The sequence below is a fragment of the Aotus nancymaae genome, unplaced genomic scaffold (assembly GCF_030222135.1).
Source record: "Aotus nancymaae isolate 86718 unplaced genomic scaffold, 86718_ANA_hifiasm-v0.15.2.pri h1tg000029l, whole genome shotgun sequence".
NCBI classification, from domain to species: Eukaryota; Metazoa; Chordata; class Mammalia; order Primates; family Aotidae; genus Aotus; species Aotus nancymaae.
In genome coordinates, this window is record NW_026988442.1 from 56,373,380 (window position 1) to 56,445,468 (window position 72,089).

Genomic DNA, 72,089 nt, shown 5'->3' on the forward strand with positions numbered 1-72,089 from the left:
GGCCCCATCTCAAATCTGGTTTGATGGTTTTCAATCTAGGCCTACTAATAGTTAATACTTGTCTTCTGGAATTACCTTTATTTCTCTCTTGCTTTACTTCTTTAGTTTTGTGGAGTAAATTTTCTAATCAGCTGTCTGAGAAAGAGTTCTTAGAAAGTAAGTTGTTTGATGCTCTCTCCATCTTAAATATCTGTCCCCTAACCATACTTGTTCCATTGTTTGCTAGCTCCCAGTGTTTTCTCAGAGAAGTCACATAGCCCTCTGATTCTTGGTCCCTTGTATATTAACTTTTTAAAAGAAGAGTGTTTTGGTTTTCTTTTGGGAAGCAGTTAGAATCTAATTTTAATATGTGACATTTTGAAATTTTATGATTTTGTACTTTGGCATGAATCTTTGTCATTCTTCATACTGGGTACATATCTGAAAATATATATTTTTTAATTCAGAAAGCATTCCTTATGTATTTTTTAAAAAATGATTTTCTTCTCATTATCTATGTTTTCTACTAGTCAGATGTAAGAGCCTTGGATTTGATCCTCTAATTGTCTTATCTTTTCTCATCCAACTTACAATGTTTTCTATTTCCTTGAGCTTATATTCTAAATCTAATATTGATTTTTAATTTTTAAATATTTTTGGCATGTATGGCCCATGGCTTAGTCTCTAATTTTTCAATGGCACTCTATCTGTATATTGTATGAATGCAATAATATCTATTTTCTTACTGTACTGATGACATTATATTTTACACAATTCTATTATTTCTATTTCCTATTTATTTTGATGTTTTCTTTTTTTCAAGATCATTTGTTCAGATCTTCTTGCAAATATCTGATGGTTGTTGATTATGCTGACTGAAAACTTACTTTGCAAAGGAAGAACTGCCAATTGACCCTTTTACTAGAGGGTACATAGCCTCCTGGCCAACTTGTTATTTTTAGGGTATGTAGGGTAGCATAAGCCTAGCTGTATATACTGAAAGTAGGATGAGAACAAGGTTGGTGGTCTTACCCTTACCTGTGTAAACTTTTACTTTGTCTGCTGTTTGCATTGTGGTGGCATTCTCCCATCATCTTCTGGGCTTGAATTCCAGGGTTTCTTTTCTTTTTTTTTTTTTTTGTCTTTGTTTGATTTTGTTTTTCCTCCAGAGGCTAAAATCCCCAGAATGGCAAGGATGGAGAAGACACAGTGCTTGCTTTACAGGTGGGGACTGGGATATCTTTCACTTAACTTGCCTATTTGCAGTCAGATACTTTGTCATGTAAATTGCTTTAATTTTAAATATCTTTCTTTTCTTGTAATGTTGATACATTTGTGATGTCTCTTTTTTTTTTTTTTTTTTGAAGAGTGGCAGAAGGAAGGGTCTTTATTTTTTCACTGAAATCAGAGTAAATTAGGCACGATAGTAATGTTATTTCCACATATCTTTATAGCAATAATATTAGTTAAAAATTATTCTCTTTTACAGATTAAATAATTTAAAGCTTAGAGAATGTTCTTAAATTGCACAAGGTTTTGTAGCAAATCAATGGCAGAATCAGTGTCTGTGTCCAAGTTCCAAAGACTTTGGAACACATTTTTTTAAAACGCTCTACTGTGATGCCTCCACAACACAGGGATATTTTTAAATTGGTTCAGTGCTGATTCTAGCAGGTAAAGATTTGATGGGCTATTGAGTTAGCTAGACTAGAAATCAAAATAATTTTCTTTTCACAAGATACTATTTTTCCCTGACTTAGCCCCAAGCCTCCATTCTGCTTATTAAAACCTATTTTCAAAATTTTAACTTACTAGGTTATAAGTTGTTGACAAAAACTTTAAAAACTTCCCCTCTCAGGGGTATTTGAAGGTTAATTTAAGAAGATGTTTGATGAAGCTCCAACAATATTTCAGGAGGTAGAAGACATATTTTGGATAGAAGAAAATTTCTGAAAAAACTATATAGATAGACAATTTATTGTCTACCTGTAAAGCAGATTATCAATGTTGAGGAAAAGCTGAATTATAAGCAGGTGTGCCAAGATGGCCAAGAGGAGGCAACACCAGAATGCAGCTCCCAGCGAATGAGACGCAGAGGGCTAGAGGACTTAATGATTCCAAGCGAGGTGCTCAGTTCATTTCGGTGGGACTGGTAGGACTCTGAAAACAGCCCAGGGAAGAAGCCAAAGCAGGGCAAGAGCCAACCAGGGAAGCCAAACTGAGACAGGGCGGGGTGTGTCCCCACCCGGAACATGTAGCCAGAGGGTTGGGGACTTCACCCACTCCGTTCTCCAATTCGGATTCTGTACTTACCTCATCAGTCCTGCAACCCATGGTCCACAAGACCCCTGCCAGACTGAAGGGTGTCACAGGTCGTTGATGCAAATCTGAGCCACGGCTCCTGCCTGGTGCTGAAAGTTGTCAGCAGGGACCCAGGCAGAAGTTTGGACTAATGCAAGTGGGACAGAACAACCTGTCTCACCGAAAGAGGCAGAGACGAAAGCAGGGAAACAGGCCATAAGGTCTGGCAGGCCCCACCCCCACAAAACTCAACCTGAAACCCGTGCACTAGAGAGCTTGGCAGCGAAAACACCAGTTTGACCCCAATGGGGAAGATCAAGCTTGGGGAAGGAGAGATGCCATTGGGAAGGCCGGGCTAATCTCACCTGCAAACAAACTCCAGGGGAAGAACACTCAACTGCAATCTGACTGTATCTGAGGCAGCCCAGCAGCACCTCTATAGGCCAAAAAAGATACAACTCCAACCGCAACAGAAAGGACATCCACTCAGAGATTCCTCCTGAAATCACCTTCAAAGATGAAAGGGAGATAAATCCACAAAGATGGGAGGAAACCAGCGCAAAAGTGATGACACCATCAAAGACCAGAGCACCTCTTCCCCCCGGCAGGGATCACAATTCCTCACCATCGAGGGAACAAAACAAGACAGAAAATTAGTTTGATGAATTGACAAACAGGCTTCAGAAGGTGGGTAATAACAAACTTCTCTGAGCTAAAAGACCATGTTCTAACCCAATGCAAAGAAACTAAGAACCTTGAGAAAAGGATAGACAAAATGCTAACTACAATAACCAGCTTAGAGAAGAACATAAATGACTTGATGGACCTGAAAAACAGCACGAGAACTTCCTGAGGCATACAAAAGTTTCAATAGCTGAATTGACCAAGCAGAAGAAAGGATATCAGAGATTGAAGATCAACTCAATGAAATAAAACGAGAAGGCAAGATTAGAGAAAAAAGAGTAAAAATTAATCAACAAAGCCGCCAAGAAATATGGGATTATATGAAAAGACCTAATCTACACTTGATAGGTGTACCTGAATGTGACAAGGAGAATGAATCCAGGTTGGAAAACACTCTTTAGGATATCATCCAAGAGAACTTCCCCAACCTAACAAGGCAGGCCAACATTCAAATTTAGGAAATACAGAGAACACCGCAAAGATATTCCTCAAGAAAGCAACCCCAAGGCAGATAATCATCAAATTCACCAGGGTTGAAATGAAGGAAAAAATCCTAAGGGCAGTCAGAGAGAAAGGTTGAGTTACCTACAAAGGAAAAACCATCAGACTCACAGTGGATCTCTTGGCAGAAACTCTACAAGCCAAAAGGGAGTGGGGGCCAATATTCAACATCCTTAAAGAAAAGAACTTTCAATCTAGAATTTCATATGCAGCCAAACTAAGCTTCATAAGTGAAGTAGAAATAAAATTCTTTATGGACAAGCAGTTGCTGAGAGATTTTGCTGCTACAAGAACTGCTTTACAAGAGTTCCTGAAGGAAGTACTAAACAAGGAAAGGAACAACTAGTACCAGCCACTGCAAAAATGTACCAAATGGTAAAGAACAATGATGCAATGAAGCAACTGCATCAACTCACGGTCAAAACAACCAGCCAGTAACAAAATGGCAGGATCAAATTCAAACATAACAATATTTACATTGAATGTAAATGGCCTAAATGCCTCAATCAAAAGACACAGACTGGAAAACTGGATATTAGTATATTAGTTCAACCATTGTGGAAGACAATGTGGTAATTCCTCTAGGATCTAGAAATAGAAATTCCATTTGACCCAGCAATCCCATTACTGAGTATATGTCCAAGGGATTATAAGTTATTCTATTATAAAGACACATGCACACGTATGTTCGTTGCAGCATTGTTTACAATAGCAAAGACCTGGAACCAACCCATATGCCCATCAATAAGAGACTAGACAAAGAAAATGTGGCACATATACACCATGAAATACTATACAGCCTTTAAAAAAACAATGAGTTCGTGTCCTTTGTAGGGACATGGATGAATCTAGAAACCATCATTCTCAGCACACTGACACTAGAACAGAAAACCAAACACCACATGTTTTCACTCATAGGCAGGTGATGAACAATGAGAACACTTTGGCACAGGGAAGGGAACAACACTCACTGGGCTATGTTAGGGGGTGGAGGGGAGGGTAGAGGAGGAACAGTGGGGGGACAGGGAGGATGAGGAGGGATAACATGGGGAGAAATGCCTGATATAGGTGATGGAGGGCAGGGGGATGGAGACAGCAAACCACCATGGCATGTATATACCTATGCAACAACCCTGCAGGATGCACGATGTGCACATGTACAGCAGAGCCCAAAGTACAATTAAAAAAAATAAAAGTAAATTAAATCCAAAAAGTTCTTGTAGAGAAAAAAAAATTGAATTGTCAGTTAATATCCCTCCACAGTAGAGATAGAAGGTGGAAGAGAAAGATCTGCTTGGGATGCTGGCAGGATAGGCTAGCTTTTAACGTTTGGCTCTCTGGAGCTGGGCTTGGAATGGGCAAAATATTTTATCTGAAACATCTAGGAGAGGGGAGTGTCAGAGTATGATGAAAAGTAAGTGGAGAGAACAGTGAATAGATTAGATAGGAGAGAGCATGGTGTATTTAGAGGTTGAAATCAGACTAAGAAGATTCTTATATTCAACCTTATTATACAGCCAATGGAAAGTGAATGGTAACATTTGCATTTGGAATTTACATATACGGACCTATGTTTCAAGGGCTTTAATCTGGTACAGATAGCTTCCTTATCTTTCTCTGCTTTTAAAATAGTTTAATTTGACAAGAGTGTAAATGGGATTGAATGAACAATCAGCTCTTGAGTCACTATAGATAGGATGACTATGATTCATTGTCTAACTTGTAAGAATGAAAGGGAGGTACTAAGGCAAAAGGATAAACACGGAGTTCCCAAGGCTCACTGGAAGGTATAGCTATCCTCCCTATGGGCAAGTTGGGGAAAGGAGGTAGGACAGAGTATATAAAACCCTGTCTGAATAATTGCAGAAGAGAAGGGAAAGGGAAGAGTAATTAATCATTATAATAAGATCTTTGGTTTGCCAATTCCATATTCATTTTTAATGGACCATGATGTAACTTTTATTTTGATGTAGATCTTTCTAGTTTTTAAAGATCCTACCAAAAAAAAAAAAAAAAAAAAAATCAGTGAGTGCTGTTGTGAACCCATATGTTCAGGGATATTAAATAGCAACATGTTTGATTATTTTAAAATTTTGCTTCAATTTGGTTAGAGAAATATATTCAATTTAGCTCCTCTAGTAATCTGGGCAACCACAGTCCTTGTGTTTATTGCCTTATGTGTTCTAAGTGTTCTAAGTACATGTTAAATGATTATTTAGTGATATAGAAAACTATAAAAACTCTGTGAGTTACAAATATAGTGCTTGGTTTGAAGAATCATTTAGCCATTTGAGAGACAAACTGCATTCAAAATATTTTCCTCTCATTCATGCAAGGCCAACTTATCCATTAGGCACTGTAGACACAGCAGTAGGGTCTCCCTTCTTTTAGAGGCCTATGAAATGGTTTTAATTTATTTTAAAATCTGAAGAAAATGCAAGAAACTTTTAGGTAAAGAAAAACAATTTAACATGTAATGACATATTCATTTTAAGTCAATTAATATGGTCAGAAAATATATTTTTGATAATTTTGACAGAGAAAGGAGCCCCCAAAAAAAGAACTGCTTAGGGCCTGTAAAAGTCACTGAGTCCACATAAACTACAAAGAATGTATTTCTTAGTAGTGCTGAAAGAAGCTTTTTGTTGTTTTTCCTACATTAGGTTTCATTTTAATTTGAGTATCTAAAACAAGGTAACATTTTCTTTTTGAGCTGAAAAATCTCTAAAGATAACCATCCTCTTTTATGGAGCAAGCTTATGTGTTTTGTGGAAGAGGCTTCTTTCATTTCCTTAAGTCTTTTCACCAATAGTGATGAAGGTCCTCCTGAGGATCATTGAACACTTTCCTTGGGGAAAGGTTGTGAAGATGCCTGAGGCTGGAAGCATCAGGCAAACCACTAAGCTGGAAGCAGGGAGAGAGAGCAGGACATTTGGTGGTAGCAGTTCTGAAAATCATCTAGGAGGGATCCAGCTTCACATGGCTGACTTGTATTCAATTTAGGCCCTGTCCCAGGTGACTGTTGCAGAACACTATGTTGCCCATGGCTGTGTGAAGTAAATGGATGCTCTTCCTTCCCACATCCAAGTGTTTGCTAGTAGTTAGTGAAGGCTAGCATCACACATGTGGAATAAAGTTAAACACATGCCCCCATTACATTAACATTTTAATGGGAACTACAGTCTTCCTAACATGTATACATATTGTACATACTATTTTTACCTATAACTACTTATAACATTAATAATACAAATGGTAATATCCATAAAAAATTACTTAAAACAATAATAGTTTTCTGAAATTTCATCACAATTCTCTGAAAGTTGTTGGAATGTCTACTATATTCCAGACTGCTCTAAACTGGGAAGATAGTGGAGAATACACAGGTGAAGCTTCTACTTTGATAGAGTTAATATTATACTGTGATAGTAAATTAAAAAAACAAGATAAATATCAGATGGTGATAATTTCTTTAATTTTCTATTTGAAATCATTGTATGAATTTTAATCACAGCAAATGTGTTTTAACAGTAGTCATAAAATCAACATTACCACATACACAAGAGACAAGATACCAGTTGGTATCTTGGCATACAAAATACTACATATTAAAATTGGGTTCATTGTCAAAAGTCAAGACTAAGGCAAGATGGTGATGCTTTCAATGCAGAAAATTATAAAAGAATAATTTGACAGAGAACATTGGTGGCTATATTTGATTGACTAGTCTAGCATTTAACTTAAAACATAATGTTCAAAAAATAGAAAATGTCCAATGTGGCTATAGCATAGTAAAAAATTGGAGGGGGACAATAAAAGAGGACATCAGAAAGGTGCATGGGGTCAGATTCCTTGGGACACTGTAAATAAATAAAGGTGAAGACCATGATTTTGCAGAACAGTTCTGCGGGTGACCTTGTTCTCCCTCCTTTCTTACTTATACTTGTCAAAAAAAAAAACAACAAAAAAAAAACCTAAAAGCTTTAGAATTTGATGGGAATGCAGATTTCTTAGATAAAAGGGGATTGACTGCAATAGCCTAGTCTCTGTTCCAGTCCCTGTAACAGCAGGATGTCATGCAGTGCTTTAGTGCAGTAAGTCTTGTGACTGCAGAGTATAAAACCCTGGGCAGGCTGCTTTCCAGATTCTCACAGCTGTGATGTAAGTGGGGCACAAGCAGTTGAGACTTCATCCACCCTGCAGTTTTCTTGAGACTTTGAGGACCATCCAGCTATGAATTCTATGGTGCTCTTGTCCCTTGCTGTCTGTCAGTGAAAAACCCTCTTCATACAACTTACGTATATTAGTGATATTTCTCAGCAAACTCAGACAAGCAACCAGTGCACAGTGAATCTGATTTGCCAACTCAATTCTTGGAGGAATGGGAATTCACTAGAGAATTCTCACATTGAGCAAGAGAAGAACATGGGCTTACATATTTGTCTTGAAAAGCTGGGCAGATGGTGGTCATCTTGCCAGAGTGAAGAAAGCTCAGGAAAGAGCAATTTGGGCAAGAAAAAATAGAAACTGCTTTAGTTACTTACCACATGAAATTTGTTTGCTGTTCAAGAAGCAGAATTTTGAGGCTTGCAGTTGGAATTTAGCTATGGGACTAGATGAGATCACCTAGGTGGATGGTGTCAATACAAAAGAGAATATAAGAGAGATATAAGAGATATATCTTATATATATCTCTTATAAGATATCTTATAAGAGATATATATTTTGTCAATACGAAAGAGATATAAGACTGAGTTTTCAGGTCTTCAAAATTTAGAAGTTAAGCAAAGTAGGAAAATTTAGCAAATGATATCCCAAAATAGCCATCAGTGAAACAGAAAGAAAGCTAAGAATGTGGAAACACTGGGGCCAAGAAAAGAAAATATTTTCAGAAAAGTAGAGAGACTACCTATCAAGTACTGATAAGAGTTTAAATTAGATAAGAATAGAGACTGAACCACTGGATTTAAAAAATTGGTGACTTTAACAAGAGCAGTTTTTGTTTAAATTCCTTATGTATCCCAGATATTAATTCCTTACTAGATGAATATTTAATCCATCTTAAGTTAATTTTTGCATAAGGTATAAGAAAGGGGTCCAGTTTCAGTTCCCTGCATATGGCTTGCCAGTTTTCCCAACACCACTTTTACATAGGGAATCCTTTCCCCATTGCTTGTTTCTATCAAGTTTGTTGACCATCAGATGGTTGTAGATGTGTGGTGTGTTTTCTGAGGCCTCTGTTCTGTTCCATTGGTTTATATGTCTGTTTTAGTACCAGTACCATGCTGTTTTGGTTACTGTAGCCTTGTAGTATAGTTTGAAGTCACGTAGCATGATGCCTCCAGCTTTGTTCTTTTTGCTTAGGATTGTTTTGGTTATATGGGCTCTTTTTTGGTTCCATGTGACATTTAAAGTGTTTTTTTTCCCCTTTCTAATTCTGAAAAGAAAGTCAATGGTAGCTTGATGGGGATAGCATTGAATCTATAAATTATTTTGTGCAGTATGGCCATTTTCACGATATTGATTCTTCCTGTCCATGAGCATGAAATGTTTTGCCATTTGTTTGTGTTATCTTTTATTTCCTTGAGAAGTGTTTGTAGTTCTCCTTGAAGAGTTCTCACATCTCTTGTAAGTTGTATTCCTAGGTATTTAATTCTTTTTGTAGCAATTGTGAACGAGAGTTTACTCATGATTTGGTTCTCTGTTTGTCTATTATTGGTAAATAGAAATGCTTATGATGGGTCTTGAATCTTTTTTCAATTTTGCCAGTCTATGTCTTTTAATTGAGGCGTTTAGCCTATTTACATTTAAGGTTAATATTGTCATGTGTTAATTTGATCCTGTCATTCCGATGATAACTGGTTATTTTGCCCATTAGTTGATGCAGTTTATTCATAGTGCCATGGTCTTTAAAACTTGGTATGTTTTTGCAGTGGCTGAAACCAGTTTTTCCTTTTGATATTTAGTGCTTCCCTTAGGAGCTCTTGTAAGGCAGGCCTGGTGGTGACAAAACCCTTCAGCATTTGCTTGTCTGTAAAAGATTTTAATTCCACTTCATTTATAAAATTTAGTTTCACTGGATATGAAGTCCTGGGTTGAAAATTCTTTTCTTTAAGAATGTTGAATATTGGTCTCCACTCTTTTCTGGCTTGTAGGGTTTCTACTGTGAGATCTGCTATTGGTCTGATGGACTTCCTTTGTGGGTAACTCAACCTTTCTCTCTGGCTGCCCTTAACATTTTTTTCCTTCATTTAACTTTGGTGATTCTGATGATTATGTGTCTTGAGGTTGCTATTCTCGAAGAGTATCTTTGCGATGTCCTTAGTATTTCCTGAATTTGAATGTTGGCCTGTCTTGCTAGGTTGAGGAAGTTCTCCTTGATAATATCCTGAAGAGTGTTTTCCAACTTGATTCCATTCTCCCCATCACTTTCAGTTGCACCAGTCAAATGTAGGTTTGGTCTTTTCACATAATCCCATATTTCTTGGACGCTATATTCATTTCTTTTCATTCTTTTTTCTCTAATCTTGTCTTCATACTTTATTTCATTAAGTTGATCTTCAATCTCTGATATCCTTTCTTCTGCTTGATCGATTCAGCTATTGATATTTGTATATGCTTCACGAAGTTCTTGTGCTGTTTCTCAGCTCCATCAGGTCATTTATGTTCTTTTCTAAACTGGTTATTCTACTTAGCATTTCCTCTAACTTTTTTCAAGGTTCTTCTCTTCCTTGCATTTGGTTAGAACATGTTCCTTTAGCTCATAGGAGTTTGTTATTACCCACCTTCTGAAGTGTACTTCTGTCCATTTATCAAACTCATTCTCTGTCCAATTTTGTTTCATTGCTGGTGAGGAGTTGTGATCCTTTGGAGGACAAGAGACATTCTGGTTTTTGGAATTTTCAGCCTTGTTGTGCTGGTTTGTCCTCATCTTTGTGGATTTATCTATCTTTGGTCTTTGATGTTGGTGACTGTTGGATAAGATTTGCATTTCCGGGATAAATCTCACTTGAGCATAGTGAATTATTATTATTATTATTATTTTGATATTTATTTTTATTTATTTATTTTTTTGGCTTTTATTTATTTATTTATTTTTTATTGCATTTTAGGTTTTGGGGTACATGCGAAAAACATGCAAGATCGTTGCATAGGTGCATACGTGGCAGTGTGATTTGCTGCCTTCCTCCTCTTCACCTATATGTGGCATTTCTCCCCATGCTATCTCTCTCCAACTCCCCACCCCCCGCTGTCCCCCCCACTACCCCCCAACAGACCCCAGTGTATAGTGCTCCCCTCCCTGTGTCCATGTGTTCTCATTGTTCAATACCTGCCTATGAGTGAGAACATGTGATGTTTGATTTTGTGTTCCTGTGTCAGTTTGCTGAGAATGATGGTTTCCAGATTCATCCATGTCCCTACAAAGGATGCGAACTCATCGTTTTTGATGGCTGCATAATATTCCATGGTGTATATGTGCCACATTTTTCCTGTCCAGTCTATCATCGATGGGCATTTGGGTTGGTTCCAGGTCTTTGCTATTGTAAACTGTGCTGCAATGAACATTCATGTGCATGTGTCCTTATAGTAGAATGATTTATAATCCTTTGGATATATACCCAGTAATGGGATTCCTGAGTCAAATGGAATTTCTATTTCTAGGTCCTTGAGGAATCACCACACTGTCTTCCACAATGGTTGAACTAATTTACACTCCCACCAACAGTGTAAAAGTGTTCCTATTTCTCCACATCCTCTCCAGCATCTGTTGTCTCCAGATTTTTTAACGATTGCTGTTCTAACTGGTGTGAGATGGTATCTCAATGTAGTTTTGATTTACATTTCTCTTATGACCAGTGATGCTGAGCATTTTTTCATATGCTTCTTGGCCTCATGTATGTCTTCTTTTGTAAAGTATCTGTTCATATCCTTCGCCCATTTTTGAATGGGCTTGTTTCTTTTTTTCTTGTAAATCTGTTTTAGTTCATTGTAAATTCTGGATATCAGCCTTTTGTCAGATGGGTAAGCTGCAAAAATTTTTTCCCATTCTGTTGGTTGCCGATTCACTCTATTGACTGTTTCTTTCGCTGTGCAGAAGCTGTGGAGTTTGATTAGGTCCCATTTGTCTATTTTGGCTTTTGTTGCCAATGCTTTTGGTGTTTTGGTCATGAAGTCCTTGCCTACTCCTATGCCCTGAATGGTTTTGCCTAGGTTTTCTTCTAGGGTTTTTATGGTGTTAGGTCTTATGTTTAAGTCTTTAATCCATCTGGAGTTAATTTTAGTGTAAAGTGTCAGGAAGGGGTCCAGTTTTTGCTTTCTGCATATGGCTAGCCAGTTTTCCCAACACCACTTATTAAACAGGGAATCCTTTCCCCATAGCTTGTTTTTATCAGGTTTGTCAAAGATTGGATGGTTGTAGATATGTTGTGTTGCCTCCGACACCTCTGTTCTGTTCCACTGGTCTATATCTCTGTTTTGGTACCAGCACCATGCTATTTTGATTACTGTAGCCTTGTAGTATAGTTTGATGTCCGGTAGTGTAATGCCTCCCACTTTGTTCTTTTTGCTTAGAATTGACTTGGCTATGCGGGCTCTCTTTTGGTTCTATATGAAGTTTAAGGTGGTTTTTTCCAGTTCTGTGAAGAAGGTCATTGGTAGCTTGATGGGGATAGCGTTGAATCTGCAAATTACTTTGGGCAGTATGGCCATTTTCACGATATTGATTCTTCCTAACAATGAACATGGAATGTTTCTCCATCTGTTTGTGTCCTCTCTTATTTTGTTGAGCAGTGGTTTGTAGTTCTCCTTGAAGAGGTCCTTTATGTTCCTTGTTAGTTGTATTCCTAGGTATTTTATTCTCTTTGTAACAATTGTGAATGGCAGTTCGTTCTTGATTTGGCTCTCTTTAAGTCTGTTATTGGTGTATAGGAATGCTTGTGATTTTTGCACATTGATTTTGTATCCTGAGACTTTGCTGAAGTTGCTTATCAGTTTCAGGAGATTTTGGGCTGAGATGATGGGGTCTTCCAGATATACAATCATGTCGTCTGCAAATAGAGACAATTTGACTTCCTCCTTTCCTAATTGAATACCCTTTATTTCTTTTTCTTGCCTGATTGCTTGGCTAGAACTTTCAGTACTATATTGAATAAGAGTGGCGAGAGAGGGCATCCTTGTCTAGTGCCAGATTTCAAAGGGAATGCTTCCAGTTTTTGCCATTCAATATGGTATTGGCTGTGGGTTTGTCGTAAATAGCTTTTATTATTTTGAGATACATTCCGTCGATACCTAGTTTATTGAGGGTTTTTAGCATAAAGGGCTGTTGAATTTTGTCGACGGCCTTCTCTGCATCAATTGAGATAATCATGTGGTTTTTGTCTTTGGTTCTGTTTATGTGGTGAACTACATTTATAGACTTGCATATATTGAACCAGCCTTGCATCCCCGGGATGAATCCCACTTGATCATGCTGGATAAGCTTTTTGATGTGCTGTTGTAATGAGCTTGCCAGCATTTTATTGAAGAGTTTTGCATCTATGTTCATCATGGATATTGGCCTGTAGTTTTCTTTTGTTGTTGAGTCTCTGCCAGGTTTTGGTATCAGGATGATATTGGTCTCATAAAATGATTTGGGAAGGATTCCCTCTTTTTGGATTATTTGGAATAGTTTCAGAAGGAATGGTACCAGTTCCTCTTTGTATGTCTGGTAGAATTCGGCTGTGAACCCATCTGGACCTGGGCTTTTTTTGGGTGGTAGGCTCTTAATTGCTACCTCGACTTCAGACCTTGTTATTGGTCTATTCAGGGTTTCAACTTCTTCCTGGTTTAGGCTTGGGAGGAAGCAACTGTCCAGGAATTTATCCATTTCTTCCAGGTTTTCTAGTTTATGTGCATAGAGTTGTTTGTAATAATCTCTGATGATGGTTTGAATTTCTGTGGAATCTGTGGTGATATCCCCTTTATTATTTTTTAAGGCATCTATTTGGTTATTCTCTCTTTTCTTTTTTATTAATCGGGCTAGTGGTCTGTCTATTTTGTTGATCTTTTCAAAAAACCAGCTCCTGGATTTATTGATTTTTTGTAGAGTTTTTTGTGTCTCTATCTCCTTCAATTCTGCTTTGATCTTAGTTATTTCTTTTCTTCTGCTGGTTTTGAGTTTTTTTGATCTTGCTCCTCTAGCTCTTTCAATTTTGACGATAGGGTGTCCATTTTAGATCTCTCCTTTCTTCTCATGTGTGCACTTATTGCTATATATTTTCCTCTAGAGACTGCTTTAAATGTGTCCCAGAGATTCTGGTATGTGGTGTCTTCATTCTCGTTGGTTTTGAAGAACATCTTTATTTCTGCCTTCATTTCATTGTTTATCCAGTCAACATTCAGGAGAAAGTTGTTCAGTTTCTATGAAGTTGTGCGGTTCTGGGTTGGTTTCTGAATTATGAGTTCTAACTTGATTGCACTGTGGTCTGAGAGACTGTTTGTTATGGTTTCCGTTCTTTTGCATTTGCCGAGGAGTGACTTACTTCCAATTATGTGGTCAATTTTAGAGTAGGTGTGATGTGGTGCTGAGAAGAATGTATATTCTGTGGACTTGGGGTGGAGAGTTCTGTAAATGTCTATTAGGTTTGCTTGTTCCAGGTCTGAGTTCAAGTCCTGGATATCCCTGTTAATTTTCTGTTTCATTGATCTGTCTAATATTGAGAATGGTGTGTTGAAGTCTCCCACTATTATTGTGTGGGCGTCTAAGTCTCTTTGTAAGTCATTAAGAACTTGCCTTATGTATCTGGGTGCTCCTGTATTAGGTGCATATATATTTAGGATTGTTAGCTCTTCTTGTTGCATTGATCCTTTTACCATTATGTAATGTCCTTCTTTGTCTCTTTTGATCTTTGTTGCTTTAAAGTCTATTTTATCAGAGATGAGAATTGCAACTCCTGCTTTTTTTTGCTCTCCATTTGTTTGGTAAATCTTCTTCCATCCCTTTATTTTGAGCCTTTGTGTATCCTTGCATGTGAGATGGGTTTTCTGGATACAGCACACTGATGGGTTTTGGCTTTTTATCCAATTTGCCAGTCTGTGTCTTTTGATTGGGGCATTTAGTCCATTTATGTTTAGGGTTAATATTGTTATGTGTGAATTTGATCCTGTCATTTTGGTGCTAGGTGGCTGTTTTTCCCATTGGTTGATGCAGATTCTTCATTGTGTTGATGCTCTTTATCATTTCGTGTGTTTTTGGAGTGGCTGGTACTGGTTGTTCTTATCTATGTGTAGTGCCTCTTTCAGGAGCTCGTGTAAAACCAGTCTGGTGGTGATGAAATCTCTGAGTACTTGCTTGTTCACAAAGGATTTTATTTTTCCTTCACTTATGAAGCTTAGTTTGGCTGGATATGAAATTCTGGGTTGAAAGTTCTTTTCTTTAAGGATGTTGAATATCGGCCCCCACTCTCTTCTGGCATGTAGGGTTTCTGCTGAGAGATCTGCTGTGATTCTGATGGGCTTCCCTTTGTGGGTAACCCGACCTTTCTCTCTGGCTGCCCTTAGCATTTTCTCCTTCATTTCAACCCTGGTGAATCTGACGATTATGTGCCTTGGGGTTGCTCTTCTAGAGGAATATCTTTGTGGTGTTCTCTGTATTTCCTGGACTTTAATATTTGCTGCCTTGCTAGGATGGGGAAGTTTTCCTGGATAATATCCTGAAGAGTATTTTCCAGCTTGGATGCATTCTCTTCGTCACACTCAGGTACACCTATCAAACGTAGATTAGGTCTTTTCACATAGTCCCATATTTCTTGTTGACTTTGTTCATTCCTTTTTACCCTGTTTTCTCTAATCTTGCCTTCTTGTTTTATTTCATTGAGTTGATCTTCGACCTCTGATATCCTTTCTTCTGCTTGGTCAATTCGGCTGTTGAAACTTGTGCATGCTTCGTGAAGTTTTCGTGTTGTGTTTTTCAGCTCCATCAATTCGCTCATATTCCTCTCTAAGTTGTCCATTCTTGTTAGCATTTCATCAAGTCTTTTTTCAAGGTTCTTAGTTTCTTTGCATTGGGTTAGAACATCTTCTTTTAGCTCACAGAAGTTTCTTATTATCCACTTTCTTAAGGCTGATTCTGTCATTTCATCACACTCATTCTCCATCCAGTCTTGTACCCTTGCTTGTGAGGAGTTGTGATCCCTTGTAGGAGGAGAGGTGTTCTCGTTTTGGGTGTTTTCATCCTTTTTGCACTGGTTTCTTCCCATCTTTGTGGATTTATCCACCTATCGACTTTGTAGTTGTTGACTTTCTGATTTTGGTAATTTTAAGTCTGCAGCAGCAGAACTCATAAACCCCCTTTTTTTTCTCCAGGTGTTCTGTCCCAGGGAGTTAGGGCTTTATGAGTTTCTGCTGTGCTGCTGCCATTTTCCCTGCCCACAAAGAGGCAGCCTAGTCACTCTCAGCCTGCAGCAGCTTCGCTGAGCTGCTGTGGTCTCCTCCCAGCTGCCGTGTGAACTTCCCTGCAGTCCTGTTTATATGGGTGTAGTTAGAACTGCTTCCGCTATGTTGGCCCGCCTCTGTAGAGACAGACTCTCTCTGTAATGGCGGGTTGCCTTGGTGACAGCAGGTTGCCTCAGGAACTGCAGGCTGCCTCCGTAATGACGGATGCCCCTCCTCCACAGAGCTGGACCGTCCCGGGTTCAGTTGTGCTTGCCGTGAAAGTCTCAATCCAGAGTGTTTCCAATTGCTGTTTTTTTGTTTTTGTTTTTGTTTTTGTTTTTGTGGGGGTGGGACCAGCTGGGCCTGGTCACCTGGCTCCCTGCATCAGAGCCTTTTGTTTTTTAGTTGAACGGTCGGCTCTCTACCAGGTGACCTGGTCGCCCGTTGAATAGGTGCTGGAATCTGTGTGATTTCCCATGCAGTGACCCACTGAGCCAGCTGAAACCACGGCTCTGAGATTCGTGGCGCTTTTTTGCCTGGGAATCTCCTGGCCTGGCTCCCTGCTTCAGCTCCCCTTGCTGGCTAAGAGGGGACACAATCTTGTTTACTCTGCACCGGGAACCACTGCGCTGGCTGAAACTGCGGCTCTGAGATTCATGGCGCTCTTTTTCCTGGGAATCTCCTGGCCTGGCTCCCCATTTCAGCTTCCCTTGCTGGCTAAGAGGGGACACAGTCTAGTTTACTCTGCACTGGGAACCCCTGCACCAGGGCGCAGGCCAAACAGCTGCGCCAGTCAAAACAGCCGTGCTGGCGACCCATGGGGCTCCTCTGCCTGTGAATCTCCTGGTCTGTGGGCAGTAAAAATCCATCTGGAAATGCGGCATCCACTCACCCTCTGTGCTTTCTCTTGGACCTGCAATCCTGAGCTCCTCCTAACCGGCCATTTTCCAGTGGTTCTTTCTCTAAGTGGGAACCCTCTGGTGCACCAAAATGACCTTCTGGTAACTTTGGCTTCTTAAGAGACTGTTTGACAAATTCAGACTTTCCTCCTTGAGAAGAACTTGTTTTCCTCAGAGAATGACACAAAAGGGGTGATCTTTTGCACTTTTCCCATTTTAAAAACCATAAACTGCCACAAATTATTTTCTTCTGGAGGCTGGACCAGGAGCGTGCATTCTTGCCGTTCTCCATGTGATGGACGAGACCTGGCAAAAAAAAAGCATGAATTATTATTAATTATTATTATTTGATGTGCTGTTTGATTTGGTTTGCTAGTATTGTTGGGAAATTTTGTATTTAGGTATGTTTCATTGGAAATAGGTATAGCTATTCCTCCTCACTTTTGTTTTCTGTTTGCATAGAATATCTTTTTCCATACTTTTATTTTCAGTTTTTATGTGTCTAGAGGTAAGAAGAATTTCTTGTAGACAGCATATAGTTGGGTCAGGCTTTTAAAAAAATTCATTTAGCTAGTTTATATATTTTAAATGAAAAGATTAATTTGTTTACATTCAAGGGTATTGTTGATATGTTGAGGGCTTATTCTTGTCATTTTACTAATTGATTTCTGATAGTTTTGTATATCCTTTGTTTGTTTGTTTCTTTTTAAATTTTTATTTTTGCAGTTTTGTAGTGTTCTGTAATGGTAGCATTTGAATTTTTTTCTCTTCCTTTTTTGTGTTTGTTCCATTACAGGCTTTTCAAAATTTTTGTGTTTTCATGATGGTAGTCATTGTTGTTTTGCTTCTGAGTATAAGACTCCCGTAAACATTTCTTGAAGTACCAGTCTAGTGGTGATGAATGTCTTAAGCTTTTACTTGTCTGGGAAATACTTTCATTTTTCCTTCATTACTGAATAATAATTTTGCTCTGTATAGTCTCCTTGACTCACAGCTTTTTTTTTCCTACTAGTACTTTGAATATATTATTCTATTCTTTCCTGGTCTGTAAGATTTCTGCTGATAAATCCACTATTTTTTTTTTTTTTTTTGTAAGTGACTAGATGCTTTTCTGTTGCTGTTGTTAGAATTCTCTCTTTGTCTTAGACATCTAACATTTTAACTATAATGTGCTGTTGAGAAGACTTTTTTGAATTTTATCTATTCATGCATCTTTGAGCCTCTTGTATCTGGGTATCTAAATCTTTTTTAGACTTGAGAAATATTTATCTACCGTTTCATTAATAGGCATTCTAATCTTTTCTTTTTCTCTTCACATTCTAGGACATCAAAAATTTAGAAATTTGGTTGCTTTATGGCATTCCAGATGTCACAAAGTCTTCACTCATTCTTTTAAACTTTAATTTTCTTTATTTTATATGGCTGGGTTATTTCAAAAGGCCTGTCTTTAATTTCTGAGATTTTTTTTTTCTCCTGCTTGAGCTAGTCTATTGTTGAAGCTTTCAAGTATACTTTTTGTTTCTTTCAAGGAAATCTTCACTTCCAGAATTTCTATTTTGTTCTTTTTCATGAGATCTGTCTCTTTAGTAAATTTCTCATTTATATCCGAATTGTTTCATTGATTAATTTCTTTATTATTTTTCAGAATTCTCTTGTATCTCACTGAATTCTGCCTTAGCCTCCCGAGTAGCTAAGATTACATGCATGTGCCACTACACTCAGCTAATTTTGTATTTTTAGCAGAGACAGGGTTTCTTCATTGTTGATCAGGGTGGTCTCAAACTCCTGATTTTAGGTGATCCACCCTCCTTGACCTCCCTAAATGCTGGGATTACAGGTGTGAGCCACCACGCTCAGCCTCTCTGAACTTCTTTAGTATCAATATTTTGGATTCTTTTTCAGGGATTTCATAAATGTGTTTTTGATTGGGATTTGTTCTTAAACAAGGATTGTGTTCTTTTGGAGGTTTCACATTTTTAAAAATGTTTCCTGTGTTCTTATATTAATATCTGTGTATCTGGTATAACAGTTGTTTCTTTCAATTTTTGGAATATGCTATCCTAAGGGAGGATGTTTTTCTGAATATACATCTATGGTGTTGGCTTTGATTATGGATGCATTCTGTAATGCAGTCTCTGTATGATTTATTTGGCTATACAAACTGACAGTTGGATCTGTGATTGCTTCTGTGGGTTAGGGTGCCATTATTAGTAGAGGTGGTGGTGGAGTTTTGCTGGGAACTGAAATGCCAGGTGGACCAGTCTTCAAGCCCTAGTGAGGTTGCAGCTGTAGGCCATGTATGTCTGTCTTGGACTCCAGGGCACTGTATGTTTGCACTAATGTTAGTGAATCTAGGCAGGCCAATTTTAGGGCCTCCAGGTGGCTTGCTTGGTGCTGGAAATGGCAGCAGTTGGTCTGGCAGATGGGTAGGTCCTCAAGCCCCTGGGCAGCAAGCATGGCATGGCCTATGGCATTAGAAGTAGTGAGATAACTTTCTGGGATCCAAGTGGTTCATACCATTGTTGATAGTGGCTGTGGTGGGTTGGGCAGGCTGGTCTGTAGACTTGCAGGTGGTACATGTGATGGGTGTCAGTTGTGGTGGTATTAGCAGCTTCAGTGAACCATCGGCAGGCACCTGGAGGGTGTATGCTTTGCTTTTGCATTGGTTCTACAGTGATTCACAGCAGTGACAATTGTGGACTTTGGAATTTGTTTTCAGTCAGGGCTGCATCCCATGATACCCACCTTGGCCCTGAGGACAGGGTAGGATGTACTCTGGTAGGGACTAGCCTCTCAATTGGCACCATGCTGCAGCTTAGGAGTTTGTGGGATCTAGCAAGGACTCTCTGGAGCAATGCCTTTGTGTGGTTTCCAGGAAACTACCTATGTTAGTCTTGGGGCCCATGGAGATTGAGGTACTCTCCTGTGGCTCAGATTGTAGGCATCCAGGTGGGAAGGTGGACAACTGGGAGTCCCACAGTTACCCTTTCCCTGCATTAGGAAGCATCTCTAGACTCCAATTCATCCTTACTGAACAGGCTTCCTCGATTTCCTCTCCTTCCTTGCTTTCAGTGCTTCCCATCACTTCTCTGTAGAATTTTAGTGTTCTTGGATGATCTGTTAATTATTGTGATCATCTACTCACTATTTTGTTCCTCTCCATGGAAGAGGCATGTGCCAGATGCATCTAGTGAGCATCTTGAAACTTCCCCAGTTACGTCTCAATTCTTTACAAGTAATTCCTTCATGCATTTAGAATCTCAGAACTTTAGAATTTAACCTGGAGGCTTCTTATCTTTTGGAATATCTGTGTGCCTGTCAAAGGCTAATTACTCATCTTCATTGTCTCCTTATATCCCCACTTCCCTAAGTGTTTTAAATATGTTAATTTTTTTCCTGAAATGCTTTAGTGTAAACCATATGTCATGTTTGTACATGTTCTTTCTTGATACTCATTTTAACAGATAAATTTCTCAATGAATTTTAAATATCTTAAAGTCAAGGAGCTGCCTGATTCCTAATTTCCTATCCTTTCTTTATTGCCAAACCCAGTGCTGCAAGTGAGACAATTGCCTAATAAATTCTTGCTTAAAACAGAAATGAAATATATTTCTAAGAGTTATCAGCTCCTATTTTGTGGATTTATACCTTTTAAGGACTTGTTATTGCAAAAGTAACATATACATATATGTTCAAAAGGTTAATTAGTACAAAAAGAGATGTATTTGCAGCAAATAGATCTCCCCCATGCCCAACCTTCTGACCTTCTCCCCAGAAGCATTCCCAGCTCTATTTCCTGTGCATTGCTCTTAGTGATCATCTAGTTCATTCATCTCAGCCTGCAGTGTTCTAGGTTGGCAGTCAACCCTCTTTTCCTTCAGTTGGGGCATGTGCGCATACCAGAGAAAATTGTCTCTGAGTTGAGAAACTGGTTTATTTTTTAGCTGCTGCAAAATAATTAAAAATGAATGGATACGGTTGAATTATAGGAAGCATATTTATTATTTCCAGTAGTTATAACAAAATCCTTGAAATTAAAAATCATACTTTGAACAGGTCGATTAGTCAGATTTAATTTTTCTTTCACTCTCTTATATTGGTGTAAATATTTTCATCTGTTATGCATAAACAAAAAGTATATTAAACTGTCAAAACATAAATGATTTCCTTTTGGCCACCATGGCTTGAGGGATTTATTTCGAGTCTGTTGTGCTACTATTTGCCCCTAGGATGTGTAATCTATATTTTAGGGGAACATGGCTTACTGTAAGACACCTGTATTATTTATGTGTGATTAATATTTGTGTTATGGTGAATGAGGTCTTTTGGCCTTACTTTTCTCTTATAGTGACTTAATCATTTCTCACAAGAATGTATTCATTGTAATAAAACATTTCACATACTAGTTTGTTTTTCTGCAGTGACAAATGCAATTGTAGTAAAATGTGAATTTTCAGTTATTAAATATGGCATCATGAATGTAATTTACTGAGCTACATCTGCAAGATGCTGCTATATGGCACTGCTGAAGCTGAAACCAAGCCAGTCCTTGTTTATTTAAATTTAAATATAAACACTGGTGAACAGAGTCTTTAAATCACAATGCTTAGGCCTCCAGACCTAATTTTGTGTTTCTGGATATAAATCTGTAAACCATACAAACAGTTGGTTATATGGATGCCTATTAAGAAGGGCTTACTGTAATCTGTAAATTTGCAACAAATTATGAAGATCTTTGATCATCTCTGACAGATAATATCATGCTCCAAATTAGGACATATGTCAAAGTTCCATTCTGTGGGTCACAAGACATGAAATTTTTTACAACGTTCTTTTAGAAAAAGCACTTATGTCAGAAGAATGAGAAATTGTAAGAGTTCCAAAATCTACAAGACTAAAATTCAGTTAGATATTAATGTTACCTGCCAGAATAATCTTCTTTCACAATGGTGACAGTGAAACATATTGCTTTTAGCAATTATAATACAGACTTGGTGTCACATGGATCATTGAATATAAAAGAAATTAATCTTAAAATGACCACAATGAATCTTTTAATTGAGTTTTGGTAAGTTTTGCCAAGTGGTAAGAAAGAAGATATAAACATAAAAGATTATATGTGTGTGTGAGTGTATAAAATTGGACATATGTGTGTGTGAGTGTGTGTGTGTGTATAAAATTGGACAACCTTCCTTTGTGAATACCTGAAAGTGGTAACTTTCTTGTCATTTAATGACGTTACTTTAAATTTGAAAAGATGCAAATAACTGGAATTTGAAACCTTTTCTTTTCTTTGTACCTTGTCTATTATGAGTTATAGCCCAAATTTTATGCTGTAAACTTGCAAGTGGTAAACATTTTGGAAATAGAACCCTCTGTCAGTATTTCAGAGAGGGGATTAGATTATGTGTCTACTAAAAGTGTGATGGAAGAATCATGTATGTAAATACTGGAATTGTGACATAGTAAAAACCTTTTAGTTATATATTAATATTGAAAAAGTGCTCAAACTTACTGAGTTTCCGGAAGAAGTCATCAAGAGTATTAAAGAATGATGTTAATAATTATACTGAATTCTAAGCCACGATATGGTGGACAAGGGCTTTAAAACTTCAGAAACATCAATTAAAGCCCAAGTTGTGTGCAATAAGCATCAAAAATTGATAAAAACTCAAATTTAGGGTTTTAGATTTAGTGTTTAAATCAATCAACTGCAAACAAGATTTAATTAAAGAATATTATTTCAAAGTGTAATTACCTACTGGGATTAGAATGAACCTCTATTGCCCATAATGTTCTCCTACTGTGATCCCACACTGAAAAATGTTGAGTTTTAGATTAATATGCATCTTGTAAGTACAAGTCCTAATCTCAATCTTAAAGGACATTTAAAACACACTTGGAACCTTCTATGCAATCAAGCCCAGTGTGACTACTCTGTCCACCATGCTAAATTTGTGATTACATTTTTTATGTGCATGATTTAAATCGCTTTAGCAGCAGTCCAGGGAGCATTTTACCCTGCATATTAATTACACAAAGGCTTTGTCATGTGAGGGTCTCAGTGGTCATGGTCTGTAATCCAGCTCATTTGAACTGTGAGTACAGTTTTTGAGCATGCTGTGCACATCAAGCCCAGCTTTAAAGCTAGAATAGGCTGAGATGGTTAACAGGTATGGTTCCTGCTTAAGGAATGAATGCCATTTATTTAGTGACATCTGCAAACTAATTGCTTAAAAATCTGAAAGTGAATATGTGTGTTCAGAAAGCTATTATAATATATAAAGAATGAGATTCCAGACCACAGCATTCCAGTTCCTATTGTCTCAAGCTAACAGTATCTATATAATCATATGATTCCATCATAAAAATTCTTTGTGTGAAACAAAAGAGAATTTTTTTTCCTTTTTATGCTTCAATAATATTATCAGTCCATTTATATGTTTGGAACCATTTTTAAACTTGTGATTTAAACAGGAATTAAATATATTTTAAAATATATTTATGTATGTCTGTCAATATCAAGAAACAGAAAGTAAAGTGAAAGATTATTAAAAACCCAAGCATCTCATTTGAAGAATTTTCAAATATTCGGTACTTAAAATATGTTGCTTTATTATAACAGTTTGACTTTGAAATATCAGAAAATTAATAGTCTTTGTACATGCATTTTAGTGGGCTAGTCATATAATGTAAGTCTATCATATGCTATTAAAATAACAATAGACGTTCATATCGTATATGACATTGGAAACCTTATGTCATGGAAGCCTACAGTGGTTCTTAAGCATGAGAGAAATTCAGAATTATTTTAGTAAATGCTATATAGAGACACCCTGAACCCAACCCATGCCAGAATTTTAAAATCAAAACCAGTAAAGGAAGGACAGGTCAAGTGCATGTGTATTCTGAAAAAAGACACCGAAAATCCGGAATCACTAATGGTCAGCCAAGCAATTTAATAGAAAATAACTGCTTTAATTTATGTCCAAAGAAATGTAATGACAGAAATATAGAAAAGACCCATAATAAAAGAATGGCAAATGCTTCAAAATTCACTTTGCTGGGTAACTCCACTGAATCTCTGCCAGAAAATGATGTAGTAAGCAATCTTTTAATTGACACATATGTCTATATTATCACACTTTACTGGAAAAGCAGAGAAAGTACAATATTTTTAAATGCCAAATTATGTCTTAAAAAACATAAAATGGACAGTCTAAATGTGAGCTACTGAAATACTTTATAAAACCTAAGCGGAAATAAAGTAAAGAACTGATTCTTCTTTTGTTAAACTCAAAAAATATGTATCATATCTATCATGCCTACCAATATTTGAAGAAGAAATTAATCATCTCTCAGAATGAATGAACACCTCTGTTATTAAAAATATGTGTTCAATTATTTATGTATAACTTTTCTTATCCAAAGCAATTTGCCTTTTACTTCTTAGACCTAAAATCCAGCTAGCAGCTAAACTACTTGAAATTCTTACAGAGACTCCCGAAAAAGTTCTACTCATTCAATATTCAATGCAGATATTTTTAAAAATGATGTTCCATGCACTAGGCACTGAAATGGTGCTGAGAGATAGCTACACTTTAGACTCTGGCTTAAGAAACTCACAATCTTTAGGAAAAAGATGACAAAACAAAAGATTAAAATATAGTATAACAAGAAATGCATAAAAATGAAAAACTTTTTCTAAGCTTGTCTTACATTGTCAGTTTTATTTTTCATAATATAATAAATGTTTTACAAATAAATTATTTTCCATATTCTTTAAAATAAAAATTATTTGATAATGAAAACAGAAGAATTTTGTTATTAGCATTTACAAGAATATTCACGCTATAGACTTATTTTCATTTAATCAGAGCAAAGTTTATGAACTGAATAAGGTAGACCTGCCCTAAAGGTAGAGAACTTTAACATGAGTGTTTGGTGCAGGAAGAGTTATGTGTGTGTTATAATAAGCAAAGGGTATGTAAAGTTACAGATATTTTTGTGAAATTGGCTTCAATGTATCCAATGGATTGAGTTGCATATTTAAAGGATTTTTTGGTGTGGTATTTGAAGAGTCAAATGCTACGTTGACTTACACTTATGCATCATTGTATTATAAAAAGATTCAGGAGAAATTTGGCTATGCCATTTAGCAGGTCTGACAGCCTTTGTAGGAGTGTGAACACTTAAGAGGCCATGTAAAAATGCAGTGTCTATGTCTGAACATTTGTGCTTTCATACTGTTGGTTTGGGTTACAAAAGATTGTGATGGTTCTTAAAGGAACAGCATCAGTTCAACCAACTCTAAATATTCTAATATTGATTTCCATTTTGGTAAAGCAGAATGAAGATTTAAGACAGATATCCAACCAAGTTGAATTATATATGCAGCCTTTGCAATTATCTGAATAACTCAGTAAAAAAGAATTATCATTAGGATGTAACTTACTTCTGTTCTTCATTTCTGTTTGGCCACATGGATGCCAAAAATTACGAATATTTGGAAACAGCCTTGGCAATTGTGTTTTTCACTTTTCTTAGGGATGCTTGGCATCATATAGTCATAGACCTCATTGAATTTTGTAGCCTTTACATTGATTTTCGAAAAAAGAAAACCATTTTATGCAGGGTATATTTTAAGAGCTTATTACTTAAATCAGTTTGACTACTAAAGTCTGATGTCATTCAATTCAATTTTTATCAAAGAAACAGGGCTCTTTCTTAAAATAATCTGCCTTCTAGTGACTGCTTAACACTGTTATAAAATAGTGTAACTCTTTCCAGAAAATTCACTGGAAATTAAGCTTTTGTAATCCTTTATTTAAATTTGCCAGTTCTTTGAGCAATATTTTTCCTTCCTGAAAACTGGTCCAAAAGTCTGGTAATTGGAAGTTAATATGCCCTTTCAGAGTTGATGACTTTTCTTTAATATACTTTCTTCTGTTTACTTCATAGAGTTGTACATTAATAAAAATCCATAGATTAAAGCCATGGAGTTATTTTTCTAATGAAAAGTCTCCCTAAATATCTGGCATTTTATATCAAATTTTAATGTTTCCAATTTTGAAATCTCAGCAAAAAACTGTTGATGTGGGTCCCCTTTGATAAATTATAAAGGTAAACTTTAATGAACATTGAATAGGATCACCTTTGCTACTTGGGGTAATAGAATAAAATAAAACAAGCAAACACATTTTTCTTACTGCCACATGCCTCTCCCTAATAATAACTTTTGTCTCTTCCACAGGAATAGATGCTGTGTAAGTCTCATTAAATTACCTGACTGATGGAATAAATACACAGCCTATAGCTCGGCAGTCCATAGTAAACTGAACAAGGGTCTTGATATCTGAGAGTTCTGCTTATTTACACATGCCTTGGACTCTTCTCACAGATATGTAAATTATTCCGGTTAAAACTAAATGCTAAAGTCTACACCATTAGTCTTCCACTTCATGATCTCCACATGGGGCTGTTAGAGGGATAATGTACCATACAATACACGGTTTACTTTTAATTAATAGAAAAAAATGTGAAATGAATATTAAATGTAGCTTAATGTGAAAGAAAGCTCAAAGCAGTTTGGTTGTTATTTATTTATTTTAAAAATATTCAGTACTGCTTCATGATTAGAAAATAAGGAATGCATTACCGGACTGGAAGCCTTGCTGGAGCTTTGGAAGAAAAAAGAGCTTGAAGAGGCCTTAACAAACCAGCTAATGGTACTGGGCCTGACACAAAGAAGGGATGCTTCAGGGAGCGGTCCAAGGAGCTCTGCTCTGTGCCTATTGAATCCCAGCAGAGCTTTTCTCTATATTCCCTGCTGCGATTGTCCCCTGCTCTATACCATATGAATTGTAGGATCTGGTATTAAATCTTAGCGTAAAAAAGCTCATCAAATAGAGCATTTAATTAAAACACAAGATCTGTTTGTCTGTGTTATAATTCAATGTGTCAAAATTAATGCCTCTGTTTTTAATAAATAGAATTACCAGTTCGCAAACAGTTTATCACACTGTTCCCAACCACAGAATGGAATTTTAATTATATAACATTATTTATGGCAATGAAATGATCGTGTTTCATAATATTTGCCAACAGCACAAGTTTGGGTTTAGAAAGGAAAGCTCTATTAAATAATCACTTCCTCCAGTGGATTCCCTTTTGTCTCATTTGGCTCACCTAGGATAAGGTAAAGACCTTGGGAAAAGACAAAGAGCATGAACAATTCTGGGTAGGCTTTAGGAGATAACAAAGTCCTCACTGAAGGCACTTATTTGCAAGATTAAAGGGTTTGAAGTAAAGCCTGAAATTAGTAACTTTTCATCTCCTTTTACCCAGACAGCCAGTGTTTTGTAATAAAATAAAGACCTTGCACTTTCAAACTTTCATGCCAGACAGACTGTGAAACTGAATGCTACTCAATTTTAAATTATTCATACATTCTTAATGTGATGTTATCCTTATAAATGATAGTAATGGTACCGTTTAAAACCTGGAAACCAGCAGGCACCTGCCAGTGAAACGGGTTCATTTAAAGCATAGCCATTGAATCCTTAATATGAGCGCCTATTCCAGAAGACTCAGCTAGGGGAAAGTCAGTAAGACATTTGATTTTACAGTTAGGAATTAGGTAGCTTGACGTGATTAGCAGAAGGAAAGTGAAATGCCAGTGCTTAATTTACAGAGAATTTACAGACCATTCGGAAAAATCACCCTGAGCTTAGACAGTACTTGCAGAAAATTCTACTAACTCTCTTTATAAGAGCATTAGCTACAAATAATTGTTTTCATATTATTTAGCAAAGATCAAAATATACTGTAAGGAATAAAAAAGACATGTGAAACCATGAATAAATTCACTTGCTCACTTTAAAAAATATAAAAGTTTGTGTGTATGTCTAAGTGCATCTGTGTGTGAAATTGAGTGCTTAAAAAAAGTTTGTGAGAAAGATCCATGTAACAGTCCAAATAGCTCTTTTCTGAGTATTAAGAGAACTGAGTTGAGTCTATAAAAACTAAGGTCTTTACAAGACATACCATACCAGTCATTTTGCTTTCTCCAACATTAAAAAAAAATTATGTTGCTTTGAATTCATTTTCAGAATCCTTTTAGTGATATCAACACTTGTCATGGTGTTGGGAGAAGAAATGTCTCTCTGAAATGTGGCCATATTCTTTTGGAACATACTTGTTAAAAAAAATAGCAACTTTTTGAGGTTGTGTCATTTTTAGATGGACATTTTTACATACATCAATTTTTGTAACCTTTTGAACATTTTTTTTCCTGTTTGTAATTTCACATTAAGAGTCTTTTTTTTTTTAAAGGAATTTAGCTGTTAAATATTTTATTCAGCTATGAGTTTTCATACGTTCTAAATAAGTAAGGAGATTAATAACAGATTTCTGTTCATCCAACTTTGAGTTCAAGACTTAAGTGTCTCCAGGACTCTAATGATACTGCTTTAGGTATCATTAAATAATTCTAGCCTGCGTATTATTAAAGCTTATAAGAGCTGGTGTTAGTGAACCTCATTTGAACTCCTCTAAATCTGTTATTTATACCTGAAGCCTTTTCTTGTATCCATTAAGGAAAGGTACTCTCATTTCTAGCACTCAAAGTTGATTAATCTGAGATTTTAACATTATTTTCCACAAAACCACAACCAAAAGGGTGGTTATTGTTGTTTACTTGATTGCTTGTGTCTGTTCTGTGACCTCACTGAAATGAACTCCTTTTTCTACACGCATGTGTACTAAAAAATTATATTTATTTTTAATTAGGATAGTGAATACAATGGTTAGATAGGAAGTCTTATAATACTATACTGCTAAAATAAGGCATGTCATAATTGAAATGTATCCTTTCCTTAAAATTTGAGATTTTAGAGTTTTAGAAGACAGTTTAATATTTCAAGCATAGTTGCTTGATTCAGATTGTTTGGGTAAAATACATACCACCTGTGCTTCCATACCACCTGTGTGCCCTTGAGCTCAACAGGGACACTGTGAGATATACACTCACAGCATTGAGATAGGTGTTGAAATAGTTCAGCAGCTATGAACTATTTTGAAGGTCAGTTTTAGTGGGGAACCAGCTTTGTAAATGTTATGATGTACAAGTACATTCTATGTAGTCTTACTAGCAAATGGTTGGGTCATTAGCATATTGAATAAGCAGAATGCTATGAGAATAACCACAAAATCAACTCTATTTAGTTGTCTCACTGGCTATTTAAATCCTTTGAGAAGATAATTCTCACCTTGCTTCTTGACGAAGCAACCATCAGGCCTCATGATTTCCTCTCATCTTGAAGTGCACAGAAAAGCTCTCTATCACTTCTTTAAGCTCAATCCACTAATTGAAAAGGTCCAGTCCCAAAAAGTTATAAAAATTTTCAATTTCATCTAATATTACATCATTTTCCAACCTCTATTTTATCATGCTGACAAGCACTAGCACTTGTGGTGGGAAGGGCATGGCAGTCTGCTTTTTTTTGCCACCAAATAGTGCCCTCAGTCCTCAAGGTACTAATCAAGGTTTCAAGTTCTGTCAGGGTCAAGAGGTACTGCCTGGAAGAAAGAGAAGAGGGATAAAATAATTCACCACATGATACTTTCTCTTATTCATATTCTTCTCCAAAATAGCCTCATTTGTATACTTAACTTTTTTTTTGCTTAAGAACCAATGAATTCAGTGTCACCTGGTGAACATTTATTAACAAAATACACAAAGTGCCAATCAATGGACAGCTAATTCTCACTGCATAATGGCAAATACTGTATGATCTCACTTATATGTGCAATCTAAAAAAGTCAGACTCATAGAAGCAGAGAGTGAAATGGTGGTTACAAGGGGCAAGAGGAAATAGGAGAGTGAAAAGATATTGGTAAAAGGGCACATATCCTCTGTTAGGAAGAGCAAGGTCAGGAGATGTATTGAACAGCATGGTGGTTATACTTAATAACAATTATTGTTATTAATAATAATATATACAATGCAATTAATAACAAGCACTGTATACTTGAAAATTGCTAACAGAAAATAGATTTCAAATATTCTCACCAGAAAAAAAACAAGTATGTGAGGTAGTGAATATGTTAATTAGCTTGATTTAGTCATACAGATGTATATGAAAACATCATGCTAAACACCATAAATATATACAATTTTTATTCGCAAATCAAAAAATAAAAATAAAAATCCTAAAAAAAAAACGCTTGACTTCTATCTCCAAACATACAGATCTTTGTCATATTTTTAGTTTATGAAACAATTCTGACACTTCCCAATATTTGGAATTATTTTCTCATAAAAAGTTCAAGTATTTTATTCTCTTAATTTTGATAGTAAAAAATTCCCATTAGGCAAGTCTTTTTGGGATAAAGAATTTATTTCTTTTGGATAGTTTTGATACTAGCTTAAAATTTTATATAATTAGCTGAGCATGGTGGTACCCACCTGTGATCCCAGATATTTAGGAGGCTGAGGCAGGAGAATCACTTTAACCTGGGAGGCAGAGGTTCCAGTGAGCCGAGATCATGCCACTACACTCTAGCCTGGGCAACAAGCAAGACTCAGTCACACACACACATACACACACACACACACACACACACACAGAGTAACAGAATATAGAAAATTGGAAAAACAATTCATAACCCAGTTTCTCACAAAGGAATGGAAAACATTTTAATTTGATTGCTAAATTTAACATGTTTGTAATGCCTCTAGCACGGAGGATTGAGAAAGATTATTTGGCTACAGTACCTATAATTGATTGATAAAGTCTGCTGTGATATGAAAAGGAGTGCCATATATATGCCATCCTTATCCTAATATTACCAGTAACCACATGGCAAGAATTTCTTTCCAGTTATTTTTTTCTGTGTATGTTATTTACGTTGTTATAATTATGGTGCTAAATGGCAATTCTAAAGTCCATATAAGTGCATGGCTCATGAGCCTCATTTCTGCTTCTGAATTTATTGAAATGATTAAATTTTTATGAATTAGTCATTAGTATATAAGATAGGCAGGAAGATTCAATCACCTGTAAAATTCCATGTAGCAGAAAATACATATAAGCAAGAGTGCTACTTATATTAACTCTACTAGGAAGTATGTATTATATTAAAGATAATAATAATAGTTTTATTGTTATTTTTTGAGATGGAATCTTGCTCTGTAGCCCAGGCTAGAGTGCAGTGGTGCAATCTTGACTCACTGCAGCCTCTGTCTCCTGAGTTCAAGCAATTCTCTTGCCTCAGCCTCCCAAGTGGCTGGGATTACAGGTGCCCGCCACTGATCCAAGCTAATTTTTGTATTTTCAGTAGAGACGGGGTTTCACCATCTTAGCCAGGCTGATCTCGAACTCCTGACATTGTGATGCACCTGCCACAGCCTCCCAAAATGCTGGGATTACAGGTGTAAGTCACCGTGCCCAACCAAGATAATTATTTTATTAATTTAAAATAATTTATTTGAAATTCTGGATTTAAAAGTTTGTATTACATCTTTCTTAATGTTTTAACTATTGGAAGAAATTTAGGTAAGTTCTGGGCAGAATATTTTCTATTCTGTCATACTTCCCATATGGGAAAATAAGCTTAAATGAACCTTATGGAAGGCATGAAAGTGGGCTTTATTGATGCCCAGCTCCCCTCCCAAAATGTATTTTTTTTACATATATACATGCACACACACACACACACACACACTCACACACACCTATATATTTAAATATTTTATTTTGATTGCCAACTCTTTCTTTAGAAATTCCCACATAACTAATATATTTTAAAGATCGAGGTGAATACTCTGTTTTAAAAAGATAATACTAATTATATATTCATTGAATCTTATATTCATATGTTTTCTTCAACTTTTTAATTTGAGAAATTTATAGATTCACATGCAATTAGAAGAAATGATAGAGATCACCTGTACCTTATACTAGTTTTCCCCAATGCTTACATCTTACAACACTATAATGTAATAGTATTAGATGATAACTAAAATATTGACATTGATAAAGATACAGAACAGCTCCAACATGAAAAGTATCTCTCGTGTTGCCACACCAACTTCCTTCCCCATCCTTTTGCTATTTTACAATTTTGCCATTTTGAACATGCTATACATTTGGCTCTCTCTATGAGTTCCACATTCACAGATTCAACCAACCATGAATCAAAAATATTCATAAAAATAAAAAAAAAAATTACAAATTTCAAAATACAAATTAAGAAATATTTACATTGCATTTATATCATATTATAAATAATCTAGAAATAATGTAATATATACAAGAGGATGTGTGTAGGTTATATGCAAATACTATTCCATTTTATATATGGGACTTGAGCATGTGTGGATTTTGGTATTCCCAGGGATCTTAGAAGCAATCTCCTGCAAATACTGAAGGATGACTGCATAAATAAAATCATAAAATATTTAGTGTTTAGGGATTGGCACTTTTCACTCAGCCTAATTCCGGGAAATGTATCTAAGTTGTGTGTATCAGTGGTTTGTTTTTATTCCTAAATAGTCCTCCATTGTATAGATGTACCACAGTTCGTTTAACCATTTACTCAAGAAAGTATGTCTGGGGTTTTTCATTTTTTAGCTGTTACAAATAAACTACCGTGAACATTTGTGTACAGGTTTTTGTGTGAACATAAGTTTTCATCTCTTTTGAGACAAATACACAAAAATGTTCAATAGTTGAGTCATATGGCAGTTGCAAGTTTAATTTTATAAAGAAATTGCCTAATTATTTTTTTTGTGGGGAGGAAGAAGTCTCACTTTGTCACTGAGCCTGGAATGAAGTGGTGCAATCTCTACTCACTGCAACCTCTGCCTCCTGGGTTAAAGCAACTCTTTTCCCTCAGCCTCTCAAGTAGCTGTGATTACAGGTTCCCACCACCACACCCAGCTATTTTTTTTGTATTTTTAGTAGAGACAGGGTTTCTCCATGTTGGCCAGGCTGTTCTCAAATTCCTGACCTCAGGTATTCCGCCCACCTAGGCCTCCTAAATTGCTGGGATTACAGGCATGAGCCACTTTACCTGGCCCCTCTTCACTTTTGAAGAAAAATTTCACAGGTTATGGAATTCTAGTGTGAGCCACCATGCCCAGCCCAACTGTTTTCAAGAATGACTGTGCTTGGCTGGCCACAGTGGCACATGCTTGTGGTCCCAGCTACTCCAGAGGCTGAGGTAGGAGGATCTCTTGAGCCCAGGAAGTTGAGCCTGCAGTGAGCCGTGATTGTGCCACTTCACTGTAGCCTGCACTCAACGGAGTGAAACCCTGTCTAAAACAAACAAACCAACAAACAAAAAACAAAAAGAAAACAACTGTACCATTTTGCATTCTCACTACCAATGTTTAAGTGGTCCAGTTTCTTTAAATTCTCATCAACATGTGATCCTACCACTATTTTTCTCCCCAACTACTCTAATAGATGTATAGTAATATAGTAATAGCTATTGTGGTTTGTGATTTTCATTTTTCTGATGGATAATTATGTTGAACATCTTTTCACGTGCTTGTTTTACATTTGTCTACCCTTTTAGGAAAATATCTTTTTATATCTTTTTCCTACTTCGTAATTAATTTTTAAAAATTTTTCAGTTTCTCTCTCTCTCTCCCCCATTCTCTCTACCCCTCCTCTCTCTTCCCCCCTTCTCTCTCATTCTCCCCCCTCCTCTTTCTTTTTCTCTCTCTCCATCAGGGTCTCTCTCCCCCTCTGTCTCCTTCTGTCTTCTCTCTCTTTCCCTCTTTTCCCTCTCCCTCTCTCCTCTCTCTCCCATCCTCCTCTATCGCCCCTTTGCTTTCTCTCCACCCCCTTCTCTCTCCCCCTCCTCTCTTCTCTTTCTTTCTCTCTCATTCTCTCCCCTCCTCTTTCTCTCTCTCCCTCTCTCAGGGTCTCTCTCCCCTTATTTCTCTCCATCTTCTCTCTCTTTCCCCCCCTCCCCTCAAAAAAAAATTTTTTTTTTCAGTTTTGAGAGTTTTTGTATATTCCAGATACTGGTTTTTTTTGGTCAGATATGTGGTTTACATGTATTTTCTCCCAGTCTATAATCTGCATTTTCATCTTCACATGAGCTTTTACAGATCAAAGATTTTAATTTTGATAATATTCAATTTGTTTTATCTTATAATTTATGCTTTTATTGTTATTCTAAAAACTCTTTGCCTGGCCTAGATCCCACAAATTTTTATCTTGCTTTTTTTTGGAAGTATTTTTTTCTTTTTTTTTTTTTCTTTTTTTTTTTTTTTATTGCATTTTAGGTTTTGGGGTACATGTGAATAACATGCAAGGTTGTTGCACAGGTGCACACGTGGCAGTATGATTTGTTGCCTCCTTCCCCTTCACCTATATCTGGCATTTCTCCCCATGCTATCCCTCCCCAACTCCCCACCCCCCACTATCCCCCCTCCCCGCCAACAGACCGTGTATAGTGCTCCCCTCCCTGTGTCCATGTGTTCTCCTTGTTCAACACCCGCCTATGAGTGAGAACATGTGGTGTTTGATTTTGTGTTCTTGTGTCAGTTTGCTGAGAATGATGTTTTCCAGGTTCATCCATGTCCCTACGAAGGATGTGAACTCCTCCTTTTTAATGGCTGCATAATATTCCATGGTGTATATATGCCACATTTTTCCTGTCCAGTCTATCATCGATGGGCATTTGGGCTGGTTCCAGGTCTTTGCTATTGTAAACTGTGCTGCAATGAACATTTGTGTGCATGTGTCCTTATAGTAGAACGATTTATAATCCTTCGGATATATGCCCAGTAATGAGATTGCTGGGTCAAATGGAATTTCTATTTCTAGGTCCTTGAGGAATCGCCACACTGTTTTCCACAGTGGTTGAACTAATTTACACTCCCACCAACAGTGTAAAAGTGTTCCTATTTCTCCACATCCTCTCCAGCATCTGTTTTCTCCAGATTTTTTAATGATCGCCATTCTAACTGGCGTGAGATGGTATCTCAATGTAGTTTTGATTTGCATTTCTCTAATGACCAGTGATGATGAGCATTTTTTCATATGTTTGTTGGCCTCATGTATGTCTTCTTTTGTAAAGGATCTGTTCATATCCTTCGCCCATTTTTGAATGGGCTTGTTTGTTTTTTTCTTGTAAATCTTTTTTAGTTCATTGTAAATTCTGGATATCAGCCCTTTGTCAGACGGGTAGGCTGCAAAAATTTTTTCCCATTCTGTTGGTTGCCGATTCACTCTATTGACTGTTTCTTTTGCCGTGCAAAAGCTGTGGAGTTTGATTAGGTCCCATTTGTCTATTTTGGCTTTTGTTGCCAATGCTTTTGGTGTTTTGGTCATGAAGTCCTTGCCTACTCCTATGCCCTGAATGGTTTTGCCTAGGTTTCCTTCTAGTGTTTTTATGGTCTTACGTCTTATGTTTAAGTCTTTAATCCATCTGGAGTCAATTTTAGTGTAAGGTGTCAGGAAGGGGTCCAGTTTCTGCTTTCTGCATATGGCTAGCCAGTTTTCCCAACACCACTTATTGAACATGGAATCCTTTCCCCATTGATTGTTTTTTTCAGGTTTGTCAAAGATCAGGTGGTTGTAGATATGTTGTGTCGCCTCCGACGCCTCTGTTCTGTTCCATTGGTCTATATCTCTGTTTTGGTACCAGTACCATGCTGTGGAAGTATTTTTTTCTTAACTTTTTCTAAAATTTAAAATCTGTAATTCATTATGAGTCAATTTTCATATAAAATGTGAGATTTAAGTTGGGTTTTATTTTCTTGACTATTGATATACAGTTGTACCAGCCCCATTTGTTGAAAAGTCTTATTTTTGTCCATTGGATTACTTATGCGCCTTGATTGAAATCAGTTTAGCATATTTATATTAGTCTGTTTCTGGGCTCTTTATTCTGTTCCATTGAACTGTGTGTCTACCCCCTCTCAGTACCACATAATATTGTTTATTAGCTATCTAATAGGCCTTTATATCTAGTAGAGTGATTCACTCTACTGGTTAGAATCTCGCTAGAATTTTGATAAGACCTGCATGCAGTAAACCTACAGATTAATTTAGGCAAAACTGACACCTTTCCTATGTTGGGCATTCTAACCTGTGATCATGGCATATCTCTACACTTACTAAGATCTTTCTTCCATCAGCATTATGTAGTTTGCAGCATATGGATGTTTATTTTGTAGGTTTACACATAAATTTTTTTGTTAATTGTGGATTTTTGGGGGTGATTATAAACTGTATTATGTTTTTAAGTGTGGCTAATATTTTTAAAAATTGTTAAATGTTTCTCTCATTTTAAAGATGACTATATGACCATTCACTTTTCAGCAATGCTTAAATTTTGTAATCATTTCTTTACTTCCTAAAGAGTTTAAATACAAAACAGAGTGGAATCCAGAATTATTACTACTAACAGAAATGTGTAAAGTCATCTAAAACCATTATAGCCATATTGTTTGAGAGAGAGATGCTCAAGCAAATATGTATGACACAGACTTACGGACAAGAGATAAACATACACACACACACACACATACACACACACACACACACTGGATGGATGATAGTTTAAATGGAATATCAGCTGGTTAAATTTATATCAGCATAACTTTTAAAGCACTCCCCTTATTATACATGTGCTTAAATATAATATACATAAGGATGAAAGGTAGTATAATATGCATATTATGAAGTAGGCAAAAAGTATCTCAGGCTATTTTAAGGGAATAAATTAATATAAATAGAAATTTCATATTGTTCTTTTCTTATCTCAAAGGATCATTTTGCACACTCAAAAAGTGTGTGCATTACACTTTTGAGATCTTAGGCTTAACAATCCTATTTAAAAGGAGATGACACATCTTGATCTAAGTGGAGGTCTTAAGTATTGTGTTCCAAGCCTAACCCTGTTCTATATTCTATATTTGTATTGATGTGTTTTCATTTCTCCTCTTATCAACATTGAATCTATTATATACACATTACAGTGATGTGATTTTTATAGAATTTATATTTGGACGATATCATTCTATTTAAAACTCTGATAATGGCTTTTTAAAGCATATGGGAAAAAATATCCATTCCTTTATGATAGCCTACATAATTTAGTATAGCCTAACTCTTTTCCTGTATTTTTTGAGCATGTCTTCCATGTTACCCTTACAGTTCTGGCCTTCAGTTTTTTCCTCAAACAAGCTAAGTTCTGTTTTCCTGGCCTACATCATGATTTTCCACATCTCCTCCTCATCGCTTCTTGTAATGTGACCTTAAAGTTGTAAATAAAATGTAATTCCTTTATGTTGTCTTCCTTAAACTTTCACTTTAAATTGGGTTTGTCTACCCATCTTCTCAAGCTGTTCTCTATCTCAGCACCCATCCCCCATTATATTAATACAAATGGTAATTATTTTGTTTGTTCTCTTGCTTTTGTTTCACGCTATTTCCCTGCAAGTGGCTGTAAGCTACAAGAGGTCAGGCCATATAAGTCTTTTGTTTACCTTGGTTTATAATACAGGTTCGATAAATGCATGCTGAGTGAATGAATGAACATTGAAAATACAGAAAGGTTAAAAAGAAATATATCTAGAATGTATGTTTAGACTTATGTTTCTCCTATAAAATTAATTGTGTGTAATTTCCCACAAGTGGTAGAAGATCCCTGTAATTTTCCTTGACTGTATATTTACTATGAACCAGTATTATTGTGGCTGAAATATTAAAAAAGAAAAATAGTATCCAGAAACAGAGAAGTGGGAGCTTTGGTGCATTATTTTCTAATTAGACAACTTCTGAGGTACTGTGTGCCATTTAGGTGAATATTTTTACCCCAGTATTTTTTTCACTGAGGTATCATTTATATTTCATAAAAATTCACACATTTTGAATGTAGTTTGATGTCTTGGTAAGTGTGTAAGATCACGTTAACACCATTAATATCAAAATACAGAAAATTATTAGAGTGATATTTTAAAGAGGAATATCACTTACCTGTAGTGTATGTGGAAGAAGATAAGAAGATAAAAATTCTGAAACGATTAGAATGTGTATCTAATGGAGATTGGTGGAAGAAACTGGGCATGGAAGACAGGTCTTCTATTTTGATTTGGAGCCAATGCAGGAGTGTAACATGACACCTTTCATCAACTTTTTGAAGGACTATTACTTGAAAGAGAGATTTAATTACTTCAGTCTGTTCTTAAGAAGCAGAATGGAGACTTATATGTAAAGATTACAGGCAGGTAAATTTTAGCTTATCTATGGGGAAGATGTTGTAGGAACTGATGCTTCACAAGGTAATGAGCCCCCCATAGTTGAAAGGATTTAACCAACAGTTAAATATGTTAGGAATCTTGTAGCAAATCTTTCCTAACTTGTGTGGAGGTTACGGAGGACAATCTCTAAGCTGGCTCTTCCAAAATTTTTGTTGAATAAATGAGATCACTGGGTTAGGAGGCTCAGGAGGTGAAGTACTCCAAGAAGTGGGATTTGAGTTAAAGTAGGAAGTCTTTGGGGTTTTCAATTACATACAGAGAAAGATAGGTGCAAGTAATATTCAGAAGGGAAATTATTAGAAAGGCAAAGATATGTAACAACACATATCCATTCAGGTTGGATTGTTCTAAATAACCACTTAAATTTTTTGGATCACAGACCACTGAAATAGGAAGAAAAAGTGCTCTCTCACACTGCTTTTTAAAAAATTCTTTTACTTCTAAAATAGATTTAAATGTAGGAGAAGAAAGATTTTTATCTGCTTGTACAAACTCGCTGGTCTCTTAAGCAGGACTAATGACCTTAAATTTACAAATAGCACATAGCTACAAACAAATATATATTTTTCATTTAAAAACACCATGTGGGTTTGCTTTTCTTCCAGGCAGATAATGGGCCTTTTTCTCTTATAGTTCAACTGACAAAAAAATTGGTAGATTTTCTCTATAATATGCTATTATCCTAAAACTCAAAAGCAAACCCAAATGCCATCAGTGGTTATAAGCTGTGATGTGTTTGAAAATGGAAATTTGACCACTTCAAACAGCAAAATCTAAATTTCCATTAGTTTTATGAACTGTCTGATTGTAGTTCAGGATGAAACGTACACTATTCTGTAGCCTGCTATGATGCACTAGGCAAGATGATGAAAACAAAGGAAATTATTTGTACTAGAAATAGCTTACTTCATTAAGTGCTTCATGCATGAATATTGCCACATTGGTGCACACTGCCTTTTATTGGATTTACACCCTCAAAAGCTATAGACAGGTCTTCTATTTCAGTTATGGAGATTTGTCTTCGGACATCTTTCTTGTGTGTAACTTTTAATTATGCATTTAAACTACAATGTTTTATAAATCACCAACATTCAATAAACTAGTCAATTGATTTGATAATTTTCTTCCAGTCAACAAACAAAAGACTACCCATTAAAAACAAAAAGATAAGTTGTTCCTTTTTACTTTAGCAAATGAAAATAAGGACAAAGTTTAAATTAATGATTTCTATAGGCTCAAACACAAGTAAAAAGCAAAGTCTCATAGACCTTTCTGAATTGTCAAGACTGATCAAATATTTTATTAGAAATAGAATGATCTTGATATGATTGTGAAACAATTTTACTTTAAAAAATGATAAAGTTATGGATCTGAATTTCCAAGGTAGGGATCAAACTAGACAAACTTAGGCTATTTTGTTTTACTTATTGATGTGACTAGAAAGCCAGAAGCTTTAGACTTTTGTTATTCTTAAGGGAAATGACAGCAAACATTCATGACCCAAATGGAAGTGTTTGCCCAGACTGTATAAATGAAAATTCTCAAAATGAGTTACTAAAACTTTTTTTCCTTTCCCATAGTTCAGAAATGCAGGCTTTAATATTAAAGGGAGAGGATCTTCCTGTCTCTAGATTCAAGGTCTTCACATACTTCCATCATGGATGTAGGAGCAGGCCCTTGGGGAAATCTGTAGTCTCAGAATACGTTATCTGGGAATAAATCACCCAGGCTTGTGAGTGGTTTATGTTATTGCAGATTGAAAAATCATCATACCTGTATAATCCCTGATGCCTTTTCTTGTCCAGTAGAATTATAATATACTTATCTGGAGCATAGTTGGAGGTTGAATCTACTAATTTTTAGCAATCTCGTTTTGGATAAGTTACTTAATTATTCCGAGCTTCAAGTTTTCTCCATGAAACAGGGATAACACTATTAATTTTAGAAGGACTGATGTGAAGACTAGAGAGAGTGCATGTAAAGCACCAATTTAGTGTCTGGTTCATGGCACATGAAATCCATGTAAACCATTATGTAAGTCGTAGGTGAGATATAAGTAGAAGATCATTATCATGTTAAGGAAGAAATAATGAGACTCATTTGCTGATTTTTCAATCAAGCATGAGGGACACCAGATTCAGTTGTATTGGAGATTCTGCACATTTAGCTCTAAAAGTTCTTAACTACATCTGTTTTTTGTCATTCATTTAATAAACGTTTATTAAATGCCTAGTATGTTTCAGTAACTACTCTAAACCCTAAGTATACAAACATGAATAAAACAGGGCTTAACCCTCCTTTTGCTCCCATGCCAGTGGGAGAGACAGATTCAAACAAAATGCATTAAGTGCAGCTATGGAAGTATAGGCAAGGGCTGGGAGAGCTTAAGGAGCAAGTACTGATATCCACTTAGAAAAGTAAGGAGAATTTCTTTTCTTTTTCTTTCTTTTCTTTTTCTTTCTTTTTTTTTTTTTTTTTTTTGAGACAGAGTTTCGCTCTTGTTACCCAGACTGAAGTGCAATGGCGCGATCTCGGCTCACCGCAACCTCCGCCTCCTGGGTTCATGCAATTCTCCTGCCTCAGCCTCCTGAGTAGCTGGAATTACAGGCACGCGCCACCATGCCCAGCTAATTTTTTGTATTTTTAGTAGAGACAGGGTTTCACTATGTTGACCAGGATGGTCTCGATCTCTTGACCTCGTGATCCACCTGCCTCGTGCTGGGATTACAGGCGTGAGCATCCGCGCCCGGCCCCAAGTAAGGAGAATTTCTAAGAAGAGGTAAGGATTTGAGCTGAATTTTAAACAATGAGTAGCAGCTTGCCAGGCAGATAAGCTGGAGAAGGATATACCTGAGAAAGAGTACAGCATGTGAATGCAGGAAGTTGAAAAGAGAAAAGCAAGGGAGAGGGACTGCATGTGGCTGAGTATACTTTTTGTCACATGATGAGAGTAGAGGAAAGTGAACCTTAAAATGAAGGTAAGTAAGGGCCCTGATACCATTCCACGGAAATTCAAATGACCGTGAAGGATGTTAAGCAGGAATTGGACATCAGGTCTGCATATTCCAAGACGCACTGGCATAAGCGTTAGAGATATATCTAATGGACAGCCAGAAAACACAGGGAGACAAGTTAGAAGTCGCAAGAGTGCTTTCACTCATAAAATCTGTACCTGATAGTTTAGTTTTGGGGAACGACTGTTAATTCAAACCCAATGAATTTTGACACATTACCACTGTGTGTAACTACCTATCAATGAAAATTGCCATTATTGCTTCAAATTATTTTTTTTGAATTATCACCTTCCCCTGAAGTCTTCTGTTCAGCATTGCAAAAATAAATTTACAAGGTGATTTGAGGAATCAAATATAGCTGTGATTTTGTGTTTGTATAGGTTTTTGCCCCAACAAACTTTTCTTCTATGAGTGAAATTATACTATGCAAATGTGTATAGCATATATGCATTTTAAAATAATAAATACATATATACCCCATACCCAGCTTATGAAGTAAAAATTTATCAATACCTTTTACAGGTACTTGTGTGTCCTCCTATCACATTCTTCTCCACATTACTGTATTGAGTTTTGTATGCCTCTTCCCTTATTTTTCATAAGGACTTAGACACCGTCTTCTAATTTCTTTGTTTAATTTCTCCCCCGACCCACCCACATGCCGACCTAAGACAAGATTAAGATTTCTAGTGTCTACCCTATGTCTGATTGACATACATGAGAATATTCCCCAGTTGGTATTATAGCACAAAGTTGGTGAGGTGAAAGCACATTTTATGTTAGCACAGACTCAAAAATACTTGGATCACTGGAATGCACATATGTTATCTTTGAACTGCTGCCAAATCGTAAGAGAATGTAAAGAAATATGAAAACTGCTATATAGAATAAAATATTGTCATTAAGATCAGACATTCTTTGGTTTCAGTCATTATCATTCATGTTTTCTTTAAGAATTTTGACTTTATTAGTTATTGCTAAAAAATTTGAAATATACCTTTCCAGGTCAGTAGTAACTTTTCTAGATCTTGTCTGAGTAGGACATTTTACATAAAATAGTTTCTGTAAATCTCTTTAAATAATGCCTAACACAGCATAAGCCCTCAACAAATGCTAGCTAACAATGTTATTGTTATTGTTATTGTTATTACTACCAATTCTTTTCCTCCAATGAGGTAGATCCTACTTTTCTATTGAGAGAAATACAGTAGTGGGAGATGGTACTGTAATAATTTGGTGGAATCTTACTCCATTGATGACAAAACACTTCTTTTATTACTTTACATACAGGTGGGAATTCAATGACCTTAGAAATAAATTTTTTGTGTGCAAATTTTCTTTTTCCATTTCCATCAATGTAACTATCCCTTAGTAGGCTACCCATTTCATATTATTTAAAACATGAAAGGAGCATGTGATAGACATTACTGCTGCTCATCAACATCCCTTTTCTTTCTGAGTCCACTGAGCTAGCTTACATAGCTTTATGTGAAGCCAGGTGACCAACTGGCCAATGAAATGTATCCATTCCAGGTGGAGGCAATGAAAAGCCCCTGGAGCAACATTCTCTAGTCTATATTTCTTCAATTCTAATCATGAAAATTATTTGTTGAGAGGGTGGAGCAGTAAAATTCAAACAGATTAGATTGTTATGTTGCCACACAGAGAACTACCCAAAAGAACAACTGACCTAACAGATAGCACATGTTCGTTTCATGAACCAGAAATAAGTTATAGATGCTAAGCCACTGAGATTTTGAGGTTGTTAGTTACCTAGTCTGTCTTGACTAATACAAAGCACTACTTTATTTTTTATGCACAACTAATGCTGGCATTCTTGACTTAAAGAGCAATAGCACATTATTCATTTTAATGGGCTATCACTGTGCTTGTACCAAAAGGATGAAAACTTGAGTGATAATATTTATTGCTGTTAAAGTTCACTTGCTATTATTCAGTATTCTAATACTTGTTTCCAGATATTTAAGAACATATAATAAACTGAGCTCATTATTTTACCTACTTAACACAATAATACCAATAATTACAAAACAATCTCTTGCAGAGATTAGCTGGCTATAAATATACACAGATAAACATTAATCTCTGATCTCTTTGACATCACAAATGAAGTCATCTAGATTATGATAGTCTTGTCATTAATTATAAGACTAGGGCTTCATTTTCTATCTAACATCAAATGCAAACAGGTTAGTTTGTAGATGGTGGATTGATGTGGGTGGGAAATTGTATCCAGGACTGAATGAATCATAGCAAATGCTGATTGGACAGAGTTTGTGTCAGGTAATTAGACTAAGATATGCTGTAGTAACAGACAGTCTCAAAGCAAGTGGCTTACAACAAATTAATTCCTCATTTTAACTATATATCCATTCTGGGTTGGCTATGTCTCTGTTCTAAGTCACATCTGTTCTGAAATCCAGGCTGAAGGTAACAGCTGCTATCTGGAGCATTGCTGGCTTTGTGTCAGGGAGAAAATAAAGTATTAGCATCACATGATAACCTATCTTTGAAGTATCACACATATCTTTCCTCACATTCTACTGGGCAAAGCAAGTTATATGGCCAAATTTGATGTCAATGGGTAGGGACAGATTATTTTTCTACAAGGAAGAGCAACAAATATTTTGAACAGTAGTTATCCAATGTAGATCAAAGTTAAGCTTGTGAGGCTAGGGTAAGAATAAGAAAGGTAAGCCTTTTGGCATTTCCAAGAGCACAAAGTGCTCTTGGAATATAAGCAATGCTTATAGTAAATTGGACAATTGAGAAACAATGATGAACATAATCAGGGGATCTGATTCTAATCTCTATTCCATACCAAAATAAAAAAGTATGAAGCCCATATAAGGAGGTATGAGAAAGACAAGGCACAAGTTAAACATTGATAGGATTAAGACCCAAAATTCTGAGACAGATTTCCAGTTATAAATCAAAACTGTTTTCTTGTCTTTTTAAAAAATTATACTTTAAGTTCTGGGGTACATGTGCAGAACATGCAGGTTTGTTACATAGGTATACACGTGCCATGATGTTTTTCTGCATCCATTCCCCATCATCTACATTAGGCATTTCTCCTAATGTTAGTCCTCCCCAATCCCCCCACCTCCTGCTATCCCTCCCCAGGTCCCTCCACCTCTGGACAAGCTCTGGTGTGTGATGTTCCCTTCCCTGTGTCCATATGTTTTCATTGCTCAATGTCCACTTATGAGTGAGAACATGCAGTGTTTGGTTTTCTGTTCTTGTGTCAGTTTGCTAAGAATGATGGTTTCCAGATTCATCCATGTCCCTGCAAAGGACATGAACTAATCCTTAAACAAATCAAACAAAAATTAAAAAAAAAAAAATTTCAAGCATAGTCAAAAGTAAGATAACAATGAATCTTTCATATATCACCCATAGTCAATAATTATTAAAGCATGCACTATTTCATTGAAATTATTCCATTTTCTGCCCCTGGATTATTTTGAAGAACATTTCAGACATCATCTCATTCATATCATTCAATTAGTATTTATCACCAAAAGATATACTCTTATAATTTAAACATATAATACTATTAATATAATTTGTAAAAGTTAAAAAAATGCTTAGAATTGTCAAATGCTGAGTCAGAGTTCAAATTTCCCGATTATCTCACTTTTTCTTTTAATTTGTTTATTTAAATCAAGTACCTAGTAGATCTATTATTATAAATAGTTTTCATGTCTCTTAAGACTCTTTCAAGCCATAAGATCCCCCCCTTTATTTTCTATTTTCCATTTTGTGATTGTTGTTATTGTTGAATAAACAATTAAATTCAGAATATTTAATCTGATCTGTACCAATGGATGTTGATTCTAGCAGAATGTGTGCAGACAGAGGCAAATGGAAGCACCTAAATTGACCAAGGAGTTCAGAGAGAACATTTCTGAAACAATCAAAAATCATGACTTATTATGACCTTCACTTACGGTATGCTGAAGAAAATGTGCCTTGGGATTTGGCAAGCATTACTGTCATTGTAAACAGGAAAGGTATAATACTCAAAACATTTCGTTGCTCTTATTCACAAAATGCTGGTTAGATTATCTTAGATCGATTACAGAAGAGCATTGCCAATAAAATTGTCAGAGATTGTATTTTCAAAACAGTCCACAATAATATGTTCTACAACTCGATGAAGAGAATGTAATGCAAGTGACTTCTCATCCAGGTCATGATACATCTTCTGCCTGGTGTTTTCTTTCTCAGGACTCAAGCCTTGGGAGATCTGAGCTAGAAGTCAACAGGCTGGAAAGATCACATAGCGATAAAGAGAAATGCTATTAAGTTGTCCAGCTCCCAGCAACTTAAGTCTTTCGAGCCCAGGCACCGGTTTGTGAGCCTTCAAAGGATTCTAGCCCACAGCTTTGAGTAACCCCAGCTGACACTAACTAAAGTATATAGTCCCAACCAAGCTCTGTCCAAATTGTGATTAGTAAGCAAAATATTGTGTTGTTTTAAGTGCCAAAGTTTTGAGGTGGTTTGCTACACAGCAACTGGTATGGAAAAATGAGTAACTGATTATCTGGTTGTGCCTTGGCTCTGCTGCTTGTAAGTTCCATTGCAGAATTCCATTTGGTTTATTTCATCAGGTATTTATGGTTTTCCTATTATGTGAAAGATCTTATATACAGAAGTAAATAAGACATGGTTCCTACCATCACATGGCTTACAGTTTAACAAAATTGATTATCAGAGCATAATTTTCAAGGCTTCATTAAATAGAGTGAGTATTAATAAAAATATTCATCATTTATTATACATGCATCACATTACCAGACATTATACTAGATATTTTACATAATTATTTCACTAAGCCTCAAATTAATCTCATGAAATAAGCATTAAGAGTTTCACTTTATACTTGAACACCCTAAAATTTTAAAAAGTTAAGAGTCCAAGGTAATGTAGTAAATATCAGAACTGGAGTTTCTACCCACATCTGCCTGAGTCTTATAAATGTCTATTTTTTGTTGTTGTTGTTAGTGTTTTTCTATACTATACATTTTCAAATATTAGAAAGAATAAGTTTCAGTTGAATGGAGGAAGATTTATTTATTTACAGGTTAATTCCACTCCAATGCTAAATGATATTTAAAGTAGACTTTTCAGAATGGCTTGATATGAGTATGCATATACATAGTATAAGAGAATTTTGATTGGGATGTTTCCTATTGCTTTGAAATGTGCTATTGACCCAGGGATGAAAAGAAAAATTGTAACCATGAGAGTACTAACTCATACCTACCTACAGTGAAGTAGAGGACGCATCCCTTGGACAGCTGTAGCTCTGCTTCATCACCTGACGTTTCATGAGCACTAAACAGACTAGATTTTAGTACCCATTTGCTCTCTTAGTTATCTTTGCACACAAATATCCACAGAAGCAAGCTTCAAACAATTTTGTCAGTAAACTTGCTCATTTTCTGGCTATATTCTTCTAGTACTATTGGCACTGAGCCACTATCCTACCTTCTTCTGCAGTCTTTGTGAGATGATTGGAGAGAATGAAGATGAATTTTTCTAAAAGTGCATCATTTATATGGTAAAGTAGTTCTCTCTACACAAGCCAAGTGAAAAAGAAGAGTGGATCTTTAGGAGAATCATTCATGGAGATTGCAGGTGCCCAAAAGAAGAGGAAAATCTGAAAATTTGCCTACCTGGCTGAATACCTGTTAAGCTATAAAATTTATAACTCTTTCTTTTATGTCCACTGAAGCACAAATATTCTTGGAAGAGGGAGAGTTGAGATACATTACCTGATGACCAAAGGAGAACTTGAACTTGGATCTGGTCCCTGCTTCTTATCTGGCTATTTCTGAAGGTAAATATAATGTGTTGTGCCTATGAAGAAGATGGGAGCCAATCCAAGTCAGCTTACTCATCCTCAGCTCTTAGAGTGTAAGAGGAAAAACTTGTCAGTTTCTATAAGTTACCTTGGGCCTCATGTGAAGTGAAGTTTTCCTAGAGAGTAAGTGTAGATATGGAGAACCACCAGGTATGAAGGAATCCAGGGCTTCCCCTCTCTGAAGTCCTCCTATGTGGCAGAGTCTTGGCGTAAAGCTAAATACCATTTTCAAGAAAACCTTCTATGAATTAAAGATCTAGAAGAAAACCAGGGATAGCTCCAAACGAACATGCAGCTCCTTTGTACCTACTCTCCTCCTTGCCTAAAACCTCAGAGGTGCCAGACCCCAAAGAAGAAGCAAGCCTAACAGGAAAACCCAGATACCAGTCCCATTACTACAAATTCTTTATGTCCTTCAAGTAACCAGAAAAAGGGAAAGGCAAATCCTTCTCTTGAATCAAGTAGAAACTAAAGTTTTAAACTAACATAAATTAAGGTTTAGCTAGTGAAAGTGGCAAAAAGTTATAGAATTTACAAGATGTCATAAAGGTCAGTCCTGTCTCTCCCCAGCATCATCAATTTCACCCTTGATAGATTTCTTCTATTAGCACACAAATACACGCAATACCCTGAATGGTAAAAGGCTCCCTTACCTATACAGCTGTTCAACTTCTATCCCATCTCCCCATTCAACTTTGCAGAAAATCTTTATTAAAATGATTGATTAAAATCACTTATTTTCCATACATTCTCTTTTCAACACAACCTCGATGGACTTTAGTGTCCATCACTCTACTCAGATTGTCCTTATCAGGGTCATAAATAAATTCATGTTCCAAATCAAGTTGTCACTTCACTGTCATTTTTTGAACCTCTCCCAAGCATTCAACATAACAAACTTTTCCTTCTTTCTTGAAAAGCTTTTTTTAAATTTGGCTTCAGGGATGCCATGATATCATAATATTTTCTATTTCTCTTTATTTCTCTTTTGTTTGCTTTCTGTCCCTCACCTCTAACACTGGAGGGCCGCTGGGGTATGGATCTGCTCTCCTTTATCTTTTCTGTCTAGATAAACTCCTTGGGCAATTTTTTTAAGTCTCAGGACTCCATTGAAACTCAAATTTATCTCCGGTGCTAAATGCATTCCTACAGGCATAACTCTAAGGCTTTATAAGTCAAAATATATTTTGACTTCCCCCCTCCTCAAAGAACAGATTCCTCTCCTATTCTTTCCTTCCTGTCAGTGTAAATGGACTCACATCTACTGCTTGTCATCAAAATTCTTGGAATTATTCTTTATTACTCTTATTAGTTCTCTTGTCATCTCTTTGATAAGCTTGTTTGGTAAATTCTACTTGCAAGATATATTACAAATGCATTCAATTATTTCCATCTTCCCCGGTTCAAGCCACCATCATATCTTTCTTGGACTACTGCAACAATGAACTAACAATTCTGTTGTTTATTCCTTGATTCTTTAATTCTTCCCACTGTAGACTGAAATATATTTTAAAATGCTACACTGTACCCTTATTTCCAGGCTTAAGACCTTCTAGAAACTTCTAAGGGAACTAAGCTTATTTCTGCCTTTTGACCTTTTCACTAACTCTTCCTTTGACTTGCAATGTTCTTCCCATAGATTTTATCACGGCTAGCTCCTTTGTGTCATTCAGATCTTTGCATAAATATCACATCCTCAGAGATACCTTCTTAAATCCTCAGTCTAAATTTGCATTCAGTATCACATTGCACTTGTAATTTTCTACCAAATACTTACACCTACCTGAGAACCTTTTTGTTTGTGTGTTGGTTTTCTTCCACCTGTAGTGCAAACTCTGTGATAATAATGACATTCTCTCCTTTTTCCCCTATGTCTGAGAATTTATATCTATTTCTGTCACATAGTAGGTATGCAATATATATTTTTTAATTAAAAAACTGACTAACCCTTTTAGCAGACATTTAAAAAATGTAGTTTAGAATTGTTTACCCTGTCTGCATAAACAACCAGCATTTAGGAAACTGCATTCATAATCTAAAAACTGATGTCACAGAATAAAATGCAGTAAGCATTAAGTTCTGCTTATTTAAGTAGCTATGAAGTAGAAAGAACCTAGAGAAAATTTATCGAGACAAAGAGCTCATTAATTCGATGACTGGCAGGAAAAAAAATCAACATAGACAAAAGTTCCAGACTAAAGTAGTTTACCAAAGAATCTTGAATCTGTTGTGTGAAGCGTGTAGATACATTTTATTAGTAACACTTATGAGTCACAAATAGCAGTAAATAGAAAGGCAAGAAGCTAACCACAAGGTCAAATGCTGTCACTAAAGACAAGTTCATAGTAACCCCATTGTACTGGAGTGGCAATAGGAAGTGACAGGGTGACATCATAAAAAGTGCATTATGTTGCACTCAAGAAGAAAGCAAGATATGGGGAAAATATTATATAAATAGCAAAGAGACACATAAAAAAGAAAGTAATTGCAATTGTTGGTATCCAGAATGTATAGATTATGCATTTTGGTAGATAACTTTATAGAATTAAATAATCTCTACCCAAATGGGGACAGCTGGCAATTAAACAAATATTTTTTAGTAGTGCCTTGTGAAAGCAGAGAAGAAAGAACATTTAATTGGTTAATTTGGTCAAGTTGTTCAATGTATTTGGTGTCAGGTGCTCAGTTTCAGTTAGACACTTGAAATTTGTCGTTTACCCACATAAAATACTCAGCTGGATATTTAAGAATTAAGAACTCCGGTTACACATTTGTGGGAGGTCCTATGTATTTTGTTTTACCTAAATTTGTTAGATTGCTACACAAAGAAAGAAGGGTTTTGCTTTAAGTAACATGAACTTCATTCAAGCTAAGTTGAGACTATAATTGAAATGGGAAAGGTTCCGTGTCCCCCTCACAGGGCATGCAATGGGCTTGTGTCTCGCTTCTTCGGTGCCCCACTAAAACCTCTAGGGGAGCATACAGACAGGCAGGCTGTAGGGCTTCAACTCCATAGCAGTGTCTAGGGGTGACTGTTTACAGCTCCTGAAGTCCCAGTGGCGTGTATTACAGGGTTCTCTCTTAGTTTGCCGTCTATGGGCAGCTTGTGTTAACCAGCTCAACTCGACTGCCGTCCTTATCACATGAACAGAAGGAATTCTGTATTCCAGGGTTTTTTGTCTTGGTGTAACTGAAGAATCGGATCACACGTGAGTTTGGAGAATGAGTACAAGGTTTTATTGAATAGAAGTAGCTCTCAGCCGATGGGGGAGTCAGAAGGAAGTAGTTTTCCCCTAGAGTCAGGCCACCTAGTGGACTGCTCTGGCCAAATTCTGCCTTGCCCTGTTGGTGGATGGCCTGCCATCAGGCTGACCAGTGACTGCCAGCATGTTCTCCCACCACGTGTGCTCTCCAAGACCAGCTGCTTGTGTTTTCTTCTGCTAATGTGTCCCTCACAAAGTTTGTGTGTCTGCTTGCTAGGGTCTCAGGTTTTTATAGGCCCATGATGGGGGCATGGCAGGTCAGGGTGGACTTGGAAAATGCAAACATTTGGGCAGAAAATGCCTGTCCTCACCCAGGGCTGTGGGGGTGGAGCCCTAGCCAGGGACCGCCTTTCTCTACCCAGCACTTCCCTTCTCCTCTTCTGTGTCATTTAAAGGGACCATGCTCTTCCCTTCCCAGCAGTCCCCTATCATAATGATTGAGCCTTCACATCCTTATTCCATAATGTGCCATTCTTGAAACAAAAAGGCCAATAGAAAGGGCCAGGAAAACACAGTAAAATAACAAAAATTATCAAGACTCTTCAAATAAAAGATTGATTCCTCAATTTTTAATATGAATAAAGAGAGCAATTCTCACAACAGTCAAATGGTTCTTGACTGTCAGGGCTTGATTAGCATTGCACAGGGTGAAGGAGACAGAAGAGTTGTATGCACGCAGGGAACAGACCTCAGAGAGTCTGAGGAGAGGAAAGGATTATACTTAATAATGGATATATTTTTGAACTCCTTAGGAATGTTTTGTTGCCTTGTGACTGCAGAGCACTGTGGGATTTTGCCATTCTGTGTTTCCCTAGGGTCTTATCATGAGATGGTTACTTAATTAGCACGCGACACATTCTTGCCTATGTTCTATTTGCACTGCAGATGCTTTCATTTCATACATCATTCACAACCTGCAGCAATTATAAAGTGGTAAATGACCTTATGAGATAATTACACTAATAGATCTGTATTGTTTCATTTGGAAGACTGTTTGGAGAAAAGAGTGTCTGGTAAGTACAGAGTGGTTGCAATTATATTCTTTCTTTGAATCTGCAACAAAAAGCAAGCAAAAAGATAACTTTTGGTCATGAAAGTTGCATCATATACCTAATCTGAAAAATTCTTAGGTAGAGATTTCTCTTTAGAAGGAATATAAACTTTCGCAAGTATTTCAATGTTGTACCTTTTCTTGGATCAAGAGTATTTGGATTTATCAATTAGCACTGGCATTTTAATAACTCAATAGTATGCTTATCTGTTGGAATCAGGAAAAGAGAGGTTATTTCCCCTAAAACTGCTCAAAAATCAGTCTCATACTAATTAAAAATTCAATAAATAAGATATGGTTTTAATCTTTAAACTGGTTGAAAGACAAACAAGTTGCAATTTTCAAAAGAAGTGTACACTCATAAAATATGAATACTAATACAGAAGACAAAGAGAAATAAATGGTCAGTATTGGTTTCTTCCCTCTTCACTCATCCACTAATGCAATGAGGTACCTTACGAAGTTGTACTGAGATAGTTTCTAGAAAGAATTTGTATCATATGAACATACTAATAAAATGATCCAACACTTTTATAGCTAAGTAGATACATATGTTTATTTTGTTAACTGGATCTCATTTTATTGTCTTTTAAATTCAGCCCACAGAAATAAACTTTACCCACACTTTCTGGATTTATTGCAAATGTGTGTGAAAACTCTTTCAGGTTTGCTCTATAATATATTAATTAAAATATAGTTCTAACAACTATTTAAATGTAATAATTTGAGAACAACTTTCTACAAAAGTCTTATCTTCATAAAACATGAATTGTCTACACTGATGCAATTTACAAAATACTGGCTTAGTTTCCATTTTACTTTGTACTGACCAGAAGCTTAAAGGTGAGAGATACATCATAATATTTTTCTGTAACTTAAGTCATTGTTGTTGGGTGAAAACAATAATTAAAATGATAAATGTGATAGAGTGGAGAGAACATTTTATAGTTAGGAAAGATGTGTTCTAATCATTGTATAGCTAATGCTTCAGTGGATTTGAAATGATTAAACATGAAAAACTTTTAGCTGTACTGGTAGTGGTATTCTCTTGAAAATTCCATCATAACCATGATTTGCTTATTAGGTATTCTGTGTTATTGGCTTAGATCTCAGTCTAGAAATTACTTGTCTGACAGAGACAAGAATGTAACAAACAGGGATCTTAGCTTTAACAGCAGCTTTCTTAGTGGGGGGAAATAAAACAGAAAGTGAGAAAGGAAGGAAGATAAAGGAAGGAAGTAAAGAAGGAAGGAAGGGAGGGGAAGGGAGGGAGGGAAGGAAAAGGAGAATAAAGGAAAAATAAAACACGGTTTCTTTAAATGTACAAATTAATTGTAAATGACTTACATTTCAAAATTGTAAAAGTGTGAAAATATAAATAAATGGTTTAGCATGAAGGGATTAAAACACAATTTACCTTGCTGTGGTGTGCACATGCACACACACACACCCTGCAAAGTACAGTATGGACTAGTGATTACATTAGTGATTACACTAATGGCATTGTAATGGCATTGAGCAGTCATTCAATTTGTTTGGACTTCATTTTCTTCACCTAAAGATGAGATGGAATGAGGCAATAGACCACAATTTTCTAAGGTGACTTTTATCTTCAGATAAATGGACTCATTCCATATTTAAGGAGTCGATGTCCCTTTTTTTTTTTGGAGCAAATTCTGGAACTCGTATAGGTGGACAGCAACACATCTCAAGGGTCACCAACAAAATACATTATTTCCAATAAAAAATAAGCATAAGTGACTCCACGTAGCTTTTTCTCGTTTTCTTTACTGCCCTAGCTTTGCTCAAGGAGGTTTTCTGCTATATTTGAACATGGTCACCATTAAGGTCAGGTTTGTTTTCAGGCTGCCTGGCATTTTTTTTTCCTCCTCCTTACCAGTAGCACTTCTCGCAGACATTTTCTTCGAGTCTTTCTCATTTAGTCACCGAGTGCTTTGGTGACCCACACTCCTACAGGGTAGATTTAAACTTTGCTTCTTTTGTAATCTCGGAAGGTTTTCTTAGATTCTGTTATGGCAACATCATGGGACTTACTTCCCTCCCCACCCCCGAACTAGCTGCCATCTGACAGAATCAAGAATTGCATTATTTCATTCTCTTCTCATCATCACTATTGTTATTTTATTTTTTAAAAAAACCACATATTGTTCGTCTCTGCTCAAAGCTTGGCATTCTGAACTCTGAGTAATATTTCAAACGAGATGAAATGATGTAGTGCACCACACTGTGCCAAAATGAAATGCTTGCCCCTTCTAATCAGTGCAGTTAAATAAGACAGACTTTGTTGAATATCTTATTCTAAAGCATTCCTAAGTACACATTTTACATGTAACTGAGTGAGTAAACAATTGGAGTACTGTAAGTTGCTTCACAGCATAAAGCTGAATAACGTATTGAAACAACTTCAAGTACCACTGCTCAGAGAACTAATGTGTTTTCTTCATTAGAGAAGTCTTCATATGTCACATTCTGGGAAACTGAGAATCTAATTAAGGCATTTTTTTTTTTTTTTTTACATTTGATATTCCTTACTCTTTTCTTTTGTTTGACAACCATAGTAGAGTTAATCAGCTACAGTAACTCAATCTTCTATTAGCTTTGCTAATCATGCAAATACCCTTTTTGAAAGTCATCCTTGCATTTATAATGGCAGTACTCCCCACCCAGATGGTGGTGAGAGGGTAAGGGAGAGGGGTAGGGAAGAATGACAACTTGAAATAAAATAATAATAAAGACAGTTTTGGTCATCTAGCTTATTGAGTAGCCAATTGGCTGATTTCCTGTGTAAGAGGAATGGAACACAGGAATGTGAGTAATTCAATTCATCCACAAGCTTTAATGTCAGATTAATTGCTTCAAAGTTCTGACTGCCATCTGCTAGATTTGTAACCTGAAGCAAGCTATTTGTCATCTCTAATCCTCGGACTCCTCTCTAAAATGGGATAATAGTAGTCACTATTTTTAGATTGAGAAATTTAAATGTTACTTTATTGTAGCCTTCGCAAGAAAAATATAAATATTACATAATGGTTATTTTTTATTGATGCTACTGCTGTTAGTATTATTTTATAGAGCTTTAAACACAAAGGATAAAAAATAGCAAGGACAGTCACATTACTTCAACCAAATCCAATGCTCAAGCATATATTTCACTAAAGGAATTAGCTAGAAAGAAATTCATTACTTTATCTAATTCCTTTTTTTTAACCTATCACCTTCCTTCTTTATGTATACAATATATTTTAAAGAAAAATCATTTAGCAATACTTTTTTAGAAAGATAAATTTATAAAATGAAGCTTGTGCATTGTCAGAAAGAATAGCAATTCTTACAATTGAAAGTATATAAAAACATTGATTTTGACCAAAATTTTACTTTTACTTTTTTTTTTTTTTGGATTTCATTTAAGTTTCCTCACTTGAGAAAATAAGCCTGGTTATTTTTTGCCTATGTTGAAATATCATAAGTAGAATGAAAGAGCATAATTTTTCCCCCGGGGTTCAAGAGTTTATTTCTTTTGGTACAACAATAAATCAACTGATGGAATGGAATTTCTTTGCAATACATATGCAACAAGTTAGGTTGCGTGGACAAGTTGAGCTTCAGTTTATATACAGAAACTCTGATACATTTTATTATAAAGCAATAGTGCTGGGAAGCCATTTAAAGAGGTAACTGCAAGAGTAACTATGAGAAGGAGATATATGATTAACCTAGTAGAACTTAAAAAGTGATTTCTGCAGCTTTGAAATCATCTACACAGGAACTCAAGCAGCAATAGATATCGGGTGAGTATAACATAATGCTGATGCAATTAATCTTTCTGATGCTATTTCCTTAGAAAGAACGAGGTGGTAGAAATTCAAAATGTATTGGTGTAATTTTGTTTTATCTTTCAATGTAAATTGAATTTTTGAATCTAAGAATCCATGCTCAGCATCACAGGCACTATACTTTTATGTCATCACAGGTTTGGAAAACCCCATAACCAGATTTGTCTCTTCAAGAAACAAAAGCCAACTTTGTAGTTATAGACAAGACACACACGTTAAGCCAGCTCATATTTTCCTATAGCTTCTCTTTCTAGTTAAGTCTGCAAACTAATTTGGATTAAACTAAAACAGACTTTTGCTCCAAGCATTTTGAAAGTTTAAAGAGTTTGGCTAATTTTGGTTGTCTTTTCAAAATATTTCTTATATGGCTTCATGTCTGTGTCCTGGAAGGGGACCAATATGTGCTTAAATCTTTCAAGAAGTTGCTCTTTTCTTCTGCCCAGGCTTCTGAAAGGCAGCAAATACATGGAAGTTGTAAGTCTTTCTGACTGCTTTTATCAAAAGAGACACCGGACAAAGTTCATTGTCACTAGGATTCAGAGTTATTGGGGGGAAAATGTAGAATATGCTTCATTTAAAAAAAATCTGTCATTCTTCTCATATTATAAAATTTAGTATGTACTTACATCACTTTTTAAGGAAGATGAAAAGAACAGACACGTATGTTCCAAGTCCTTTGTCATCTTTGTTCCTCCCTTGTTCATACTCATTGACTTTATTTCTTGCCAGTTAACCTGAAATCACACTATTTTAATTTCTAGTTTAGATTCTGTGCTATCATTGATACATGGTACTACACAGTGATGCTGTTTAAATGAAGAAATCTACTCTTCTAAAAAATCTTTGCCACTGATGCCACATACAAATACCGTATGGACTAGCTCTCAGAGCCAAAGCAGGAAAAATCGCCAAAGGGTAAAAATAGTTCTTGATATGATGATATGCTGCTAAAAGCCACATGGTGTTTGGGTGCAGTATTTCACAGTCAAACAATCATAATTTCATGCCTAAAATGTGCATGTTATTTCAGGAAAATACAAAATCTGAGCATTGCACATTTGCTACAGAATGACCAGTGAGTGTTGCTATAATGATTTGTTTTTCTTTTACAAATGAATATTTCTTGCTGAGCCTTTTCATGCCATATTGCCTGGGGCGGCAATGGAAGTAAGGACAGACTGAGGTTAGAGTCGGAGGGAGTACTGGGGATGTCTGGTCTTTTCTGCTAAATTTCTATAATTCTACAAAGTAGGTATAGTATAAAAAAAGCTTCCCTTTTTGTTTTCTTTCTTTCTTGAAATGTTAAGTACTGTAGTTCTCATCTTAGAAGAACTGGTTTCATCTAAGTGGGGCCGGATGGTAAGAGACAGCTTTTCAGAAGCATGGTTTATATCTTTCCCCAAGAGTACTACGATTCTCATGTGATCTTTAGTAAATATTTATGATATGAAACTCTCTGTGCCTTAAAGTTGTGATGGATTTGGAGGGTTCAATTGATCAGAGCCCCTTGGTCATTGCAGTGGAGATACAAGAATATATTATAAATGCCAGTTTCTCTAAAATTCTCTTCATAATTTATTTAAGCTATATGATGCTCCACAGTCAGGCTGAAGAGTGAGAAGGATAGTGAAGTATAAGGAGAAATCAGTAGGAGGCAAAAATTGGAAATAACAATGAAAGTGAATTTGTATTTTGTTTTGTTTTGGTAATAAAAACTGCTTACGCAAAGTACAAAACAAAACTCCTGACATTATTAAACAAAATTGGAAGGTTTCTGTTATCTAGCAAACAAGAAAAAAATTTAAAGGTCTGGAGACGAAAAATAAAATAAAAACCAAACCAGTTGAAAAGTCGTATCATGACCTCATACTCAATATCAATGCATGGTAAATGAAAACGGATTTGATTCCTTACCATAATAACAATTGATAGCATTATATTACGCTTACTGTGTGCCAGGCACTTTGAGAAAATAAACTCATTTAATTATTCATAAAAAATTCATAGGTATTTTTACTATACCCATTTTCCAGAAAAGGAAACTGAGGAAGAGAGAAGCTAAGACACTGTAGACAGACCTTTAGAACATTAGCCAGTAAGTGTAAGCTGGATGACTGAGAAGAGTTGGGGACTGCAGCTAAAGGTACAGAGACACAACCTGTTGGCATGAGGTTAACTAGAAATAGTGAGAGAAATTACTAAGTGTTGTTTTAAAAAAAGAAGACTATGTAAAAATTAAATACTAATAGAATTGAGTGATGTTACTCTGTACACTTGCCTTCTACCTCAAATTAATAGTTTGTAGCCCCAGTGGCAATATGTTTTGAACTGGAAAGGATCTTGAAGGTCATCGAATACGGTGAGTGAAATGCAACATTTTTCTGATAAAAACTCAATGAAGGACAACACTCACTTGCAGGGCACATCCTGATATGAAGAAACTGAAGGCTGGAGCGATTAACTCAAGACTTCACAGATAATTAATAGTAGACTAAAGGCTCCAAATCAGCTCTTCTAATTTCCAAACCAAATTATTACATATATGCTTGTTGAGAAACATGAAAGAAAGACATTATTTCCAAGGCCACACTGCTAAAATGCACACTGGGAATATTGATCGACTATCTACCATGTCTCAAGCATTATAACACATAGAACAGATGTGACTCCAATGTTCATGGATCCTATGGCTAGCAAAGGAAATGGGTCAGTGACAATACAGTAGGCCCCTTTATCCACGGTTTTGCCTGAGGTTTCAGTTACCTGCAGTTAACTGTGGTCTGAATACATTAAACGGAAAATTCCATAAATAAACAATTCAAAGTTTTAAATTGAGCCATTTTGAGTAGTATGATGAAATCTCTTTCCATCCCACTATCTCTCACCTGGAACATGAATTATCCCTTTGTCCAGCATATCCACACTATATACATTACCTCCCAGTTGGTTAATATCATCTGCTTCTGACATCTAGCCAACATTGTCAGGGCTCAATGATTCACGATCACCCAGAGCAGATTATCCTCCTTCTGACGTATCATCAGAAAGTCAAGAGTAGTCTAACACTATGTGACAGACAATGCCACTGTCATTCACCTCACTTCATGTCATTACGTAGCTACTTTATCATCTCACATCATCACATGAAGAAGGGTGAATTCAATAATAGATATTTTGAGAGAGAGAGAGAGAGAGACCATATTCACGTAACTTTTATTACAACATTTTTAATAATTATTCTATGTAATTATTAATTGTTGTTAATCTCTTACTCTGCCGAATTTATAAAATAAAATTTATCATAGATATGTATGTGTGTGTGTGTATATATATGTATATGTATACATAATATGTATAGGGTTTTGTGTCATCCAGGGTTTCAAGCATCCACTGTGAGTCTTGAAATGCATTCCTGGTCAATAAGGGAGGACTGCTGTACAGTTGTAATAGAAGAGGATACTTTCAGATCACGTAGAACAGATGCCAAATTTTGGGAAAAGTTTCCAAAATGTTTACTAAAAAAATGGACAAAAGTTGGTCAGAGGAAAAATTAGAGGAAAAAATATCCAGCCAGACCTAAAAAAAAAAAAAAAGGGCATTGCAGAGAGGAGCAACTTTTAAGAAAGTATTCTTTGACTTCAACACAGTCTAATGGGAAGTGGCAAAGGTGAGGATGCAAGGGTCGGCAGGAGCCAGTTCTTAAAGAGCCTTCAGTAAAATATTAAGCAGTTTGAAATTTATCTCAAGGACCCTGAAGAGTTTTTAACAAGATACTGGTATTTATCAGATTTAAATTTTAGCAAGATCACCCAGTCTGTAGTGTGAGTAGACTCATGACAAAGAAACCAGTATAAAATGTATTTAGCAATAATCCAAGTGTGAGAAAAAGTGTTTTGCTGTTTTGGTAAGCACATGCAGATGGAGGGAATAAATAGATTTGAGAGATTTGAGGGGCAGAATGGTAAGCATTGTGCCAATTAAGTATAGTATGAATGGTGACAGAGCAAGATGTAAAAGTCAAAACAATGCTAAACTTTACATTTGTACCTTTATCTTGGTACCTAATAGTGACACTTGCCAATTTTGGAAACTGAAATGTAGATTTTTAACTATAATTCTTAGAGGAGGAAACTGATAAGAAATAGAAATTTTAAACAAAAAAAGTTTGAAAATGTAGTGTGACAGAAGTCAAGAGAAAAGAATTTTAAAGAGAGAGTGGTCAGCAGTGTCAAAAGCAGTGGATAGGACAATAAAATTTATGACTAAAAAGAGTTCACTGACTCTATCAATTGGAAGCTTGATGAGATGATTTTAATGATGGGGTATAACTGTTGATGAACTGGAGAAGGCTCATTATGTTGCCAAAAGGATATTCCACTCAAACATACTGTTGCAGGAAGACACCTGAATGATGGCTCCAGGTGTTGTTCTTCTGGATTCACCACTGTTGGAACAGAGTTCACATTTACCATTGGCTGCCTAGAGCCAATGACTGAACACAGTGGGGGTGTCTCAGTCCATTTTCTATTGCTATAAAAGAATACCCAAGACCACATAATCTGTAAAGAAAAGAGTTTTATTTTGGCTTACGGTCCTGGAGACTGGTAGTTCAGGAAGCATGGTGCTGGTGTCTCGCAAGTGTCTCCTAACTGCATCATAAAATGGTGGATGATATCACACAGAAAAAGCACATGTGAGACAGACAGGACAAGAAGGCTGACCTGTTTTATAACAACCAGCTCTCACAAGGAGTAATCTATTCCTATGAGAATTAATTCATCTTGTGGGAAGTAACCCATTCTCACAAGGAAGACATTAATCTATCTTAACAACCTAATCACCTCTTAAATGTTCTACCTCCCGACACTGTTATATTGGCAATTAAATTTCAATATGAATTTTGGCAGAGATAAAGCACCTCCAAACCGTAACATTCCCTGATCCCCCCACAACTCATGACCTTTTTACATGTAAGACGTAATCATTCCATCCCAATAGTCCCCAAAGTCTTAATTTGGTCTGGTACCAACACAAAGGCCCAAAGTGTCATCTAAGACTTGAGGCAAACTCTTTCCAACTATGAGCCTATAAAGCCAAAAGCCAAGTTATCGACTTCTAAAATACAATGGCAGAATGGGTGTAGGTTAAACATTCTTATTCCAAAAAGGAGAAGTAAACAGAAAGAAAGGTGTAACAGACTCCAAGCAATTATGAAACCCAGCAAGGCAGACATTAAATCTCACAGCTCCAAAATAATCTTTTACTCCATGTGCCATCTCCTGGACACAATATCTTAAAATTGTGCTATTGTCTGAGACTCTTCCTAACCAATCCTTCTTCCTTCAATCTCTCCTTCACAGGGATCCTCATCACAGTGTGAAAGCTTTCCTCACCTACTCATCCTCCCTCTTCTTCCTCTTTTGCAGGTATTTTCCCAGACATATCTCAATGCACATTAAATCTTTTCTTGGTATCTGTTCCTCTGAAAATGCAGGCCTTGAAGAGGTGATGGGGTAATGAGGGTTCTGCCCTGAGGAATGAATTAATCTATTCAGGGATTATTGGGTTAATAGATGAGTGAGCTATGATGGGAGTGTGACTGGTGGCTAGAGAAGAAGAGGAAGAGAGACCTGAGCTAGTACACTCAGTCTCCTCACCATGTTAATATCCTGTGCTGCCTTGGGACTCTACAGAGATTCCCTACCAACAATAAGGGTATCATCAGATGTGGCCCCCTTGATCTTGGATTTCCCAGCCTTCATAACTGCAAGAAATAATTTCCTTTCCTTCACACATTATGTAGTTTCAGGTACTCTGTTGTAAACGACAGAAAACAAAGACATTTAGGAATCAGTAAGAAGTGAAAACTGGAGACATTATCAGGCAAAGAACATTCACCAGAAATGCGGTTATGAGGAAGGAGAGACCATAAAATGAGTAGAGAACATTCTCTGAGAAGTCACAAAGGGTAGATAGAATCTGGAGGCCAGCAGAAATGATAGCCTTAGCAAAAGGAGAACACTTTCATTTTCACGAAGCAGGGAGGAAAGCAGGATAAAGATGCAGGTGATTTTATAGGTTTAGTGGCAGGATATTAAGGCAATTTTTACTTCCTGGCTTTTAAAAATTCTATGAATTAGGAGGTGAGGCATCTTTTGAGAGGGAAGGGGAAGATTGAGCATTGGAGGAAGGAAATAGACCCTGTGGTCCCTACAATATAGAGCATTTGAGAGAGAGCAACCAAGAAACAGCAGGGCTTGAAGGCAGCTTCAAGAGCCAAATTACATTTGGTTGGTTGCTTTTATCTTTCCAAAATGAGTATAGTAATTTTGTTACAGGGTGACGGAAGGCTGAAAGTTGAATTTTAATTTCAATTTCCCTATTTTCAACATTATTCTTACTACATCCATGTCACTATCCTTTGCTGTTTGGGCAATATAAATAAAAGCATTTCTCTGAGATTTCAAACTAGATTAACAGTTGTTTCAAGACTTCTGGCTTCTTTAAGAATCTTAAGAGTCCCTTTAACAGTAATAGGAGACCATCTCACTTTAGTATAAATAGTGATACCTGATTTCTAGTTGACTAATCAAAATGCTAAAACGATAAAAATATATCTTCGATTTCTTCTCACCTCTCCAATGTATGTGTCCTGAGACATTTAGGAATCAGTAAGAGGTGGAAACTGGAGACATTATCGTGCATTTATGTGTCCTGAGACATACATACAATGGAGAGGTGAGAAGAAAAGGAAGAGAGACCTAAGCTAGTACACTTATTCTCTCACCATGTAATATCCTGTGCTGCCTTCGGACTTTTCAACTGGGTGGACCTACTTCCCATATTATACTTCCCATTTAGTCCCATCACTCATAAATAATAAAAACTCAAAACAAAGCCATGAGGGCTAATATTTTACCATGTTGGTAGCCTGAAGACACATTATTATGTTTGGAATTATGGCTTCATAAGACATCATATTTGTAGTTTTAGATAAAGGAATAGAGAAGAAAAGTGATAGTCTGATATATCCTACACCAAGAAAAAGTAATCCTTAGCAATTAACTGATTATACTAAGATTCAGATATAACTATGAGTTTTATTTTTTTCTGAAATAAATACAAAGACAATATGATTAAGTATGATATTGACATTGGACGGTGCTTTATTGCACACAGAAAAATATGAATATCAGTTTCTTAACTTTATTTTCTTAAACTCCATTGGCAAAATTGTTTGTAGATTGAGATGCTATAAAACATTTTAGAGTACAAATGTATTTTTAACTGTTAATTATACATAGCATTTGCTGAAAATTCCATCACTTGAAAGCACAATAGAATGTGAAAACAGACTTTGACCTGTTCCCACAAAGAAAAAGAGAATGAAAGCAGTGTTCCAAAATAAAATAACATAGAAAATGATAACAATTAAGAGATAAATCAATTCTAATAGTATTAACTAAGAAACACTAGTATCAATGAAGCTTTTATAGCTACAAATATTCTTTGTATATTTATATTCTACTCTTCAATCCTTTCTGTGAAAATTATTTATTTGGTTGCTACTACATTTATGAAAGTCTCCTACAAAATGGAGGAGATTTAAGATATCACAAAATCACACTTTCTTCTTTGAGGAAATTTCTGAATACACTGATGTTTCACAGGAAACTGCAATTAGGCAGAACTTCCCAGAATTATTGTGTGTGTGTGTGTGTGTGTGTGTGTGTGTACATGTGTATATATATGTATTTTTACAATTTACATATGCATTGTATATAATTACATATTTAAATATGCATACAATTGTATATACATATATAATTTTGCATACATATGTACACACATATATACATATATGTAAATATACACAAATATTAAGTGTCAAGACAACTGACATGAGAAATATTTTAAAAAGTAATCTTCAAGGTGAAAAGTAAGTTTACCCTAATGATATAAACCATTGATACCTACAATACTTCCTAAGTTACTACTCAGAGATTTTCATGAGTATAAGCCACCATGAGACCATCAACATTTTCTGCATAATTGAAGAAAATCAAAGAAATACTTAATATTTAATGTAGGTTCTATGGAATGCATATTATACTTATTTCTTAATCAATAATCCATGCATTGGGTATTTGTTAGTGTTTAATTAACTAGAATATCATTTTCAAATTATTTTGGTTAAATGGACATTTATAAACAGCATTTTTAATAAATTTTTCCTTCTTAAAAAAGAGAAAAATATATTTACTACCATGCCAGAAGGTTTGCAAACTGGGATAATAAAGATAATATTAATACTGTTTTGTAAGTATCAGACATTTTCATCATCATCATCATCATCATCATCATCGTATCTTTTAGGAATTCAGTTTAAACTTTCAAAAACAGTTATTCTATAACTACCAATTTTTAACTTTCATGTTAAAGCTTAGAGACTGATGGTGGTTTTGAAAAGCAAACAGAAAACTTAGAAGCTCATAAACTAGCTTTTATATCCATGCCTTACACTGACGTAACTTATTTACCTTTTATAGACTTTATTTTGAGTCCTGTGATTCTTGACACATCTAATGCTTTTTGTTATGAGTAGTTTTAACATGTCTATAACTTTTAATACACGAATGAATTCAGTTTATATTCAAATTTTTTTTTTCTAAAGAAAGAAAAACAAGAATGAAGAAGAGGAAGAAAAAGGAAGAGAAAGAGAGAGAGAGAATGGGAGTATTGCTTTCTTGCCCAGGCTAGAATGCAATTTAGTAATGGATATTGAAAACCTCTTTTATACCAATAATTATACTTAATGATGTAGACAGGAAGGAATGAGAGAAGAAAATAACAAACAAGCAGCCAACCAATATTTCATTTAAACCTATGAAATGCTATGCGATTACTGAGGAGTGATTTACTTCCAATTATGTAGTCACTTTTGGAATAGGTGTGAGGTGGTAATGTATGTTTTGTGTATTTGAAGTGGAGAGTTCTATAAATGTTTATTAAGTTTACTTGTTCTGGGTCTGAGTTCAAGTCCTGGATGTCCTTGTTAATTTTCTGTCTGGTTGATCTATAGAATCGTTAGCTCTTCTTGTTACATTGATCCTTTTGCCATTATGTAATGTCCTTCTTTGCCCCTTTTGATCTTTGTTGCTTTAAAGTCTACTTTATCAGAGGTGAGAATTGCATCTCCTGCTTTTTGTTTATTTGTTTATTTTTACTCTCTGATTGGTTGATAAATCTTCCTCCTTCTCTTTGTTTTGAGTCTTTGTGCATTGTTGCATGTGAGATGGGCCCGGATGCAGCATACCGATGGGTTTTGGCTTTTAATCCAATTAGAATATATATAAGTTTAATACTGCCATTTGATGCTAGCTGGCTGTTTTGCCCATTCGTTGGTGTACATTTTTCATTGTGTTAATGCTCTTTGCTTTTTGATATATTTTTGGAAAGGTTGATATTGGTTGTTCCTTTATATGTATAGTGCTTCTTTCAGAAGCTCTTGTAAAGCAGGTCTGGTGGTGGTGAAGTCTCTAAGTACTTGTTTGTTTGCAAAAGATTTAATTTTTCCTTCGCTCATAAAGCTTAGTTTGGCTGGATATGAAATTCTGGGTTGAAAGTTCTTTTCTTTAAGGATATTAAATATTGGTCCCCACTCTTTTCTGGCTTGCAGGGTTTCTGCTGAGAGATCTGCTGTAAGTCTGATAGGTTTCCCTTTATGGGTAACCTGACCTTTCTCTCTGGCTGCCCTTAGTATTTTCTCCTTCATTTCAACCCTAATAAATCTGGCAATTATGTGCCTTGGGGTTGGTCTTCTTGAAGAATATCTTTGTGGTGTTCTCTGTATTACCTGGAGTTGAATATTACCCTGCCTTGCTAGGTTGGGAAAGTTTTCCTGAATGATAACCTGAAGAGTATTTTCCAACTTGGATTCATTCTCTTCCTCACATTCAGGTACACCTATTAAGCGTAAATTAGTTCTTTTCACATAGTCCCATATTTCCTGGAGACTTTGCTCATTCCTTTTTATCCTTTTTTCTCCAATCTTGTCTTCTCGTTTCATTTCACTGAGCTGGTCCTCGACTTCTGATATCCTTTCTTCTGCTTGATCAATTCGACTGTTGTGCATACTTCGCGATATATTCAAATTTAACACAATTATGAATAAACAATGTAGGCACTTTCTTAAATTACTATATACTTACAGTGGAGGATTCACCATTTCATGCCTACATGCTAAGAACATGTTTATAGTTATTCTCTTCATAATGACTGTAATTATGACAAAAAACAAAAAAGGGTTGAACCTGTGTGAATACCATTGTATAAAATGTTTTCCCTAGTGATTTCTAGATAAATTCATTTCTCCCTTGGACTCTGGAACCCTGTGATTTTTATTTTCTTTCAAAAACATCACATATGTTGAGACTTCAGTACTTTGAAACTTGGTCAAACTTCATGAGGAAATAACCTAAGAAATCATTCTCCAAATTTAGATTCACATTATTTTTAAGTTGGACTTTAGAGTGACAGGCAAGTCACTTACAGGGAAAACCTCAGCAGGGGAGGAAGAGCCTGGGGCCCTAAACAGCTGAATGCCCCAGGCAATCTGTAACTACAGAACTGCTCTGTGGAGTGCATCTCAGTGGATATATTTGCTTGTCTGAGGCTATTTTTTTCTTTTCTTGGTTTCAGATCAAGATGGAGAAATCATTTTGCTATGACACTATTTTAAAAAAGAAGTTAGGCAAGACTTAAGTAGTGAGGTGTATATTCTCTTCTCAGTATGTACCTGAAATTCCCATCAACACTGACAGTAGTTATGCAGATGCATGCAGAAGAAAATAGACCCCTTTTAACATTAAACATCAGATTTGGGTTTCCCCAGAGAACACTGGTTACTGAAGTGGCTGTGAATGATGCATTCTCACAGAATATTTCAGCCATAAATCATCCTGAATAATACGTTTCCTAGAGTTCTTTTCTACTCATTTGAAATCTTAGTATATCATGCATGTACTTACTGACTCTATTTCAGACTGATCCTAACACATTTACCAAAATAAGATTCAAATAATTAAATGTGACTTTTATAGTTGTTTTCCTCTGAAGATCCAGAGCCTAATGTGGCTCTGGTTAATCATTTTAATTTGACTTTTAATACAGTGTCAGTTTATTTAGTTGGAATTAGTTTTCTATTTCCCTCCTTTTTGTAAGCGCTGCCTGTTTACTTAACAATATTTGGCTTTGCCTAATGATATGTACAGAAGACAGTGCTAAGTGGAACATCAGCTGTTTACATCAGCTCTAACAATTAATGCATGTTAATTTTTAATTACACTGATTGTACTAGAGGCAGAATGTATGTTTCTTCACAGAACAGATGTACTAGTCAGCTTGGCTGGTGAACATGCATATCGATCAGATGTTGATGCTGCCAGCAATTCAGCAAAGTCTGCTAAGAGTGTCGGCTTCTAATGTACTTACAAGTTTACGGCTTAGAGTCCTGGTAGAGGCAATACAACTCGATGCTATATCCTCTAATGTTTACAGATAATCACAGTATGTCTGTTTTGTGGTTAGCATTCTACAGCGTGTGATTAGAAGATTGACTAGGTATGAGGCGATCCAAAGGTGTCATTGCCTGTGGACTGCTTTCTCCATTATTGTTTGCTGTGATCTCTTCAAAGATTTTATTTTGTCATTAGGAAACTTTTTTTTCAGCCCATGTTTCTTGTGTTAATACTAGGTCTTTAACACAGATGACCCACTCTTCCTTCAAGGAGAATTTAAAAGGCAATATAATTACTTGCAAAGAAATCTGTCTCTATTGAATGAACATCATCATCAAAGCTAGAAGGGAAACACATAGAAAATGCCAGTAGCTAAATAGCAGACAGCCGACAGGCTCTCAGTCAATGGCCATTCAATCAAGAGGCATTTATTGATTGTTTCAATATTTTGAGCAGTTCACTAAGTACTATGGGTTACCTTGTCAAAAGGGGTAAAAAGAAATCTCAAAGACCTTTGCCTTTAGGAAGCTCATAATCTTACTCATAACTAACATGAAAAATAAGACTCATATGCACAAAACAAATAAATTGCTTTGCAAACTACAGTGTATATGCTCTAGTTGATAACATGTAGTTGGTAATACGTGCACTCAGAATGTAGGGAATGCTTTATGATGGAGTTGAACTACAGTAGAACTGGAGTCATTTACCTAAAATTATGGTTTGAATATTGATATGGTTTGGCTGTGTCTCCCTACCCAAATCTTATTTCAGATTATAATCCCCACAATCTGTGGGAGGGATCTATAATCCCCATGTGTTGAGACAGGGAGGTGATCGGATTATGAGGGTGGTTTTCCCATGCTGTTATCATAATAGTAGTGAATTTTTATGACATCTGATGGTTTTATAAGTGTTTGATGGTTCCTCCTTCACATGCTCTTGCCTGGTGCCCTGTAAGATGTACTTGCTTCCCCTTCTGCCATAGTTGTAAATTTCCTGAGGCCTCCCCAGCCATGGGGAACTGTGAGTCAATTAAACCTCTTTCCTTTAAAAATTACCCAGTCTTGGGAAGTTCTTTATAGCAGCATGGAATTAACCAATACAATAGAGGGTACTGCAGAGAGTGGAGTACTGTTAAAAAGATACTTGAAAATGTGGAGGAAACTTTGGAACTGAGTAATGGGCAGAGATTGGAATAGTTTGGAGAGCTCAGAAGAAGACAGGAAGATGTAAGAAAGTTTAGAGCTTCCTAGAGACTTGTTGAATGGTTTTGACCAAAATCCTGTTAGTGACATGCACAATAAACTCCAGGCTGAGGTGGCATCAGATTAAGATGAGGAATTTATCAGGAACTGGAGCAAAGGTGACTCTAGCTATGCTTTATCAAATAGACTGGTGGCATTTTGCTCCTGCCCTAGATAACTGGGGAACTTTGAAGTTGAGAGAGATGATTTAGGGTATCTGGTGGAAGAAATTTCTGTTTTTGTTGGGAAGGCATGGTTGACTTTGAAATGTGAAAAGATGTGAGCTTTGGGAGGGGCTGGGGTGGAATGATATGGTTTGGCTCTGAGTCCCCACCCAAATCTCATCTCAAATTGGAATCCCCACATGTCGAGGGAGAAAGGTGATTGAATCAAAGAAGTTTCCCCCGTTCTGTTTGTGTGATAGTAATGAGTTCTTATGAGATCTGATGGATTTACAAGTGTTTGGCAGTTCCTACTTCACATGCTTTCTCTTTGCTGCTGTCATGTAATATGTGACTGCTTCCCCTTTTGCCATGATTATAAGTGTCCTGAGGCCTCCCCAGCCATGAGGAACTGTGAGTCAATTAAACTTCTATTATGTATAAATTACCTAGCCTCAGAAAGTTCTTTACAGCAGTATGAAAATGAACTAATACACATATAAAGGTAGTAAGCTATATTTTAAAAACTACTTAGCCAAAATCTTCTACATCATTCTACAGATAGAATATCAAACTAAAGCATCTCTCTTTTTCTTTTAGTGTATTCCCACCTATTGTCCTCCAAAACACTTATAAAGAAATCTCTTGGGTCTCTTTTTACTTGTGGATAGAAATGACTGTCTAATTTAATCATTTTGACACACTGATTAGACTAATTCTATTCTAAACTTCTATGGAAATATAAATGACCAGGAGTAGCCATAGCAATCTTAAACAAGAACAAAGATGAAGGATATACATGACCAGATTTCACGATGTATTGTAAAGCTTTAGTAGTTAAGACAATGTGGTTTGATGTAGTTACAGTTTAAAACACCAAAGCAACTAAGAATTCAGAAGCAGGCCTGCTTATGCCATGACCATCTTGTGAGCATAAGATTGTTTAACAAATAATGCTGGACTAATTCTATGTTTATATGAACAAAAATGGACTTTAAAATAGAATTTGTACTAGACATGGAGTAATTTAAGATAATTTATATAGTTGCAAATGTGATATGTAAAACTATTGTTTCCAGAAAAAAATATGACAATATATTTATGACTTTGGTCATATATATATGACAAATACTTCTTTAAAAGAGCACAAAAGCATTAGCTCTACAAGAAAAGATTGCTACACTGGAATTCACTTTAAAATAAATAATTTTGTTCATCAGAAGATATAATAAAAAGAGTAAAGAGGCAGGCCACAGATTAGGAGAAGATATGCAATGCATATATCTAACATAATATATAAAGAACTCCTAAAAATAAAATAGAAAAAGACAGCCAAACCAGTTTTTCTAAAAATGAGCAAACAACTCAAAATGGCACCCAAGAAACACCATTCACATGGCCAACATATGGAAAGATACTTAACATCATTAGTTATTACAGGGATGGAAAATATAATCAGAATGAGATACCACTGAAATACTACCAGAAGGGCTAAAATTAAAAGAACCTGACAAAACCAAAGTTAGCTAAGTATGGAACAACTAAAACTCTTACTTATTGCTTGTGGTAGTGTATATTGGAACTATATTCCTGAGAAATTGGCAAATATTACTAAAGTTAAACATACATATATGCTATGATTCATAAATTTCATTCATAGGAGTATGCTAAGAACAAATGATTATGTTGATTAAAAAGTATATGATAATTGTTATAAGAGCTTTATTTATAATATCCCCAAACTGAAAATGATCCAAATGACATTGAAGAAAATAATGACTTGTTATGACATATTCATACCATGAAGTATTATATAGGAATGAAAAAGAAGAAATGATTGCTACACACAACAGCATAATAGTAGCTCAGATAGAGAATACTGAATAAAAGAAGCAGATATCACCTCTATGTGATTCTCTTTATATGCACTTCAACAAGAAGGAAAAATGGAAGTTCAATATCTGGTATCACTGTGAGGAGCTCCATGGGTTCACTTCCTAGTGAAACTTGTACATATTATAAATAAAAACAACATTGAAGTTTTCAGGAATTGTATATAGTAAATAAAAAAAAATACTTATTCAAAAAAATCTATTATACTTAGTAAAAACTTCAAGAACCTGGATTCTTAAGCCAAGACCCATGCCTTTCATTCCCCCTTTTCCAATTCAGCTAGACAGAAACTCTGCTCCATAGTGGAACAGCTAAGAACACAGACCTCTCTCTTCTTCCAGCACCAAGTTGGAGGACTCTCTTCCCTAAAGATTCAGAATATCCACATTTTTCATTTTGATCCCGACTAGTTATTTATGAATCTAAGTTCTAGATGAGTATAGCTAAGGCATGAAAGAACCCTTTTATTGCCTAGTCCTCACTTATGGGACGAATGCTTTAGTTTGGGAGTGGTGTCTGGGCATGCATGAACCCCCAGTTGCTCTTGCCCTGGCTCATGGGATGAGGATTTTGTAAAAACAAAGGAGGCAAGCCAAAGATACCTAAAGATGCTGCCCCTTTCTTATCCACTGAGTGTTCAGCTCTTCAATTGGGGTGTCACTTAGAGAGAAACTCACCATTTTTCCTGTCCCAACACCAAACACTTGGTTAATATTTTGTCCGAGAAAACAAGCAAGCCATAGAACAGAGAACTTCAAAGTCCTCTTCAAAGAAAGGAACTTCATTTGCAGCAGAATGCAAAAAAGTCAGGCAATGGAGCACTCTCAAAAACAGTAGAAGTCTAGGTAAAAAGCAATTGACAAGGTAGGCAAAAAGCAAAATTAATACATTAATGGGAAATATGAGCTATTCTTAGAGAAGCTAGCTTATTGGAAAGAAACGGAGAAATAGCTTGGAAGAGTCCTTCTGGTGTCAGTACAAATCTCAAACACTGAGATTTGTACTACAAATCTTTGGAACTACACCTTCAAGGAGGCTAATTTGATTGGATTGTTCTGTGGAACAATTTGTGTCCTGGGATATTATTGTAAATGTTGGGAAAAGCATCAAAGGAGAAAGGATTTACAGAGTGCCTACATAAATTGGTTATGAGTAACGTGTAAACAAGGAACAACAAACTGTGGAAGTCTGCATGAGGCCTCTGAGGAGGAAAGCTTCTCCATGCCTCACGTTCCAGTGCAGGGTGACCTTGGCTCTGTTACCATAAACATTGTGCTCAAGGACATAAAACCCCTCATAGCACTATGACATGCCAGACTTGTAGGTTCCTTGTAAAGCCCGAGATCCATCAGCTTCACATATATAATAGACTAAAGATAATCACATATTCTTGTTTTGTGGAACTCCCAAACCACCACTGTTCTCAGTCCTTAGGATGACACACCAGTTCCAGCTCACTGATTTCACTTCCAGCTCACTGATTCACTCCACCATCACTCCACCACTACCCTATAGATCAAAGTGATTGTAATCAATAAATAGTGTGGATGATGAGAGCCTGGGGCCTTCACTGTTTCCTCCAGAGTAATAAAGTGATGCCCCCGGTCCCACTTTCTCTCTTAATCTGTCTTTTTCTCATTCCTTTGTCGCCATTGAACTCAGGGTACCCACAGGTGATGCAGGGCTGGCTCCCTACAGTAAACAGCAGAGCAATGAGCCAGCAATTGATGGAGCTTAACATCTGGTGTGATAAGGAGAGATAAAGAGAGCCCTGTCGAAGACAGTGTCAACCCAGAATGACTCGGTTTACTAAAAACTGTATCCCCTGAAAAGCAACATCACACAGACTTCACTAAAACAACCCAACCAGTTGCTAAACAAGTAAAGAAGAAAATATCAATAACAAGCTCTGGAATGGAGAAGAAAATTGCTACAATACATTATCTAAAATGTTCAGTTTCCAGAAAAAAAACGAGATGTGAAATGTGAAAGGATGAGCCAAATACTAGAATAGAAACAAGGAACAAAAACTTCCAGTGAGAAACAACATAAATTTGCATATAATAGAGAAATACTTCAAAGTAGCCCTTATAAATATGTTCAAAGAGCTAAAGAAAACCATTATTAAAG